We start from the raw sequence: 72,089 nt of genomic DNA on the forward strand, positions 1-72,089 counted from the left end.
AGAATATTGTTTTCTAACAATAGTTCGGTACAAGTCCAATCTGTACTCGCGGATTCGATTTATTCTTTTTTTTGGAGTTATTTATTCCAATTAATTAATGGCATACAAATAACATTAATAGGTGTTTAGATAGATCGATCTTCTTATCAGAATCAGTCCTCGTGGTAAAATGTGTTAAATTAATAACTTAATAAGGCAAAGTAAGACAAAACATGTTTAATGGGACTGAAGTTAATGTGGGATATATGGATATGTACTTTAAAGAGGACGAAATACTGAAAATCTTTGAAATATAAAGACTACTCGTAATTTATTATACTCTGTTCCAAATTTCAAAGTTATATCTAAAATATTGTAAACTCTCTCTATTGAAACTATATACTTTGTATCAATATTTCATATAAAATTTACTAAAAACCCTTTAAAATAGCTTTATGTAACGCTACACAACATTTTTTAATTTCATAATTTTTGGTCAAGTTGGGCCCCCCCCCCCGGAATGAAATCCTGCGTACGTCCCTGGCTGAAGGGGAACTAATATGATTCGGCTTTCGATGATAACTTGGTACTATTTCTTGAGTTGTTTGTGTTGAAATTTCTTCAGGTTTCCTTGTACCCTTGGCATGTATTAACACTACACAAAAGCGTCGTTTTCAGAGGATGATGTTACAGCGATTGGTGAATGCTGGTTATAGTAGAATGTGTGGTTATTCACTTTATGCCACTGCGAGCTGCTCCAAACCAACGTACATTTGGAACCGCTCGGTTGATGATTAGATGGATTGTGGCCAATTATATTATTTATTTATTTATTTATTTATTTATTCAATCCATATACTAATACAAAAGCCTTCAAGGCCAATAAATAGTATTAACAAAATATTAAATTCCGAGTAGAAATAATTATAAAATCTAATTCTTAATGCGTGTTGGTATAATTGGCTCCCCAGCCATTAAAAAATGAAAATCAAGAAAGAGAAAAAAGTATAGCTAAAAAGTGGCCAATAAGCAGCAAACATAATTACAGTACAATAAGCAAGGTACATGTCGAGTTTCAATATTGCAACCAAACACCATAGAAGTCATTTAATGGACTTTCATAGACTCAATAAAAAGCGGGAAAATTGTTGTTACATAGCAAACGTCATGGAAGACACAAGAAAATCAAGCAATAAGCACAAACATTGTGAGCAAGTCTATATTTCAGGTTGAGAAGTAATATGATTAAGCACTTTAAGCCGAAAAGCATTATTGGAATGTGAAAAAACTCTCAGATCAAGAGGTAAATAATTCCATAATCTCGCAACGCGTATTAAGAGCGACTTTTCAAAAGTAGAGTTGTATATTCTAGGTATAAAAAGTTGTGTATTCCTCGGTGAAGCAATAAAGCTAAACATGTTAGCCAATGAAGCAGGAGTACCAGTCTTAATTATTTTGTGAAAAGTGCACAACAGCTTACAATTGACAAATTTCTCGAAATCAACACCCAAAAAACTCTCAACATAACTAGATATATGTTCACGACGTTTCACACCAAAGACAAACCGGGCAACAGAGTTGACAATACGTCCCAGCCTTAATAAATTTCGTTCTATCGTACCAGAAACCACTTCTAAGCCATAATTGATACAAGGCATGAGTAGAGCTGAAGCTAGTCTTCGTTTGACCCATGTAGGAAGGTATACATTAATAGAATACAATCTGCGAATGGTACTAAAGACTTTCCGCTGAATGGAGTCGATGTGAAATTCGAATGAAAGCTTATCATCTATAATAACACCAAGGATTTTATGGGAACCTACGAAGCTGATCCGATTCTGATCTAGAGAAATATTGAAGTCATTAGCTTGACTTCCAAAGCCAAACTTAATTGCTTTTGTCTTCCCTGGGTTGATCAAAAGAGCATTCTCAGAGCACCATTGACTAAATCGGCCAAGACAACAATTAATTTCATTCTCGAAGGTACCAACAGACGCTCTAGCATCACGGAAAACCAGGAAAACATCATCCGCAAACAACAACGGTGTGCAATGTGCACCATTAAAGCAATCAGCAATGCTGTTTACGTAAAGGACGAACAACAAGGGTCCCAATATAGACCCCTGGGGAACACCACACGTTCGGGAAAGCAACGTAGAATACTCTCCATTATAGTACACAAATTGCGATCTATCACTCAAGTAAGACATCATTAGCTTGCAAGCATTAACGGAAAAATTAAACTCATTTCTAAGTTTACGAATCAATAAGTGGTAAGAAACAGAATCAAATGCTTTGGTAAGGTCTAAAGATACAACTATAGTGTTCATGTTAGCATTAGCATTATTTCTAATCATATCAGTCATATAGAGTAATAAACCCGTTGTACTGTGATTTCTACGAAAGGCAAACTGACCATTATACAAATACCTGCTTACATGTAACATTATTTGATCCTTCATTATGTGCTCACACACTTTAGACAACACAGGTAGAATTGAAATCGGTCTGAGATCGTCGTAGCTGTTAACAACATTACCTTTCGGTATTGGAACAATGCGAGCTTTTTTCCACTGTAAAGGAAAGACGGAAGAGGTGATAATGGAATTTATTAAGTCTAAAATATAATCAGATATATAGGGAAAAACTAGTTTTAAGAAATCCAGTGGTATTTCATCAACTCCAATAGATTTGGATTTTATTTTACTAAGTGCTATGACAATATCGTCGACGTAAACGCAGCTAAATGAAAAACCAGTATCAGACCCATCAAATTCAGGGAAATCAATACCTAGAGTTTGAGAATTATTACCAACAAACGCAGCATTCAAACCATTAACATCAATATCAAAAGCAATATCATCTCCACCAAGACATCCTGATCCTCTCAGGAAACGCCACAGAGCAGTTGAACCCATTGCATTGAATTTCTTGGAATAAAACTTTCTGCGCTCACGCCTAATAACAGACTTCGCCTTATTACGATACCTACAAAAGACTTTCCAAGACTCACGACTCTTGTTACACTGATAGGCTCCAAACGCTAAGTCACGCATAGAGCGAGCAAAAGTAATAGAGTTAGATTTGATCCAGTTATCGTTAGAATGTATCTTTCTACGAACCAAAGGAACAAACTCAAATAAGTCCATTATAAGGGAATTTATGATAGAACATTTAACATGAACATCACCAACGTTTAGCAAGTCAAAGTCGAAGTTAGATAAGCGCAGGTAAAACCCATCCCAATCAATGTTGGAATAATCCCGATATTCAACAAATTCAAGGAATGCGGTAACACCAATATTAAGCGAAGCGAATATAAGTGAATGATCAGAAATAGCAGGACAAATACCTTGACCTGATTGATAAACCATGGAAGAGTCACTGACTAAAACAAAATCTATCAGAGAAGTTGAACCATGCGACACATCAAAGTGAGTAGGCTTGGAATTGTGTAATATTGACAGATTCAACCGGAAGCAACAAGAACGAACATATGCAGATTTATGGAAATCGAACAGGTTGCAGTTAAAGTCACCAACAATCACTAGATTCGAATACCTCATGAAAATATCTGAGTGTTGATCCTCAAAGAAAGAAAAATCACCAGGAGGAGGCAGATAAACAACACCAAACAATACCTTTGAGTTACCGGCTGAAAGTTCAATAAAAAGTGATTCACATTTGCCCAATCTAGATAATTTGAAAACAATTTTGTATCTGATAGAATTAACAACATAAATAGCCACACCACCACCCCGAGTTCCAATCCTGTCATTCCTCACAAGTTTATAACCTGGAATATCAACCATACGATTAGAGATATCAGGCCTCAGCCAAGTCTCAGAAAGTGCAAGCCTTATAACCTGCTGCACAATACATAACTCCTACACTAATTCTCGGGTTACAAGCTAGTTGCTTGAAGGCTAATGGGGCTTCCCAAATTTGGTTTAACAAAATATAGATCACACTTCCACTTGCAAACAGATTGTATTCCACCTAGGCAAATTTGTTAAACGGAGTTCCAAAGATTTTTCCTATAGTGGCGCAATGGTATACGTTTGGTTGTTGTATATCGGCAATTTCGTATAATAATACGTCAATCTAAAGTATTATTCCATTAAAATATGTCATAACTTTGGAACAAGATGTTAAAATAATACCAACCTTAGGTAATATATTATGCGCAAAAATTTGATTGATATGAAAACTGGAAATTTAATTTTTGAAATAATTTGATCTTTTCCATCCAGAGGTTAAAAGCGAAAGGAAGTTGTTGAGTTCAAGGCAAGGTATTCTTACCTAGTTGTGAGCTAGTTAGAAGCAGTCAAAAGCAAATGTCAAAAATCATGTTGTTGCGATTATAACTGATATCGAAACTGGTACCTCAGCAACCTAATCGAAGGCATTACCATTTTGCAGTTTTGACAGAATGTCCTTTTTATTATGCAGACCAATATTTTTTATATAAAAAAAAATAATTAAGAGGGCAAATCAGAATCTTTTCCCGACGAAACCAGAATTTCTTTTATAAAAACATCTTGCATGATGATATTTTCATCTTCTGTTCTCTTGTTGGTTAGGCAGATACTAATTCTAGTACTGTACAACCTGATTACTTTATGCCTTTTATGTACCAAAAGGGAACAAGTAAAACGATTGTCTGCAGTGAGCAAAACAAAAATCTACAAAAACAAATCAATTTGTTATGTACGGGAGGAAGCAACAAATCTGAACAATTTATTCTAGGCAAATACTTACATAGGTAAGATAATGAGGAGACTTTTTAATTTTTGAATCCGATTTAAATGTTGCGTTTTATCCCCTTCAGACAAGCGAGGGACTATTGCAACAAAATTATACATATGTGGAGCTAAATATACATATGTATGGAATTCGCCAACTTTGAATGCTCTAATTTGGAAAACGTTGGTAAGCAAAAACTCATATTTTGAAATCATATACTTATGTGCGCTTGTTTTTCTTTCCACAGAAATCGAATAGAAACCTAAAAGTAGTTGCAGTCCAATATGTGTTAATAAAACTAAAAAATGGATAAGAAGGTGTATGCTACATAATTGCCATTGGAATTGTGGAACCCACGAGATTTGTGAAAATGGCGTGTGTTTGTGAATTATCCAGATTAAATAAAAAGTGTTTATATCAACGTATTAAATCATTGTGTTACTGAAACTGTTGGTATCCATGATGTATGGTTTGTGCGGATTTTCGTAAGTGTTCACTCGAACAAAAATTGTAGGTGAAAACGTCCACTACATCAACAACCTTCTAAATACCGAAAATCGGGAGGTACCGCTTTATGGTGGCTATGAAGGCGTGGACCTATAACGACAAATATCAGATGGAAAGTTTAATACCCCCAACGACGACTAAATACCAAATTTCAGCCATTTCGTTGGGTATTGGGGCCACAATCATCAAAGTACCGAACATCGGGAAGTACTGTTCTATGGGAGCTATATGAAGGCGTGGTCCTATAGCGACAAATTCAGGTGGAAAGTGTTATACCGCCAACGAAGACTAAATAGCAAATTTCAGTCATTTCGGAGTGATAATGAGGCTATAACCTCCAAAGCACCAAATTATAAAGGTCAACAGGCAGACGGACATGATTAAATCGACTATACTTTATAGGGTTTCCGAATAATATTTCGATGTCTTACAAGCGGAATGATAAATTTAATTATACCCTTCATATCATGGTGGAGGGTATAAAAACGGTAAATTTGGAAGCTGCAGTCTAACGTGTTATATCGTAACCATCTGATATGTTTATTCCGAGTAGTAATACATGTGTTCTTCTGGAATTCAACTCTTCGGCAGTTTTATTTAATGTACAGTAGGGCTATACCCAAAAAATACCACACCAGTACCATATGCGGAATATTCTGCTGATAACGAAACTAGCAAAAAAAATTATGATTCAAATACATACAAATGTATCTAGCAAACATTTGGTAGGTGCATCTCATTACTTCCTGCATTACCGAGTATTGAGTGCTCATTACTCTCCGCATTACCAGGTAGTACATATATTATGGCTTGCACATAACTGCTTACTTTACTCATTACTATGTAGTTACTAAGTTATGAGTACGGTGGCACAGAGCTTGTGTGTCGCACTACAAATCCTAGGGTTGTGTGTTCAAAGTTTACCGTCGTAAGGGAGTTTTTTGTTAGTAAAATTAATTACCCTTACTGTTCATATGGGTGGCTAGTCTGTAGTGCGTTTATTGGTTTGTGTGCTCAAATCCAGCTGAGACGAATAACCTCATTTATTGCCTCAAAATTTATAATTTATCTAAAAATACCGTAATTTGCATAAATTTCGCAGGGTATCTCTAAAACATTTTCGTTGCAAAATTAATAACTAAATTATTAAGTAGAAATTATCAGATTTTTATGCAAAAGTTCGGTGGCTCCATCAAATATCGTCCGATTATCGTACAAATTTGTAGGCTGCTTCTTTGCAATGTACCCCAACCATGGATGACGTTTATCATTATATTTTAAGAACATTTTCTGTGGTTTTCTTTAAAAATATAACTTTTCCTGTGGACTTACGACCTTTTCGTATTCAAATTTCCAAATTTTTTGGACTTACGACCTTTTCCGATAGGGGCAAAACATATAGAAAAACGGGCCATAATACCATTTTCTTTGTTTGATACGACGTATTTTGACTTGTACTATTATTCTGTAATAAAAACGCGATTTCTCTGCATAGCAGAGAACATATTTTTTAAATATCGAACACGAAAATTTGTCTTTATATGAATATTTATTATCTTTTATTTTCATTTGTTTCATATTTTCTAAATTTTCAACATTTAAATTTATCTCAAACATAAAATTATTTGTTGTTTTTTTTATAAACTCTAATTTTGATTTGTTCCATACATCGATCTCTCAATTAAGATAGCTTTTAAAAAATACTTAAAATCCTAGTAATAAAAATAGTTTATTTTTTAATCGCTAATATCTTTTTGACCTAAACTACTCATAGCCATGCTGGGACCACCAGCAACTGGGTTACCATTACTGCCACTACCTCCCAGACCTCCTCCTCCTCCTGCTCCACCACCGCCACTAGCATCACTGTAGCCCAATTCATCCGGACGAAAATAGGAATTTTGCATGCTGTACAAACGATCGATGGGATTAATCATCGACGTTTGTGTAAAAGGCCCCATTAATTGTTGGAATGTTGAATAGCTTAAACCCAGTATTGTGTTGAGTATGGGTTCATTGGTTTTATTACAATTTTCTGTAAAGAAAATTTGTATTAATAAAATTTAAGAAATTCCCCGAAAAAATTGTTCTCTCGTTACCTTTATTGGTTTCTATACAACTGAAGGGTGTGCCATCATTTTCATCTTTAATACAATTTCTCAGCTTGTTGATAGCCTCCGTGGATGCTGTTGTACCATACGGCGAATCCATAAGAGACTCTGTATCGCTGTGTGCTTCATCTTTGATTTTGGTCATATTACTATTGTCCGACTCTTGGGAATCTGGAGAGTCACTGTTGCCCTTTGCATGACTACCATCAAGTTTGGCTTTCTTTTGTATTTTCTTTACTTTGGCTCGTTGATTTTGAAACCATACCTGCAATGTAATGAAATTAAAATAAGAGGATTAATATCAATTTTTATTAAATTCTCCAAATGCTGTGGGTTACCTGTACAATCCTTAAACTTAAACCTGTCTCCTTGGCAAGATTCTCGCGAACTTTACGGCAGGGTTTGGGTGATACTTCAAATGAATCCTTAAAGGCTCTTCGCTGTTGTGTATTGAGTATGGTGCGTGGTCGCTTGGGACCACGCCGACCATCTAGCTTTGGTGCAAACAAATCATCTCCATAGAAATCTGTTTTCCCGTAGCAAAGAAAAAAATGCAAAATATTTATTTGAGATTTTCTACAAGATATATAGAAGAGCAGCGACTACAACAACAACAGCCAAAGCAAATAAAATACTTTCCATAACGCATTCCTTAAGTGAATGCTGATTTTTTTTCTGAACGTTTAACATTTTTATTTATTGTTGCGGCTTTTATTGGCGCTGTTACTCACCGTATCCTTGTAGCATTTCCACTTCTTTTTCATAGTCGAAACGACAAAACAATTGGCCTTGTTTCACGACATACTGCTCACCCTTCTTGAGTATGACACCGCATACCACACAGGCAAAGCACTTGAGATGAAAAACATTTTCGAGTGTCCTCATCACCAGTTCATCGGCGGCAATTTTATGACCGCATCCAAGGCAACGATTACGCAGAAAAAGTCTATGCAAAGCAAAATAAATGAATTTAAATTGAGATTAGTCAGATTAATAAATAAAATATTTAGGAGGTAATTCTCGTTATAAGATGTGGGTTGGATATATTTCCTTATGCTAAAAAAAATAAATACATAAATAAAGTTCATGTATAGTCCCTAAAAACACACAGAACAACTGTCGATTCAAAACCCGCCGTCAATAACACAATTTAGGTTAGTTGTTTGGAAGTTTCAGACTATAAAATCGACTTCATTGAGAAGAATTTTTTTTTTAATTTATAAAAGATTGTCGATTTTGTTCCTGCAGACTGCGTTGATTGGATCTGTCAGCGGTATAATTAGGACAACTGCGATACCTACACCACAAGTTTCTTAAAATGTACCCTGGAAACTTTCGAAACATCGTTTGTCACCTACGTTATTGTTAAAGACTGAGCTAAAACCAACATATTCTGTTTTAAAATGAAACATGTAACGGACTACTCCAATAATAACCGCTGCACCGTTAGGTACGTTTTAGGAACGGTTCGGATTTTTTTACAACGCAGAGTAATATAATTTAATATAATATAATTTAATTAGACACTGGGTCTGTTCAAATTTGACAGGATCCTCATAAAGGAGGATAACCCGACAAAAGGCTGTTTACATTAGCACACGTACTCTGTTCAAATTCGACTGGATTAAGCAAATATATCTTCAAAAAAAAGAATAAACCGACAAATCGTACTCTTATAGCCCAGTCAAAGTAGACGTAAGGGGTTAATAGCGAATTAGCTTTATTTATGTTACGAAAGTACCTTTGTCCATAATTTTTGGTGGGGAAGTTTTCTGAAAAAGGATTTTGAGTTTTGGAAGACTATAACTTTTGTTGATAAAAGAAAATTTAATCTGTTTGGGTCGGATGGCCATGTAAAGCGTGCTTCTATGTACTCTTTTCAGAGGAAACGGTGCTTTTATGGACCCTTTCCAGAGGAAATGGTGTTTCTATAGAGCCTTTCCAGAGGAAAGGGTGCTTCTATAGACTCTTCCAGAGGAAAGTGTGCTTCTATAGACTCTTCCAGAGGAAATGGTACTTCTATAGACCCTTTCCAAAGGAAAGTGTGCTTCTGTAGACCCTTTCCAGAGAAAAGGGAACTCCTATAGGCCCTTTCAAGAGGAAAGGGCCGTATTTGCCGGCCTTGGATCCTAAACAAACAATTCCAACCGTAAAATACGAAGGAGGGTCTGTTATGGTATGGGGTTGTATGAGTGATTCCGGTGTAGGGAATCTTGCCTTTACTGAAGGAATTATGGATAATAGGTGTTATTTCAACATTCTGATGGATAATTTGAAACGTTGCGCTGAAAAAATGGTTTTGGGGACAACATTTAAATTTTATCAAGACAATAACCCTAAGCACAAATAACACATTGTTCGAAAATTGGTGCTATACAGTTGTCCAAAAATTCAAACATCTCCCCAATCCCCAGATTTGAATCCTATAGACAATTTTGGAGATAAATATAAGAAGTCATAACATCTCAATTAAAGGAACCCTGAATAATGCCTTGTAAGAAAAATTAGAAAAAAAATTGATTTCGTGCACCAAAAATTTAGTTAAATCTATGCCAAAAAGGATCAAAGCTGTAAAGTATAACAAAGGATATCATGCCAAGAATGAAAACTCCTAAGAAATCATTTTTGTTTAATAAAGCTTTTAGTGTGGATACATTTCACTGTGAGGTAGAAATCGATGTTGTTTCACAATTTTTATTTTTTTATCTAAATTTGGAGACCTCTAGGAAATCTAAATGTCAAATTATAACTAATTCAGACAGACAATGTAGCTAAAAATTTCTGAAATCAGGAGGTGCGGTTAAGTGGCGGCTATTCCAAAACGTCGGTTTATGTGTACAATTTTTGTGGAGAAGTTTTCTAATTAGTTCAGAAAACCTCAAACCTCAAAATACTTGAAATCAGACGGTTCGGTTACAAATCAGGGACTTATTTCCGCAATTTTTGGTGGAGAAGTTTTTTGACCACTTTCAAACCTAAATGCCAAACTATAGCTAATCCAGTCAGACGCAGTAGATTATAATTTCAAAATACCTGGAATCGAATTTAAATGTCAAATAACTTCCAATTTGGGCCTAAAATTGCGACAAAAAATTTAAAATACGTGCGGTACATTTATATGGGGATTTGGTGGAGAAGTCTCGTGAGACATTCGAACCCTAAATGCCAAATGGATCACAAGGAGCACTAAATGCCAATTACGTCAAATTTGGGTCTAAAATGTCGATATAATCTTCAAAATATGTGAAATCGGGCTGTGCCGTTATATTGGAGCTATTCCAAAACGTATGTCCACAATTTTTGGTGGATAAGGTTTAGGGATCACTTTAAATGCCAAATTATATCTAATTCGGTGACAAAACGTTTAAAAAACTTCTACATACCTGAAATCGGTTGGTACGGTTATATGGGGCTTTTAAAAAAAAGTGAGCCGATATAGCTCATCTAATATAAAAAAAATCGAAATTACAGTAATTCTTCAAAATACGTTAAATCGGAAGGTACCGTCATATAGGTTATATACTAACACAGGAACCTATATTGATTACATTCCGCATTCCATTAATAATCCAAAATACAATGTAACACCCACTTTGGTTAGAAATTGCTAAATTTTTTCAGTTAGTAAAAACATTCAGCTTGATCCCGGCTGCGATTTGAACCTAGGTCCTCGCTAATCAACAGACAATGTTGTCGAAGTCTTACGAGTAGCATTCTAAGCCAATATCAATGCTCTGAACTGGAAGACATAACATATGAAGGAAAATAATTTCCACTCGGGTAAGAATTTTGTATTCCGTTATAATATGTTGACAATAATATCCAGCCTGATGCATTGAGAAATCTCCAAAGTTTTCCCAAACCTACTTCGGTTGTCTCAGCGAGATCGTGTAGGAACGATCTCCTAGAGCTTTTAATCTTCGTTACATTTGTGCAGACAGGAACAAAGGAGGTGCTACACCGGACGAAGACAAACTAGAGACGAGTATTACCACATCGTCCACATGTGGTTAAGTTTGCTTAGGATTTCCTTAATGCCAATATGCCTAAGCAGTGGTAAAATCACCATTCCCTGATGAATTCCTAGATTTACGTGCTTTGACAGCATGCTTTTTTAATGCCCCTACTGTAGAGCATAGTAGTTATCCATGTACTGATGAATCGTACCACGCCGAAGATATATAACGATTGTTCTATTGTTACAGTACTAACGACTGACGTGTGTTGTCTGTGCACTAAGGAATTTACAACCCAGCAAAATGTTCGATGCCTAAGATGCCATTCAATCATGGGTGAAAGTGATCTGGCATGTCATCTTTTTAGCATCTTCATCGATGAATTTTATATTAGCGTGGATCCCAAAAGATGCTATTCATTTTTGGATCCAAAGCATGTCATTTACACCAATGCTTTGACATGTCATTTTCACCAATGCTTTGGCATGTCATTTTCACCAATGCTTTGGCATGTCATTTTCACCAAACCTTCGCAATGACATTATCATTACGACGAGAGTTTTAACAACGTTGGTTTTGATTTCGAGTCTACGAATTGTAAATAATTAGTCTTATATATTTAGAAAAGTGTGTATAAATAAAAACACAAAATTCATCTCTATTGGATCGATGGAATGGGGTCAAATGCTGATGAGAAGATCGAATCTTTCACGACTTCCTTTTCATAGGTTCAAATGCTGATGAAAAGATCCGATCTTTCACCTTTGCATTGGTTCAAATGCTAATGAAAAGATTGGATCTTTCAAGATTTCGTTTGAACCAATGCCAAAGATGCCATGAAATCACCTCATCGCATGGAACCCCTTCCTTCAAATTTTGCTGGGAATAGATCGAACCCTTCGCTTATTTTCTCGAATATGCACGTCATTGAGTCTTTCGAGCGCTTAAAGCAGTTGCAAAAAAAAAAAAACATCTATGGTGTCGAGTGCAGTGGTAGGAGCGCAAAGTAACTCTCGACCGGATCTGCCGATTCGGGCCAAAATTTGGACTCCATAATATTTTCTCCAAACTTAGTTTAGGTTCGAAGATAAGCAAAATTAATGTATCGACGAACTGAGTCGATCTGGCTATATGTGTCCGTCCGTACACCCGTCCGTCTAGAAAATTCAAAGTTTTATTCTTTTTGCGAATATCTCGGCTTTTAGCAGGGGTATTCCAACGGCAAAGCCTGTCAATGGAGGAAGAAAAGATAACCTTTACGTTGATGCAAAGATTGGCGTAGGTGGGCAAAGAACGGAGAAATCGGAATAGTTAGTAAAGCATCCCATTTTTATTTTTTTGTAATCCAGCTACAGGTCACAATTTTGATCGGATCGTCATGGATGGTGGTACCACAGAGGAAGAAGCACATTGAGCTTGGTGATGGTTGATTAATATTCAGAGGCCGGAATGCGCAAAAAAAAACGTATGTGGAAAAAATCAAAGTTTAATTCTTATGCGGATATCTCCGCTTCTACTAGAGGTATTCCAACGACAAAGCCTGTGAATGCGAGATAGGTTGGCGTACATCCCACTTTTTAATTTTTGTATTTGAGTTGTACTGATGATGTATTTGAATGCGTTTCAACAAAATTGACCTGCATTAATGAAGACATTCTGAGCTTTAAATTAATACAAAATGTGGCATTGGCGCTAAAAAATCAGAGTCATTGCAAAAGGCGATAAGCTATCCCAATTTTAATATTTTGAATTTTACCAGTCAAAAGCTTATGTACGGGGGTAGTGGTGTAGGGTATCACATAGTCGGCCCTGTCCTAATTATAGCCTGGACTCACTTGTTTTCGTATAATAACATCTGTCCCAGGAGATTTGTGCAGAGAAAAACTGTTAATAGCCCATATGACTTTAATCGGAGTTATTATCTGGTCGGGTCCTCTCTGTTGAACCCTGTTCAACAAACAAAACATAAGCAATTGAATTACTACTTTATAAATTTGAATTTAATGACCTGTTTCTCTAAGACGATTCGAATACAAATTCGTTCGAATTACTGCCAAACTTCTGTTGTTGTAGGAAATGTTTGTTTGATTGAAAATAAAAACAATTCAAATATTTTTCAAAAAACAGAAGTTTTGTAGTAGTTCGAACGAATTTGTATTCGAATCGTCTTAGTGAAACAGACCATAAATTTAACATACCGAATTAACTGAAATTTAACATAAACAACCTTTTAATAACATGTCAACTTTACATCCAACTGAGCTTTAACTCACTGGAATAAAGGCTGACATTTCCTTTCTATTTTACAAACATTCCCCTTTTTTAATGTTATGAAAAAATGTCCAACACAAGAAAGAATTTAATTATTGTAAGAAAGCCAATGTAGTCAGAACCTTTTTTTTAATAAACCGCAACATCAAATTTATTTCTAAATCTGAAGACATTGCTGCCTTTTTAACTTTCCAAAAAAAATAACCGCTTAACGATTGGGAAATTGCCACCACAGACACCGCTTAAAATTCTACAGTCCACTTGAAGACAATTTCCGCAATTGTTCACTCTCTTCGATATAGCCCTCATATAAAGGCACCGCCCGATTGAAGACATTTTTAGATACAATTTCTGGCCTGTGTTGAAGCTTTGCTTGACTTGATAGGCACTAGGTTGACTTGACTTCACATTGACATATAATTACCAATGTTCGTTTAAATATAAACATCTGCCTTTGCCATCTGATATACCTGATGAGTTGAAGAACTAACAGCAAAACGATTATAGCATATTGTTTGGATGTTTTGGGGTTTCCCTAGACATAATTTTTCAAAACAACTCGCTCTATTAATTAAATTAGTCAAAAGACAACAATAAAAAAAACAATTTATATGTATGTTCATACATTTCCAGCACTCGTCTGTACCCCCTATTGTGTTTTCTCTGAATTAATTCAGTTTCATGTATGTACGTAGCTAACAGTTATAGAATTATACTACCGGTGTTATTCTGAACATAAATTCCCCGTGAATTTTCTCACTTTCTTCTTTAAATTGAAACGGTAGAAAGACAAAATTGACGGGGAGTTATCATTTCAAAATGTACGAGGGCGGTTCGGAAACTTCTTAGCCTATCAATGAAAGAGAATAGTTAGTTTTTCAAAAATATTTTTATTTTTCAATATAATCTCCTGAAACTTCAATACACTTAGTCCAACGCTTTTCTAGCAATTCTATCCCTTGATTAAAATAGTTTTCCTCAAGGTCTTCAAAATAGTGGTTTACAACTGTAATTGCATCTTCATTTGAGGTAAAACGCTTGCCAGCAAGGAATTTTTTTAGATTTGGGAACAAGTAAAAGTCACTGGGAGCTAAATCAGGAGAATAAGGTGGGTGGTCAAGCAACTCGCACTTTAATTCGTTGATTTTAGCCATTGTTAAAACGCTAGTGTGCGCTGGTGCGTTGTCTTGATGAAAAATTATTTTTTTGTGTTGTAAGCCAGGACGTTTTTCTCGAATGTGTACATTTAATTGATCCAAAAGGTTGCGATAGTACTCTGAATTTATTGTTCTACCCTTTTGCAGATAGTCAATCAATAAAATACCTTTGAAGTCCCAAAAAACAGTTGCCATAACCTTACCAGCCGATTGAATTGTTTTGCCTTCTTTGGGGCACTTCCTCCAGCTTCAGTCCATTGTTTGGATTGTTCTTTTGTCTCTGGAGTATAGTGGTGGATCCATGTCTCATCAACAGTTATGAAACGACGTTTAAAATCCATTTTATTTCGCTTAAAACGATCCAAACAAGCTTGAGAAATGTTCATTCTTATGCGTTTTTGATCGACGGTTAACAAATGCGGCACCCATCTTGCAGAAAGCTTTTTCATCTGTAGTTCTTCATGCAAAATTAAATGGACCCGATCATTTGCGATGCCCATGATATTAGCAATTTCACGCACTTTTATTCGTCGATCATTTAATACCATATCATGCACTTTGGCTACAATTTCTGTTGTTGTTGCTGTTTTTGGACGTCCACTACGTGGTTCATCTTCAATGCTTGTACGACCACGTTTAAATTCAGCAACCTAATTTTTTACTGTTGCATATGAAGGAGCACTTTCACCTAACACATTCACCATATCATTATGAATTTCTTGTCCCGATAAACCATTTTTATGTAAATATTTAATGACAGCACGCATTTCTAATTTTTCCATTGTAAAAAAAAAATTGCGGATGCGTCTTTTTTGAACACCTGTTTCTATATGAAGGAGTTGCCAGATCGAAACAAAATTTAACATGTGTTCATAACAGAGATGGAAGTTTCCAAAACACTTAACTTTTTTCTGTTTATACCGCGATTTTTGTGCTAGGCTAAGAAGTTTCCGAACTGTCCTCGTATGTATATGTATACATCCCAAAAATACATATTGCGCTCATTTGCTGAACATACATTTGTTACAAAATTCTCCGAAGTTATTTGTAGGGTCACAGGCTATGCTCAAAAAGGCTTTGAAACTGAATTTCAAACGAATTGAATTTATCAATAGATAGTAATCAGTTTAAACTTTGACCTCTTATTCCATTGTTTAAATATCATATGAAAAACCTCATGTATGTGTGTCACTAACATTTGACAATTCTCGAAAATTTCCAAAGAATCCCTGCACAATGGAATTCAAGTTCAATGTATCCTAGATACCTCTTAAACAATTTGCAAAGGACATTAATTTGACTAGGTGCAGGTCTTTGTGTGTGTGTGTGTGTGTGTGAGTGAATTTACCTAGAGACAAACATTCATACATTCAACTCTTACAAATTCGTACATTCTTCATTCGTTCATACATACCTTTCATAGTCGATGCGACAATAGAGTTTGCCCTCGCGACTGTAGCAGGAATGCACCAAATGCAATGAGCATGTTGCACATTTAAGGCAGCTTTCGTGGAATGAAGTGTCGACGACACGCATTATGTAACGATCACAAATTGGTTGGCAACAATAGCCGCAGGCCAGAGGCGACAACGAATTGGAATTCGGCGTGGAGCATGATGCGGTGGCGGAGGAGGTATTTGACGAAAGCAGGGGTATGGATACAGCCGGACACAGAGCATCAATAATGTTCATAGCTGTGGCGGAGGAAGAGGCAGACGAGCAGGGATGATTCAGGGGGCCACAATTGTTCAGTTGCTGGTGATGCTGTAACAAGTGCTGTTGTAGAGCGAGAGCTGTTTCAATGTTGTTGTGATTGCTGGGACAATTGTTGTTGGCATTGCTGTTGAGGCTGTTCAAATTGCATTCGGTTAATGTTAAACGGTTGGCTGAGCACTGGAGAATGTTTAAGGCTTGTTGGTGCTGCTGTTGCAAGGATAACTGTAGATGCTGGTGTATTGGTGGTCCTGGTCCACAGGGATTTGTTGCAGATTTGTTGTCCGTCGTCGTTCGTGAATTGCCATTGTGGTTGTTACAACTTCCGTTGACAAGCGTTGTACACGAAGTCATTGTCTCTTGTTCAGTGTTTGTTGTTGTGCCACTTGTTGTATTGTTGCCACTTTGATTGTTACTGTTGTTGTTGTTACTATTTGTCATATTGTCATTAAGTGTTTCCTGGCTGACGTTGTGACCGCCACCATTTTGTAGTTGTGTCACAACAGCTCCACCAGAAGAGGAAATGGTGGAGGAGGCACATTGTTGATGGCGTTGATGATGACTATTGTGCTGATGCTGCTGTTGGTGTTGCTGTTGTTGTTGTGACGAGGCATTTCCAGTTGTGGCTGCAGAATTTGCTGGTGAGGCGGAAGTATTTGCTGTTACTGTTGTTGTTAACATTCTTTCATTTCCGTTCATGGACATTAAAGAGTTGTTGTGCTGAGGATTTTGAGACTGATTCATTTGCTGTTGTTGTGAATGGGTATGCTGGCCATTTGCTTGTAGCAATAGCTGATGTTGTGTGATTGTTGCTGCCTGACATGGTTTAATATCCAAAGGAACTGTAATGGAATGAAAAAGAAGAAGAACACAAAGATAAAAATCAAATGTCTGAATAAAAGTTTTTTGAAACAATTTGAGGATTTGCAACTGTTGTTAGCGACACTATTTTAAGAGTTTTTTTTGAAACAGTGGTATGGGTAGGATTCAAAAATAATAATAGGAGTGGTGGACCTAAAAGTCCTATAAATAGATGTCAAATAGCATTGTCGTTTTAGAAGTTTGCAGCAATCAGTTTTTGGCATTTGCATCAAAAATATTTATTTCATTGACAAATCCAAATTTGTCGAAAATTTGACAGATACGAAATTTTAGCCATTTCGGTGTTACAATGTGGCTAACAAAATCTTGAAGATATCGAAAATAGGAAGGTTCCATCCTATGAGGGCTATATTAAAACGTAGACCTGTAGCGACACATTTCTTGGTGAAAATTGTGTACTCCTAACCAAGACTACATACGAAGTTTCTGCCTTTTCAGGATGGTAAAAATGCTAAATCTTTGAAAATATCGAAAATCGGGAGGTACAGACCAAAATAGACCCACGTATGTTTCAGAAAATTTGTAGTCGATTTAGTCATGTCCATCCGTCTGTTTGTCTGGCTGGATTCGGTCCCAAATAAAACTTTCCTTCGTTATCAAACTTAGCTATATCGGCCCAACCACAAAAGTTCAAAATTTGTTGCTAAAAATGTACATCGTAGTATTTCTACCAGACATACATAGGTCAGGTTCGAATGTGCACTATATCGGGTACTTCCCACACAAAATTTCGGAAAAGAATGACCTCCTCTCGAATTGCTTTGATTTTTATATATATTTTATATGTTTGTTTTTCAGTTTGTAACACATCGAACTAATCATTTGCGATAATATAAAGTATATATTCTTGATCCGTATAAAATTCTAAGACGATCTAGCCATGTCCGTCTGTCCGTCTGTTGTCACTCTAGTGTTCGCAATAATTGAGCTAGAGCGCTATATTTTTGCACCCGAGTGGCTTTTTTCCATAAGCAGACCGAGTTCGAAGATGGGCTATATTGGCCCACGTTTTGGTATAACCCCCATATAACGGTACCTCCCGATTTTCGATATGTTGGGGATTTTTAGCTACATTTGTTGACCAAACTACTTGTAATTTCACGTTTGGGGTTCCCAGTGGTCACAAAATATCTCGACTAAAAACCGTCAACATAGGTCCACGTTTTGGTACCGCCCCCATATAACCCTCCCGATTTCCGGTATTTTGAGGATTGTAACTACATGCTATGATCGAACTACCTGTAATTTGACAGTCGAGGTTCCTAGTGATAAAAAAACAACTCCACCAAAAACTGTCAACATAGGTCCATGTTTTGGTATAGCCCCCATATAACAGTACCTCCCGATTTGCGGTATTTTGAGGATTTTAGTAAAAAATTTTAACCGAACTATTTGTAATTCGGCATTTGAGGTTCCCAGTGGTCATAAAAAATCTCAAAAAAAAAAAAACTGTCAACATAGGTCCATGTTTTGGTATAGCCCCAAATAAAGGTACCTCCCGATTTGCGGTATGTTGAGGATTTTAGCTGCATTTTGTGACCGAACTACCTGTAATTTGCCAGTCGAGGTTCCTAGTGATAACAAAACATCTCCACCAAAAACTGTCAACATAGATCCATGGTTTGGTAAAGGCCCCATATAACGGTACCTCCCGATTTACCTATTTTGAGGATTTCAGCTAAAATTTTTGACCAAAGTGTCTGCAATTCGACATTTGAGGTTTCTAGTGGTCACAAAACTTCTCCACCAACAATTATCAACATAGGTCCACACTTTGATTTACCCGCATATAAGGTTGCCAACCGATTGAAGACATTTTTATATTAATTTTTTACCTTATTTAGGTATCAGTGGTCACAGAATATCTCCGCCTTAAATAAACGACAGGGTAAAAAATATTTATTACGTTTTAGTTTAGAATATTTTATGGTGGAGGGTATAAAAAGTTCGACCCGGCCCAACCTTAAGCTTTTTTTGTAAGGGATTGTACTCGGGGCGCCTATTATGTAGATGTAGAAATCCCCTACGGCTCCATGTGCAGTGGCTGCCCCAGCCAACAGACAACTTTCGAACCGGATATGGAGTTGGTCTAAACTTTGCTAATCATAATATTTCAGTGAATCTAAGATAAAGTTCGAAGACGGTGGTTATCGGTTCACTATTTCCGGTACCTCCCCCCCAAAAGTTTAAAAAATTTCGCTAAAATGGTACGCCCAATTTTTCTTGAACGGATCAACAGATTTGGTAATAACGTTGGATCTCGCAATATTTTGTCCAAACTTAGTTTAAGTTCGAAAATGCGCCATATCGATTCACTCCTTAAGGTATCTCCCTCACAAAAGTTCAAAATTTTTGTTTGAGGCCAGTTTAAGTTAAGTCTGTTCGAGGATCCTTTGGAAACGTTTAACCGTTTATGGTTTTCAGTGGCAAGTCAATGCTTCCTGATATAATGGTCCAAAAGCTCTAAATTATATAGTCTCTAAATATTAGGTTGGCGCGATATTTATCGAAAGGAATGACTTCTAAAATAAGATCCATTTGCACAATGGACAAGGCGGTCCATAACTTCTGGTATTCCCTCGGCAACACCTTTGAACTTTAATCCAAATATATATTTTTCTCGGAAATTTTGGTGGGGTAGCCGGTTTTCGATCTGTCCATAGAAGAAGTTTCAATTCACACAGTCTGAAGGTATATCTCTCTCGGCAAAGTCGACTCATATTTTTTACTTTTTATAGCCGCGGTTTTCACAGCATATTGTACATGAAATCATTGTGGAGTTAGAATCCCTTAGAAATGATTTGTAACACCTTTATCTGAGTTGAATTAATAAAAGCTTTGTCAAAAACCGACACTTATGTACCTTAAATGGCAAATCAAAATTCCAAAATCAATATCATCAACATACTACTGTTGTTGGGAAAATTGTCCCAATTGTCCCCCCACCCACACCATCACCTACCTCATCAACGGTTGTAATAAAGTTTTTCACAAATTCAGTTTGTGTTTGCTTGTGGTTTTGTACAGGATTTGTTTTTGTGGCATTGTTATTATATTTTCTCTTTATCCTTTGATTTACAATAATGGTCGCTGTAACTGCTTGCCGCTTACAACTATGTGGATAGTTGGTATAGTGTTGTAGTATTGATGGTGTTGTTGTCGTTGGAAAGTCCAATGGTTAGTGGTTGGAAGTTGTTATTGGTCAGTCAGTTGTTCGTTTGACTGGTTGGTTGGTTGGTTGATACTTTAGTAAATTTGTGGTTTTGTAATTATTGAAATAACTGTAAACATAGGCCACCTTTTTTCATGTCATGAAAATGTGTAATGTAATAATGTTTGATAGCTATGTGACGAATACAGAGCTAGTCTATATTTAACGCAGAGGGAGTTTGTTGTTGATTTAGTAGAATAAACATAAATAAATTAATGAAATTTTTAAAATTACTTTGGTAATGGGTTGAGCCTATTGGGAGCAGAGAACTTGTTATAAATTGACTAGTTGGTGGTTATGAGACATGGAATATTACAAGATTAATATGGGACTTTCGGTTTCAGGCATTAAGTGGTAGAATGCCTATATGGTACCAGAGTGCATTACACATGTTTGGAATCTTTCTAAAACTTCCATAAAGTTCCCATTAAGCTTAATTTCATATATTATAGCAATTAAAAGTGGTTTTGTGCGGGACCTTTTACAACCTTATTTTAGTGATTAATAGGCAAAAGGTCATTCATTCGTGAAATAGGAAACAATATTTTGAAAAAAAAAAATTTTTCATTTCTAGAATTTTAAAAAAAAATTGAAAGTGTTTTGTGCGGAACCTTTTTTATAATAAAATGGATTTAACATTACTTTATGCATTAATAGGCAAAAGTTCATTAATTCTCACTACAGGAAATCAGTTTTGAGAAAAAATTTAAAAAAAAGTCATAACCCTAGTATTCACGCTTACACTGTGCAACATTTTTGAGCTAATCGCGTGCAAACAACTTCTGTCCAGAATTTTATGAAAGTAGAGGACCAATAGGCAACAATCATATTTGGGTTTTGTTTTCTTAGATCGGGTTCGGTTTTTATGGCCTCATCTAAACATGGTTAAAGATCGAATTTTTAAAACAAATCGGGGCTGTATCTCTGAAACCAAGACGAATCTTCTTTTGACATCTGCAGCAAACTTGTAGATAAGAGCAAGAAGAAAATATTTAGAGGAATAGTGAACACGAAAAACTGCATTCATTGCGTCAAATTATATAACATATCTAAAAATTCAATAATTTGTGTATATTTCGCAGCGTACCTCCCAAAATGTCCAATCTTCTTAATGTTACCTTTTGGGAAAATAGTCTCTGGAATGTAATACACAACTCTTCAGAACATTATATTGTTGTAAAATGCCTCTATCACCTTGTTTATAGCAAATTTTTCAACAACAATTTGGGAAATATTTCAATAATTCATTCAACATGAGAATAAGCAGCCTGTGTGAACATTGTTTGGAATAAGTTTTGTAAAAGGTATGTTATGAAATACCCCCTAAACAACGTGAAGTAACAATTTTAGAGTTTCAGAATGTTCTGAAGAATTGATGGTCACATTATTTGGAAAATTTTTATAATAGCTACTTGTTCCAACCCCCAACAGTTTAGTTGCTACTGACCAGAACTTCAGAAATTATGTAAACTTTTCTATATTTTAACGAGTTTGATGCGCTAAATGTAGCTTTTCCTAGTTCATCTGTTTGACACATAAGTTCTACTACTTTAGGGCTCCAATATTGCTGAAGACTGCAAAGCAAAATTCTTATTAGTTTCGGAGATAAAGGTCCGATCACTGGAAAAAAGGCTCATTTTAGGTCGGTTTAGATGAGGCCATAAAATCTAAACCCGATCTAAGAACACAGAACCCAATTAAGGTTTTTGTAGTCTCAATATGTACTTTCAGAAAATGCCCATTAGAAGTTGTTTGCATTTCCAGTGTTGCACAGTGTTATTTTAGAGCCCTTTGAGCTATCTTTTAATTTGAAAACAGCCAACTTAAATCGAGCATCTTGATTGTATATAGCCTCGTAGATTCCTGGCTGACATGGGTTGGAATTTCAATACCCTCAAAGAAAATCTGGTGACGTGCAGTTGCTGTTTGTCGGGATGTATAACAAATCGTCTTGCAATGCCTGTTGGGTTATGCTTCCTCCTACTTCATGATGCTGCATTGTCATTCTTTCGAATGAGTCCGTGGTACTTTCGGAACAATCAGGTATCGCTGAATCTGTAAGCGTATATATGCACTGGTTGTGCTTATAAATGGAATTTAGATACTTGAATCTCTCGCTTATATGCAAAGTTTTGCTTACATTTTCGCAGTGCTTATATGTGGGAAATACCGTACAGAATTTACTACAAACATGCAATTATCACTTCGTAACTATTTCCCATATTTATTTTGCTATTGTTTTTATTGTATTCTCTCCAACATCTTTGTTTGATCATTTAGCAAAGCCCAGGATTTATCTTGGTCCCTCTTTCATCTCAAGTGGACACTGACCTCCCCGTGGTGTCACCTGGGGAACTGCCTTGGGTTTGGGCGTCGGGTTAGTAACCCTCCCCTAGAAAAACAGCCTACTATGAAAAAACGAAAGAAAAGAAAAAGAAACCCCTCTAAAGTTGACGAAACCCCCACACGCTTTAAGGACCATGATATGCGAATCCTGGAATGTTCGCACTCTTTATAGATAAGGTGCCGTTGACGCATTGACGTACAAGGCCGATATTACTGCCATACAGGAAATACGATGGATTGGGAAAGGCATCACAACAGCACCTAAAGGTGACGCACTGTATTATAGCTGCCATGACGTAAAACATGAGTTTGGTTGCGTATTCGTAGTTAGTCGTAGACTAAAACATCTGGTATCCAGCTTCACCCCAGTGAATGAAAGACTTGCTGCAATTCGAATAAAAGCTAAATTATTCAACATAAGCTTTATTTTCACTCATGCTCCCACTGAAGAAAAGGACGAACAGACCAAAGATATATTTTATGAGCGCTTAGAAGAAACATACATATGAACGTTGGCCTGCCCATGACATTAAAATCATTCTAGGCGATTTTAATGCCAAAATTGAAAAGGAGTCTCCACAGTGAAACATCTGACAATGGTATAAGGCTGATAGACTTTGCAGCTGCAAAACACATGGTAGTTTGCAGTACCAGATTTAATCATTTCGATATTCATAAGGGCACTTGGCTGTCTCCAGATCAAAGAACAAGTAATCAAATTGATCATGTTGTAATAGATGGAAGACATTCATCCAGCGTGTTGGATGTACGATCGTTCCGAGGCGCAAACATTGATTCGGATTACTACCTTGTTGCAGCAAAAGTACGTACCCGTCTAAACGTTGCAAATAAAGCACGAACAGACACAATGCGGAAGCTGGACATCGATAGGCTGCAAACACAACAGATAGCCACAGCATATTCCACTCAACTAGCCCAATTGCTTAATGAGAGCACTCCTTGACCCGATAACATAACAACACGATGGCAAAATATTGCCCACTCCATGCAAACAGCCGCAAAATCCATACTTGGATTGCAGAGACCTCCACAAAGGAATTCATGGTATCACCACGAGTGTCGTGCTGCTACCGAAGAGAAAAATGCGGCATATAGAGCTACTTCACAATCAGTATCAACGCGTAGCGCACGAGAGAGATATCGGGAGAAAAGGAGAGAAGAGAATCGGAAAATGGAAAAGCGGGTGAAAAAATCGAGATGTACAGGAGCCAGAATGAAGTCCGAAAATTCTACCAAAGAGTGAAACATCAAACAGATGGCTTTGGTACAGGCATATCCTCCTGTAGAGACCAGCAAGGTAATCTGGTAACAGATACAGATAGCGTGCTCTGGATATGGAAGGAACATTTTTCCAATCTGCTGGTATCCAATAGTAGCGAAGACGTTGATACCACAGATCCAATCCCAGAAGATGGCATAGAATGTATACCACCCGGCCAAGATGAGGTAAATACAGCAATCAACCGGCTGAAGAATAATAAAGCAGCAGGAGCCGATGGCTTACCAGCCGAGCTATTTAAAACCGGAGGCGACGCGCTCATAAGGTGTATGCATCAGCTAGTTAGCTCCATCTGGCAGGAAGAACGCGTACGATTGGAACCTGAGCATCCTGTGTCCCGTCCATAAGAAAGGTGATACGACTTTATGCTCCAACTATAGGGGCATAAGTCTTCTCCCTATCGCCTACAAGATAGTGTCAGGCATACTGTGCGAACGAATAAAGCCCATGGTCAACGAAATAATTTGGCCATACCAATGCGGCTTTAGATCTAGAAAGTCCACCATTGACTAGATATTTACCCTGCGGCAAATTCTGGAGAAGACCCAAGAGATGCAGATCGACACATATCACCTTTTTGTCGATTATAAAGCAGCTTTCGACAGTCCCCTCCGATCAAAGGTATTCCATGCAATGTCTGAATTTGGTATCCCCGCAAAGCTCATCCGGCTTTGTAAGATGACTTTAACTGATACTAGGTCCTCAGTTAAAATTGGAAAGAACCTCTCCGAACAGTTCAGTACCAAAAGAGGTTTCAGACAAGGAGACAGCCTTTCGAGTGACCTATTTAACATTTTGCTGGAAAATGTAATACGAGATGTAAATGTCAAAAGAAATGGCACAATTTACACAAATAGCCACATGTTACTTGCTTATGCTGATGACTTAGACATAATGGGACGATCAGTAAAGGAAGTATCTGATACCTTTAGGAAGGTCGAAGCAGAATCTGCGAAAGTGGGTTTGGCGGTAAACGGCGAAAAGACCAAATTGATGGTTTCGACGCGCAAAGCGTCCATAGAGCTCGGACCAACTGTGGAAGTTGGTACCTATAATTTTGAGGTAGTTAAAGACTTCGTCTACCTCGGCACTGTCATAAACACAACAAACAACATCAGTTGTGAAATATGAAGAAGAAGAATTGTATTGGCCAACAGACGCTTCTATTGTTTAAGTAAGCAATTTAAAAACAAAGTCACATTTCGTCAAACAAAAATAACACTATACAAAACGCTGATACTGCCCGTGATAATGTATGGCTCCGAAGCATGTTTACTTGCGCAAGCACCCAGCAAAATAAATTGGAAGTAGTGCAATGCAGACTAGTTCTTTCACGGCATGTTTTTATGCAGCTCAAAAGAAGTAGTGAAAAAGGCACTCCATTCCTCACATTTTAACCGCATTTGGATGCAATCCAAAGAATCACATCCATTTGTCACATTTTAACAACATCCGAAGGCAGTTCAAGGGAGTCGTGAAAAAGGCACTCCAATTCCTCACAATTTAACAGCATCCGGATGCAGTGTAAACAGAGTCGTGAAAAAGGCACTCCGTTCACTACATTTTATTAGCAGTTGTTAGAGATCCCTACATGTACATAAATCAGTTTGTACATCTCTACAGGCAGCGGAATACGTTTCCAAAAAGAGATAATCGTGTTAACATTTCCAAACATTTAATACAAACTAAATAATATTTAATTTGTGAACATTTTTCCGGTAACTCACGAGAAGAAAATTTCCCAATGGAGTGCTGTTGGAGTACATGTCGAAATCTTAACTGGTGATGGGAAGACAATATCAAACCCATTTAGCAGATGAAGCAAAAGCACTTAAGCTAGGATTAAATGAAGAGCGGAGGAAACACACATGTTTGCGATTGAATTCAATAGAGAATTTTCATAATTTGTGTTAATTTAATAAAGTTATTAATATTTTTGTTTTACACAAATAACACTGTGACACAAAATGGAACGCGATGTCTGGGGGTGGAAAATTTCTTTTGAATATGAAAGCTCTTGATGAGTATACTAAGAACCCAAAAGGGAATTTTCGCCATAGGTCAAGTTTCTGAGATATCGCGCCATGAAGTTTTTGATTTTTTCTCTATAATACTTGCTCCAATAGCTCCATATCTATGTTTGGCGTTGTTGTAGCTTCATTTTGAGGTGACATGTCTGCAGTAAAATCGACTGGCAAATCTTTTTGTAGAACATTTCATTCTTCTAACTCAATGGCTTTCATGTCCTTTTCGTCCTTTATTTCTTGAACCCTAGTGAAAGTACCACAAGATGAGATTTTTCAGCATCCAAATATTCCACAAAAATGTTGCTCAGAAAATTTTAGGTACGGTTCTCTTTGACAAATAATCGATTTTGTCCCGTTTTCATTGTCCTTTTTGACATTTAATCGGTTTTTGTTCAGAAATAAACTAAGTTTTGTTTTTCTGTATATTCGTCATTGGGTATTTATTGGTATGCACACATAACCATTGGTTATTGCTTATGTAGACATCTGGGGTGCTTCTGAAATATTTACCACAAATAGCTATTGTAATGATGAACACGTTAATAATAATTTTCAGTCGATTTGACTGAAGACATGTCACCTCAAAATGAAGCTATAACAACGCCAAACAGAGATATGGAGCTATTGGAGCAAGTATTATAGGGAAAAAATCAAAAACTTCATGGCGCGATATCTCAGAAACTTGACCTATGGCGAAAATTCCCTTTTGGGTTCTTAGTATACTCATCAAGGGCTTTCATATTCAAAAGAAATTTTCCACCCCCCAAAAATGCTGCTGCACAGTGTAATAAATGCATTTTATTTTCCCAGCGAAAAGTTTGCCTCCAAAGAGGCAGTTAAATGATATGTACAAGTGATTTGGAAGTGCATCAAATTATGCATTTTCACTCATGATTTTTACAAGGGAGTGACCCCGGAAAGAGGCACTCCATTGCACCGCATTTTAACTGACCCTTTGGCATTGCATTTTAACTGAACCTTAGGCACTGCATTTTAACTGACCCTTTGGCATTGCATTTTAACTTACCCTTTGGGGTAGAATAGGAGGCAGCCCAGAGCACGTGTTAGTTATTTCATGAATTAGTTTGAATTAATAAAGAGTTTGGTTTGTCATGAAAATCATATTTCAATACAGAATTTTCCATTTTCCAAACAAGACATGAAAATGTCATGCCAAAGGGTTGTTGAAAATGACATGTCAAAGCATTGGTCAAAATGACATGCTCATATAAAATTCATGAGTGAAAATTATATAAAGATGACATGCCAGATCACTTGCACCCATGATTCAATAGCATCCTTGGCATCGAAGATTTTGCTGGGAACGTATAGGGATGCAACGATTGCGTTGGCTAGGCCATATCATAAGAATGAACGATGATGAACCCGCTGAAAAGGCGTATGAATACATGCCACAAGGCGGTGCAGGCAGAATCGGGAGGCCTAAGCTTCGATGGAGCATACAGGTGGATGAAGAAATGAAAAGGCGGGGTAATCCAAAAAGCGAAGCGAAAAACAGAGAGGATTGAAGATCTTTTTTTAGTTCGGTCTATGGAACAAATGTTTTGTAATGGGCCAGCTAAGTAAGTAAGAGGCTAAAAAACATTTCTACCAATGTTTGTTTTAGTATATCAACTCTATATAGTACGTCCCATATATAGTACGGGTCACTTTAAGATATTTTGAATGTATTAGTCCCATTTGACCACAGAATCGGTTGTACCTTTGTATTTTGTGTTTCCAGAGGCTAAGAAATATTTCTACGAAAAGATGTTTATATAGGTCCACGTTTTGATATAGCCCCCATACATGGTACAATAATCTAGATTGTACCATGGCCCCCATAGAAATGTCCCTCCCGTTTTTCGGTATTTTGAAAGATTTAGCCACATTTTTCAACGAGAATAACTGAGATTCGGTATTTTGTCTTCGCTTGAGTTAAGAAACTTTCCTCTAGAAATTTATCGGTACAGGTCAACGTTTTATAAAGCCTCCATAGAACGGTGATCCCGATGTTGTTAACTATCCAAATCCTGAATATCCATGTTTAAGTCTAGTCGGTATTGCCAAATTGTATTTATTTCGCTCAATTCGGAAAATTGTAAATTGGTCCATGTTTTGGAGAGGACAAAAATGTCGCTCCATATGAGCTGTTTTGAAGGGAGTATTATCAGTTGAGATATATGTACCACTCCTGCAATAAAAGGAAGAATTTAACGCGAAAGTAATCTAATTGTTCCTATTCACTTCACTTTGTCCTATTCAGGATATAACCCCATTTCTTGTTTACATTCATCGGTCTATGCGCCTAAAACTGGCTATGCTTCAGCGAGCGAGTATAAATATGGGAGAGTCAGTCATAATTCAGACCGTTAATTAAAACCGCCAGCTTACCAAATGTATGTATGTATCTCTTACCAGATTAGCTCTATAGAGATCATTCTTTTTTAAAATTTTCATTGTGATTCCTATTAATTTCTATATTTTCACCCTCCAGCTTTTCCATTTCTGTCTTTCTTTTGCGGAAAATATGTTTCTCCTCTCTCTCTTTCCACCGATAACCCATTAGGTATGTATACCTGTCTGTCCGCATTCTTTGATTTGGTATCATCCATCTGATGTACATCCATAGCATTACTTTAGGTTTAAGTCTCCAAGGGCTTCCAGATATTTTGCGACATGTGTAGTATACAACGGATGCTTTATGGGCTCGATGTACCATATTACGTTTCCATGACTGTTTTGAGTCTAGGATAACGCCTAAATATTTGACATAGGGATATTTATTGACCTCGTAATCGTGCTAAATTTTGGATTGCATATTTGTTTTTTGTGGTGAATAGCATCATCATCTTATAGTTATAAAGATATTATTTGCTTTTTGATTTTGTTTGGTAGGGATATCTAACTCACGACTTTATGTGTAGATTTATTTGCACTGAATAAAGTCCATGTTGGGTTCAAAATTTTTTCTCACGACCGTTGTCATTTCTTTTCAAATAAAGTTGCCCAAATAATACGCCCATGCTCGCCATATCACTGACAAAACCTGTTGGTAATTGTATTCACTTTATTTTTGTTTTGTGTCCATTTGATTTTACTGGAAATTCATTGCAATTGTCGTCGCTTTGCAATTTAGCTGGCATTTACAATATACTTGTGTGTTATATGGATTGCGTAAAAAACACAACTTAACATTGTTCCATAGCGTTTTACTATTTGTGACCACTACATATTACATTGACCAGTACATCTCTGGTGTGGTGGTAAAGAGTGGTTTTCTGTTGTGTGGTATCATTGTCCACTCGGTGTGAGTGTATGTATGTAAATTGGTAGTGTGGATAATGTTGTCTCAATTTATTGGTTAAAATGGAATAATTTGACCACATTTTCATGGCCTTTATAAGAATTTGTTGTTACATTTGTTGCTGATTTTACATTGTTTTTTTTTTTTTTTTCGTTTTTGGTTGGCAATGAACCAAACTGGCAACCAACAAATATTTTTTTGAGTGAAATATTTGAAGAGTTACAACCGCAAATACGAATGTACGCAACTACATACATACATATGTCCCAGTTGTTCGGGTAACTAGGGAATAACTAACAATTTTGCTGACTACTGGTAAACATAACTAGTTACCACCCAATCTACTCGCAGTGCTATAATATATAATTGTTCCACAAACAACCCAGGCGAGACAAGGGAGATTTCCCTGATATCAATGAGTGCACCGCGATTCATATTAGCTCAATGATATGGGACCTAAAGTTTATCGCCTAGTCCGAACGCCGTGCCATAAGATACCACTTATAGATAAGTTTACATTGCTGAAATACCCAGGAAATTTCGCCAACATTACTGAGGGGTATTTTGCCACTGTTGAAAATTTGATGTTGCCTGACTTGGGAATCAAACCCACGACCTTCTAAGTGCAAGGCGGGCGTGCATACCATTGCACCACGGTGGCACCCAAACTGGCATGTCATATACTAATACATTTACAAGTTATTCCTGTGAGAGCAAAGTGTAACAAAGTGAGCAAACCGACAACAACCGATGCCCAGCGGCGATCCGCACACTACGGTATCCGCAGAGGAGATGTCAGTGCGCTAATCAGCATCCGTGATTGATCGAGCAGGGGAAGTTGAGGGACAAAGTATCTAACTTATACACCCCCATATAGCGGTACCTCCCGTTTTTGGTAGTTTGAGGATTTTAGCTACAATTTTTAACCGAACTACATGTAATTTAACATTTGAGGTTCCCAGTAGTCACAAAATATATCCTCAAAAACTGTAAACACAGGTCCCGTTTTGGAACAGCCCCCATATAACGGTACCTCCCGATTTTCGGTATTTTGAAGATTTTAGTTACAATTTTCTACCGAACTATTTGTAAGTCGACATTTGAGGTTCCCCGTGGTCACACAACATCTCCACAAAAAAATTTCAGCATAGGTTAATGTTTTTGTACAGACCCCCCATGTATAAATAGTTAACATAGGTCAATGTTTTGGCAGAGTCCCCATATAACATTACCTCCCGATTTTCGGTTATTTTGGATATTAGCTAAAATGTTTGACCCAAGTATCTGCAATTCGACATTTGAGGTTCCCAGTGGTCACAAAACTTCTCCACCAAAAACATAGATCCATACTTTGATATAGCCCCATATAAGGTTCCCGACCGATTGAATACATGTTGTAAGCTTTTTTACCTTATTTAAGTGACTCCGCCTAAAATTGTGTACAGGAAAGGAAGCAATGTTATTAAAATATTCTGAACTAAATTTTATGGTGGAGGGTATTAAAAGTTCGGCCCGGCCGAACTTAACGTTTTTTTACTTGTTTTCTATTATGTTAAAAAAAGAAAAAATATTGAAAAGAGTTTACTAGAGAGAAGCTTTGCCGGTTACTTTATCCATCGGTAGTCTATAAAGTAGTCAATATATTACACGCCGCATTGCCTGTAACTAGAAACAAACTGGATCCAAAGATATGATATGTTAGGGACGGTTGCAAACAAATAATATGTTTGGATCCAAACATATTATTTGTTTCCTGCATATTTTTTGTCGCCTGGTAGTGAATATACATGATAAGCAGGGAAGCGCTTTTCCTGTGACAAAAGCAATGTGAATATATCCACTATATACATATGAAGATATCTACAAGCTGAGTCGTCCATCTAAACCTTGTAATCACGCTGCAGGTCGCAATTTTGATCGGATCGTCACCAAATCTTGGGTGTTGATGGGTGTCCCGGAGAGAAAGAAATCTATTGATTCCAAAAGCAAAGCCTGACTATGAAAGTAAAATATCCCACCTTTACAATAATGCAAAGTTGGCGTATGTAATCAATCAACGGATACATCGCAATAGTTTTTCCATTTTTTTTTTGTGTAATCACGATACAGGTCGCAATTCTGATCGAATCGTCACAAAATTTTGTTGGTTAATGGGGATGCCAGAGAGGAAGAAGCGCATTGTGTTTGGAGATGGTTGAACAAAAAAACTTATTTGGAGAAAAATCAACGTTTTATTCTTATGCGAATATCTCCGAATCTTGGGGGAGTATTTAAACACAAAAGCAAACAACTGAGATAATTCATTTTTCATTTTTTGTAACTACGCTAGAGGTCGGAATTTTGATCGGATAATTACGTTGGGAGTTGATGGGGGTCACACAGAGGAAGAAGACTATTGATTTTGGCGATGTTCGGATAATGTTCAAAGGGTCGGAATGGACAAAAAACTTATTTGGAGAAAATTCAAAATTTTTATTTTTTTGCAAATATCTTGGCCTCTTGTAAGGGTATTCCAACGGCAAAGCCTGTCAATGGAAGATGTAAGAGGTCAACAAGTTTTTTTTGTCAGCACACTAAGTTCTACCGGCCAGCGACTTAAGAACCATGCCTCTACTTCTGCTCTTATCGCAAATAGCTGTGGCTTGCGCCGACGACTTAAACATGCTATCGAACGTCAGAACCAATATTTTGGGGTAGTTAGTGCTCGGAATCAGTACACTTTGGTCGATGGTGTACTGATTGTTCATTTCAGCCCTCCAAGTGGGGAACAGTGTGGCAGTGGATTAAGTGGCGAATATTTTTATATTTCTTACATGGAAGAACAGCACTAGGTAAGCTATGTAAACATTTAACCTACCGACGATAGGACCCGACGCACAGTGTTGCCGCAGTGGACAAAAATCGAAAAATGTGATGTTAACTTTTATCAATGGAAACTTTTTCAAAAAACTAAATATAATAATTTTACTATGTACATTTATTCCTTAGTCAAATATACATACCTGCATATTTAATTTTATGCAAACATCGACGCCTCCAAATAATAGTATGCTAAATCGACTTAGCATGTTTTCAAGTTCTTTACATTTTTATATTTAACGTCCTCTAACTTAAATTCTGTCAAATTTTGGTAATAATCGGACAATCCGAACAGAAGTTATTACCAAATATTTACTTAGCATAGTACTGAAGGTCAAAGAAATTTTCAAACTTTTAGAGCTTGTCCTGCAAAACTCACTGTTCAGAATTAGCAAACTATTATTTGAATGTGTCGAACGTCCTTTAACTTAAATTCTGTCAAATTTTGGTAATGATCGGTCAATCCGAACAGAAGTTATAAACAAATATTGACTTAGCATAGTACTGAAGTTCAAAAAAATGTCCACACTTTGAGAGCTTCTCCTGCAAAACTCACTTTTTAGACTTAGCATACTATTATTTGGAGGTGTCGACATATGCAGTTTGGACTAAGGAATAAATTAATTTAGTCAAAAATTATTATATTTAGTTTTCTGAAAAAGTTTCCATTGGTATGTCCAGCACCGTATGTTTATGTTTCTTTCTTACAGTAAACACATCAGATAAGATAAATCTGAAAGAATTTTGTCGATATGAAGTTATAGCTCTTTAAATATGAAAAATATCTCCCAGGTAATAGGAAGGATAATCGTATGATAATTACACGACTTTTAAAATATCTATTTCTTTTCTATTAAAAGTTTTGCATGGGGTTACAGTGGGTGAGCTAAAAATATAAAATGACATCAACTGGATATGTGCAAAGTACCGTTATCAGGAATAAAAAATTTGAATTTGATTGAAAAAATAAATTTTTTACATTTTGTAGAGTAGATCTTTTGATTGTCTCCTATTCCATCTCTTCCGAAGCGAAATGTGAAAAACGTTCTGCCCATCCCTTTTAACTTTCTGAGATATATCAATATTATAAAGAAAAGTCAATTTTATATCAATAAACAAGGGAGCAAAGGCTATAGTCGGGACGGGCCCGACCATGTGTTACACTACACCACTACCCCTGTGCATAAGCTTTTCAATGGTAAACATTTCTTTTAGGGAATATAATCCGAATACCATCAAACATAATTAGCTTCTTTCTCTCGGGACCCATAAGCAAACAAAATTTCGTGACCATCCGATCAAAATTACGACCTGTAACGTGATTGCAAAAAATGGAAGAATTGAAAGAATTACTGACTATTGTGGTATCTCCCTTTTTTGACCACTTTCACCAACCTACTTTACACCAATGTAAAGGTGATATTTTCTTCTTCCATCGACAGGCTTTGCCGTTGGAATATCCCTACTAGTAGCCGATCTATTCACAAAGAATTAAACTTTGAATTTGTCTACACATGAGTTTTCCCCATTCCGACCCCTAAATATTATCCGACTTTTCCCAAAATCAATACGTTTCTTCCTCTGTGGGGCCCCCATGTACCTCCAAAATTTCGTGACTATCCGATCAAAATTCCACGCGTGATTACAAAAAATGGAAAATTTGGATATATTACTGACTTTTGCGATATCTCGGTTGTTTGCATACTTACGCCAACATACTTTGCATCAATATAAAGAAGAATTTTTCATCTTCCATTGGCGGTCTTTCCTTTTGGAATACTCCTACCAGAAGCGGAGATATTCGCATAAGAAAAAACGTTTTCTCCATATAAGCTTTTTGATTATTCCGACCCCTGAATATTATCCAACCATCATCAAAATCAATAGGCTTCTTCCTCTGTGGGACTCCTATTAACTCCCAAAATTTCGTGACGATCCGATAGAAATTGCGACCTTAAGCGCGATTTTGAAAAAAAATTGAAAAATTGGATGTATTACCGACTATTGCTATATCTCCGTTATTTGGCCACCTACGCCAACCTGCTTTGAATCATTGTAAAGGTGGGATATTCTTCTTTCATAGTCAGGCTTTGCTTTTGGAAGATCCCCAACCAAAGCTGTGATATTCGTCATTATAACTCAAATCGCAAAAATAAAAAGCTGTGCTGTATTAGCGACTACTGCGATTTCTTCGTTGTTTGACCTACGACAACCTACTATACATCGTTGTAAAGGCGATATTTTCTAATTTCATTAGCAGGTTTTGCTTGTGATATACCTATTATATATGCGGAGATATTCGCTCTGAAATAAAATGTTGACTTTTTCCCCAAATAAGTTTTTTCCCCATTCGGACCCCTGAATATTATCCGACCATCACCAAAATCAATAGGCTTCTTCCCCTCCGGGACCCTCATCAACACCCAAAATTTGGTGACGATCCGATTAAAATTGCGAACTGTAGCGTGATTACAAGGTTTAGATGGACAGACGGACAGACGGACGGACTGACGGACGGACACACATACCCAGATCGACTCAGCTCGTCGAGGCATTCATTTTGGTATATATAAGTATGGGTCTACGACCATTATTTCGATGCGTTACAAACTTTTTGACCAAAACCAACTTATAATACCCTCCCCACATAGTGGTGTAGGGTATAACAAGTAAAAAAGTACCAGTGGGCTTTTCCGGCAGAGATATACCCTCAGCCCATGTGAATTGAAACTTTCATCTACGGTCAGATCGAATGTATTTTGGGGTATTTTCAGTATTTTGTGGCCTTTTTGGACATTCCACGGAAAATATAATATCGATGTAAACAGGAGCACAGCGAACAGCATCGGTATACATTTCCAAAGCATATTTGAACAGGCCTTAAACTGCACTTAGACACAAACGTTCAACTTTTATGGGGGAGGTATAGTAAGGTACCTCCATTTTACAAGTTAAACTAAATTTAGACAAAATATTAGGAGATCCAACATTTTTTTAAATATTCGGGGACGTATCGGAAGTTATGGACCGGTATTGCTTGTCTTCGAACGATGAATCCAAGTTTCGTCCATTCAGAATTCGCGAAATATTAACATAATCGTTATAATGAAGTCTTTTAGGAGGGATCCCATAATGTCGACCATTGACATTAATTTGTAAAAATGTTAAAGATTTGTAAAAATGGGTTGAAGCCAACAAGTTTTTTATGTTCCTTACCGATTTCTGGCTTAACCTTATATTTTATAGACCTATGCTCAAAGAAAGAATCACAGAATACTCCATGGGCAACATGATACTAGTGAATGATTTTTCGAAATATCCACTGCACTTCTAGTCTATGAATTCCACAAACGACAGGCGTCCGCACATATAGTTGATCACCCAACGTTTAAAACACGGCTTGAGAGTAGTGTTTTCTATATCCTCAAACATCTTGGCATGGTTGGCGGTATCGAAGGCCTTCGATAGGTTAAGAGCCACCATAACTGTTCCGTCGCACGGCCTGTTCTGGTTCAGTGCTCTACTGGCATGTGTGTATATGACGTCTAATGCTGTTGTAGTACTATGCATTCTCCGAAATCCATGTTGATCTGGCGACAAGAGTAAAATCGGCCTGTGCGATTCACCTCTGCTGGCATCCTTGCCAGGCTTCAGTAGCGGGACCACCCTGTCGACTTTCAAGGCTTCTGGTACAATATGGGGGGTAGGTTGAGGATACTTTTTAAATACTCAACTCCAGTTTTATTCATTTGCTTAAGCATTGCCATCGATATACAGTGTGTGCCCAACGCTTTGAATGATTTCACGTTTCGGATGGCATCTGTAACATCGCCCCTCGTAAATTGTGGTGGTACCACCTCGGCTGGGAGGGCTCTGCTTATACGGTGTACAACACTCGTCTTCGCATTATCACTCTTTGGTACTCAATGAACTGTCGGTTAAAATAACACGCGCACCTCTTTGGGTCAGTTACTGTCACACAGTTGAAAGTAACAGCCGATCTGTCATCCTTCTTTCCCGGATTCCCGAGAGTGATTTAACCGTTGCCCACAATTTACTTAATCATGTACCAATGTTGCATTCCTTCAGGTGGTCTAGCCACTTTTTCTTATGTTCGCCTACTAGCCAGTTGACTTCAAGGTTAAGCTCTCTAACTCTTGGGTCTTCGGGGTTCGTGTGACGAAGCTCATCACGTTCATTTGCTAATCCTGTCGTCTCTGCTGGGAAATTTGGTGTGATTTCGGCTATTCGACTAGCAGATATATAGCGAGAGGCTGCTGCAGTGATGATGTCCCGGAAAGTTCTGGCGAGCTGAGACAATCCCTAGGAACTAGTTCCTTTTGGCAAAAGGAACTAGAAAGATCGATCCGCTCCAGGAACTATATTGCCCAACAGGGACGTACGCAGGGGGGGGGGCACGGGGGGCACGGGGGGCCCGGGCCCCCCGAAATGGTTTGGTCGAACAAAATTTGTTAAGCTACTGTAACTAGTTATTATATTTTTCTCTCATAAAAATGTTTGTATGTTTGCAGATTTCAAATTAAAACTTTTATTTTCTTAAGTCTCTGAACAAAAAATGTACATCATTAACAAGTTTTGTAAGAAAGTATTTTAAAATTTTTTATTTGTATGCTGTTTTGGAGAGAAACTTCCAATGAAATCTGAATTAAAATTAATCAAATGCGAATTCCTTAATGAATATACTCCAAGTTTATTTATATTCGAACTAAATAGAGCTCTCGAGGCTTAAAACTCATCCTGTAAAAACAAAAATAACGAGTTCAGTATTGTGGGAATGGAAGTATATGAAAAAATGTCTTTTGGATAAAATGTATGTAGGGTCGGTCCTTCGTGGACTACATCTTGAAAGCTAATTAGATATTTGTTTTACTGCCATCGCCAAAACTTTGTTATTCGATTTTAGACAAATTTGCTGCGAAACAGTATGAGAAAATATTGAAGACAAATGAGTTTTTGTGCGTCACTTGATTTTTTTCCTTATCATCACCGAAGTATATTTGTAGCTCCAGACTTTAAGATTTCGAGATTATGTATACAAATAGGTCTCATCAAAATAATGATTTTAGACTCCACATATCGAACCTAATATGGACTATCTCGGTCCACTCGCAAAATTAATTCGAAAAGTACATCAAGTTCCAAGAGAATATGTTTGGACAACATCTTCAGGTCCTCATACAAGTCTAACATAACTGCAGTTTAAAGACTGTTCGAGGATCCTTTGGACTTTTTGTAGTCTTGTTTACAGCGATATCCTATTTTCGTGGACAAATTCATGCTTCCTGACAAAGCTCTAAATACTACGGCGACCAACTAAAATAGCTTATGGGCGCGGTAACTATCAAGAGGAGTGTATCTCAAAATAAGATCCATTTCTAAAATTAATTAGCTTATTATTAGCGAATTGTTATTTGTCAAAACTATATAGAACTAAGTCCATCAAAGTGTTTGTCATCGAGTCCAAAAACTTCTAATCGTACAATTAAGAAAAAAATATAACGCTTCTTTTTTAACATTATATTAAAAGTAAAAATAATCCTGGTATCAGACTCTAGAGGCCCTATGCTCCTCAAGGAGTTAAACGGAAAAGAATATGATCAGACTCTATCTCTAAATAAGACTGTGCAACATTTTTAAGGTAATCTTGTGCAAACAATTTGAAGTGAGGATTTTTTGAAAGTACAGACCCAAAGTACGAAAGCCCTAGTTGCGTTTTGTCGAGTCATATTGGGCTTGGATTTTATGGTCCCATCTAAACATTGTTAAATATTGACTTTTTAAAGCAACTCGGGGCTATATCTGTGAAACCAATGCAAATCTTTTTCTGACCTCTGAAGCAAATTTGTAGATAAGGGTCAGAATAAAATATTTGGACAAATAATGAACTGGAAAAACTACATTTATTGCCTTAAATTTTATAATATATCTAAGGATTCCATAATTTGTATAGATTTCGCACCATATCTAAAAACTGTTAACTTTTTCTTAATGTTTTCATTTGGAAACGATAAACTATAACGTGGGCATGTATGATTAAAAACTTCAATATACTAAAAACGGGGCGTAAATTTTACAATGGCGACTTTACCGAACGTGGCCCGATATTGTCTATTTTCAATTCTAAATATACTACACGGTGATATTGAATCAAATTTAAATGGAAGGTGCTTACATCTGGAGAAAAATCAAAAAACAAAAAAAAAAAAAAAAAAATCGACGGAGCGTTTTTTAAATAAATCGCGATTCAAGTTGACATTTTTAGGGGTTGTTTAGGTTTTCACAATTTTACTTAGAAACCGCAAGTCCTATCAAAATGACACTGAAGAAAATGTTGTAGCTATGAAAGTTTTCGTAGGTTTTACCATTTTTGAGATATTAAAGTTCAAATTGGGACAATGCACTGACTGTATCGCCCCCTTATAAAACAATGTTATGAAGGGAGCGCCTTAACTAACTTTTAATGAAAACCGCTTACACAGGGAAGTTTTTGTAAATTCTGAAACATCAATGTTCATAGATGAGAAAAATCCAAAAACAAGAAAAAATCGCTGTAGGGATTTTTAAAAAAATCGCGGCCAAAATTGACATTTTTAGATGTTTTTTAGGTTTTTACGATTTTGCTTGGAAACCACAAGTCCAATCAAAATAGAGCTAAAGAAAATGTTGTAGCTGTGAAAATTCTCTACAGGATTGACGTTTATCAATTGTTCTCAGGCTGTACCATTTTTGAGATAAATAAGCTCAGTTTACATTTTTAGGTTTTTTTGTTAGGGTTTCGCGATTTTGCTTGAATACGGCAAGTCTTATCGGCGTAGGACCTGAGAAAATCTTATAGCTTTGAAAATTCTCTACAAGACTGGCTTATGTAATTTTTCCTGGGTTGTACCATTTTTTTTAGATATATAAGTTTAAGTTGGGAAATTGCAGTCATGACGTTGTTTTATAAGGAGACGATACAGAATTGAATTTGAATTGTCCCAATTTTAACTTCTATATCTCAAAAGTTGTAAAACCTACGAAAATATTATTAAGGTCAATCTTGTAGAAAATTTTGATAGCTATAACATTTTTTTATTCCCATTTTGATAGGACTTGCGGCTTCCAAGCAAAATCGCATAAACTTAAACTACCCCTAAAAATATCAACTTGAATCGCGATTTTTTTATAAAGCGCTCCGGCGATTTTTTTTTTGTTTTTTTAATTTTTCCCATCTATGAATTTTGTAGTTTCAGAATCCGCAAAAACTTCCCATGTGTAAGCACTTTTCATTTAAATTTGATTCAAGAGCACCGTGACTACTCTGCAAATATTTAAAATTGTATCCTAAATATTTTGAATTATTTCTATTGAATTTACATACTTTGTACCAGTATTTCATATAAAATTCGAAAAATCGAAACTTTTTGGCTCATTTTAAAGTACATGTAGAATAGAATATGTGCCAAAATTTCCAGTCCATCGGACAAAAATTTACCGAGATATTAGCATTCGAAGGGAAACATTTATTGTGTTTTGTATGTAGCATAGAAACTAAAAACGTCTTTTCCTCGAAGTGGCACTTTTGAAAGCGGTGCTTTTTTTGTTAAAATCGAAATTTTGATTTTAACTCTTCAAAATGTATAAAAATTGATTTTTTTAATTCCGTTTCGATAATGGAAAATATTATTAGGTTCGTAATGATCCAACAAAAATATATGCTGATCGGTTTATTCTTTTTCAAACCACAGTGGTTACCGCAAACTGCTTTAGTAAAAACAGTGCTTTATAGGCAGACATTTGTCAGAAAGATTTTTCAAAAAAAAAAAAAAAAAAAAAAAAAAAAAACATTAGAAGGTAACTCAAGGTTTAATAGATGTCTTATAAAAATGCATGCAAATGGCTTTTCTGATGCTTATAAGTGGTCATAACCCCTTTAAATAGCTTTACGTAACGCTACACAACATTTAATTTTTTTATGATTTTTGGTCCGATGACACAAACATTGTTGGTCAGTTGAAGAGGTGTAAGCGTATTGTTTGGTCCGGTTGCACACAGTGGGCATATGTTTTGTGTCGTAATTCTAGCCTAGTAAGAATTGAACCGGCTACATCATCCACACTCTTGTCTTGTTTTTCTGGTCTTGCCGTCCTTGTCTTCTGTCGGGACAAGGGCGGAGATTGGACAACTATTAACAATTTTATATCTTTCCGAAATGGAGCTAGTCGTCTATAAACCTGGTCGAATCTGAATACCGAACTCTTGTCTACAATACATTTCGTAACTTTTCGCTATTGTTTAGGCGTGTTTGTTAATAACCCGAGGCTCTAACCAAAGAATTGGGTCATTCTTATGGTTGAACGTGATATTCGACATTAACATTTTTCACAGACCCGCTGACCTATCAGCGGATATATGTATTGTATATAGGTATGTATATATTTTCTGTTAAATTTTACTATGTGTTCTTTAATTGCCATATGGTTGCTTAATAAAATCTATAGGAATCATCAAATTTTCAAGCGCGTGTCTAAAAACTATTTTTCCAAAAAATTTAACCATATTGCCTAATTTGTTTATCAACAAAAATCCCATTGACTTTTTTCGAGAATTATTGTCGGAATCTGTATTCGATAGCTATTGTCAGCATTGTTGTTATGAAATAAATCCGATTAAAGTGAAATCGATATGACAACAAACGTCAGACACTACTGGCGCACAAAGTGATGGAAGCTAAACAGGCAGCTCACTGAAATACAAAGGCTACACGAACAACAATAGAACCCAACTCACTCACTTCCCAAATTCAAATCCCCGTTCAGAAAATCTGGCGGCATATGTTTTTGTTGTGTTTCCTTAAACAGATTGCCAGTTTGGAATTTCAACCACCCCAGCAAAGAAAAGAGGGTTCGTCAGACCAAATCATTGAATGATTTAATTTTTTTCAATCGAGCATTGAATTCAATTGCTCGCCTGCTCAAACAATATTGTTGGTAATTTGCTGTTAAGGGGAAGGAAAAGGGATGATGATAATTCTGATAATATTTCCATAGAGGAGAGTCTTGGTTTTTACCCCTTGTCCTTTTTTACTTTGAAGCAAAATTGTTTTCTTGCATATTTGGTATGCCAGACATTTAATGTCTGTCTGTCCGTTCGTTCGTTCATTCATCCATCCCAGACATTTAATGTCTGTCTGTCCGTTCGTTCATTCATCCATCCCATATAATTTCATTTGGATCTTTGTATTTATATTCGTCTGGCCTTGGCACATTAGTTTCTAATTAGTAAACAAAACGTTTTATCATCATCATTGTTCGGGGCAGCAGAAGTAGCAACAGCATTAATGATGGTCGTGTGTGGTTGCAGCGAAAGGGTGGTGGCTTTGTGAGTTCGTCCAGTTCCTTCGATGTTTTGCAGTGAACAAGTGTAAATCTTTCGTTGTAATGCAAAGTCATGTTTTGAAGGCATATGCGGATTTTTATTGCTGTCCCCGCTCTAAAAGGAATGACTTCATGTGGTAGCTGCTGCCCATGGTAATAGCGTAACAGGTGTACAAAGCATGTTATTTCCATCTCTAATCAGATTACTGAGTAGTCAGTCGCCTTAAAACGGTGATAAAATCACAGGACAATGACTCTGCGTGATATTTAAATCAGCTTAATATTTGGAGCTTTTGAAGGATTGACTTCTGTTTAGATTTTTGTTTTCATTTATTGTTCGTCAAGTGAAGAATATATCACCTTGTTGTAAAATGAAATCTATGCACGAAAAAGTAACCATAGCAATGCCATTTTTATTAAATTGTATTGTAAAGAAAAAGGGATACAAGCCATTGCATTTTTAGGTCATATGTGTAAATTTCAGTTTAGAGTGCGATCCTTTATTTAAATTTGACATTGATTGGATTTCAATGGGATACGGTTAAAATTGATATCGGTATTGATATTAATATTGTATGATATTTTTTATTTATTAAAAATGGAGAATTTTTGAAATTTGTTCGGGAAAAACATGAAATGTGTAAAATATACTATTGTTCCGCGGCGAGAGATTAATGGATCAAACCCAAGCGCATCGACTTTGTCATTATTATAGGACAATACTTAATAGCTTGCAGTTAACGCATTGCAAGATGTACTTGAAAAGTACAAGGCCAACATTACTGCCATACAGGAAATACGATGGAACGGGAAAGGCGTCACAACAACACCTAAAGGTGACGCACTGTATTGGTTACGGATTTGTAGTTGGTCGGAGTTTAAAACATCAGGTCTCCAGCTTCACCCCAATGAATGAAAGACTCGCTACAATACGGATAAAAGCAAAATTCTTGAGCATAAGCTCTATATGCGCTCATGCTCCAACCGAAGACAAGGACGAACAGACCAAAGATATATTCTACGAGCGCTTAGAAGAAACATATGACCGTTGTCCTGCTCATTATGTTAAAATTATTCTAGGCTAATTTTATGCCAAAATTGGAAAGGAGAATATCTTTGGCCCAACAGTCGGGAAATTTAGTCTCCATAGTGAAACATCGAACAATGAAATGAGGCTGATAGACTTTGCAGCTGCAAGAAACATGGTAGTTAGAAGTACCAGGTTTAAGCATCTCGATATTCATAAGGGCAACTGGCTGTCGCCAGATCAAAGAATAACCACGTTGTGATAGATGGAAGACATGCATCAACATGGTGGATGTACGATCGTTCCGAGGTGCAAACATAGACTCGGACCACTACCTTGTTGCAGCAAAGGTACGTACCAGATTAAACGTAGCAAACAAAGTGCGAACAGACACAACACGGAAGTTTGACATCGGTAAGCTGCAATCACAACAGATAGTCACAGCATATTCCACTCAACTGGCCCAACTTCTTAATCAAAGCACTCCTCGTCCCGATAACATACCAGGACAATGGCAAAACATTGCCCACTCCATGCAAACAGCCGCAAAATCAGTACTTGGATACCAGTGTCCTTCACCAAGGAATCCATGATATGACCAGTAGTGTCGTGCTACTACCGAAGAGAAAAATGCGGCATATAGGGCTACTTTACAATATGCTCTAACTATAGGGGCATAAGTCCATATTGCCTACAAGATAGTGTCAGGGATATTGTGCGAACGACTAAAGCATGTGGTCAACGAAATAATTGGACCATACCAACGCGGCTTTAGACCTGGCAAGTTCACCATTGACCAGATATTTACCCTGCGGAAAAGTCCTAGAAAAGACCCAAGAGATGTAGATCGACACCTACCACCTTTTTGTCGATTATAAGGCAGTCTTCGACAGCCCCCTACGTTCAAAGGTATTCCAAGCCATGCCTGCATTTGGTATCACCGCAGAGCTCATGCGGCTTTGTAAAATGACTTTAACTGACACCCGATCCTCAGCTAAAATAGGAAAGAACATCTCCGAACAGTGTTATACCAAAAGGGGTTTCAGACAACGAGACGGCCTTACGTGTGATCTCTTCAACATACTGCTGGAAAAGGTCATATGAGAGGCAAAACATAAATGAAGTGGCACAATCTACACCAATAGCCACATGTTACTTGCTTATGCTGACGATATACACACCATAGGACGATCAGTGAAAGAAGCAACTGATGCCTTTGTGAAGATTGAAGGAGAATCTGCTAAAGTGTTTTCTGGTGGTAAACGGAGAGAAGACCAGGTTAAGGGTTTCGACTCGCAATTCGTCCATAGAGCTTGGACCAACTGTTGAAGTTAGCTCCTATAATTTTGAGAGAAAAATTTCTTCGAAAGATCTACGGACCGATCTGCGTGTATGGTGAATATCGACGTCGTATGAACCACGAGCTGTATCTGGTATACAACGACATCAATATAAATAAACCTATCGAGATACAACGATTGCGTTGGCTAGGCCTTATCATAAGAATGAGCGATGATGAACCCGCTAAAAAGGCATATAAATACGGGCCACATGGCGGTGCACGCAGAACTGGAAGGTCAAGAAATAGAGAGAATTTGAATTTTTCTTAGTTCGGCTTATAGAACAAATGTTCTGTAATGGGTCTGCTAAGTAAGTAGGTAAGTTTGCATAGTTTGATTAATTTTGCAGAAATAACTAATCCATACTTGACTTGGATTACTTTTGTTCGAAGAGGAGGAAAGTGTCAAAATAGTTTTTGTAGGTCTTGTTTTGCAGTTAAGATGTGGATTATGGTGGATTTATCAGTTCTAAAACTACATTCGTTTTTGTTCCACAAACATCCCAGAAGGGACAAGGGATACTTCTATCGTATCAATGAACCACTGTTTATTGCCAAGTCCGAACGTCATGTCTTAAAACATGTCTTGTAGATACTTAAATACTCTGGAAATGTTGCCAACATTACACTGTTCTCCGATTATAATTCGATAATTCTATGTGGGCAACACGGTGCTCCTTAACTACCCAGCAAAATTTGAAGGAAGAGGTTCTATGCGATGACGTAATTTCATGGCATATTTTGCATTGGTTCAAAGCAAGATGAAACAAAATCAGTGGCTGAGAGTGGACGAAGTAAACTCTGTTGCCGTGCAGCGGCGGTGATAAAATTGAAATTTTGGGTGTAAACTTTATGCTGATAAATTAGTTCTAATTATTTCATGAATAAGTTTGAATTAATAAAGAGTTTGGTTTGTCATGAAAATCATATTTCAATACAGAATTTTCCATTTTCCAAACAAGACATGAAAATGTCATGCCAAAGGGTAGGTGAAAATGACATGTCAAAGCATTGGTCAAAATGACATTCTTAGGATCCGACAATGAATGTCATCTTAAGATCCGAAAATGAATGTCATCTTATGGTGGTCACGCTCATATAAAATTCATGAGTGAAAATGCTAAAAAGATGACATGCCAGATCACTTGCACCCATGATTCAATAGCATTCTTGGCATCGAAGATTTTGCTGGGTAACTTTAAATAAAAGTACTTACACCTGAAAAGTTCTTGCTGATTCCGAAAATGTAATGTTCATAGATGAGAACAAAAAAAAAAAAAAAAGCAAACATAATTTCCGGAGGGATTGACCATTATGATTTTTGCCTAGGTTTTGCCATTTGTGAGATATGGAAGCTCAAAGTGGGACAATTTAATGGATGTCATCTTAAGATCCGAAAATGAATGTCATCTTATGGTGGTCGTAATCAAACCATACAGACATTTTGGTGCCAAAAATAATCGGTTGACATACAGTGTCGGACAAAACTAAAGCACCCCCAGTACATTTGTTTTAAAACGCTAATGTTTTTAAGAAACCAAAGTTGTATTTTTTGTATTTTTCTTTTTATTTATTTATATCTTTATTATTGGAAAATACAAACAAAAGGAATTCAGAATTTAATAAACAAATTGCAAATATAAGCGGACAAAACTAAAGCGCCCACCATTCGAGGTACAACTGAAACTATAGAAATTGTATTTCGTTGCGTATCCTTTATTCTGGATGAAACAAGCACATCTTTTAGGCATAAAGGATAGTAAATGATTAATTATTGCAAGTGATATTTCATCCCAGGCTATTTTTGCGGCTTCAAACAATTTTTTTTTGATTTTGCAATTGTTTTCGGTTGAATTTTTAGGTTACCTGTCTCCCACAAGTCCCAATTGAGAGCTAAGATCAGGGGATTGGGCAGGCCATTAATATTATGAAAAAGTCCAACACTTGGATTTAACCGTTGCCCATTTGATCTACGCCTTATGCCATCGGAATCCTTTAAAATCATCTTAGATTCATCAGCAGCAAACTCCTCCATTTTTGGATACCCCAGCTCAGATGGGTCTTGGCGAATTCAAGTCTGGCTTTTTCATTTTTTGACAATGTGAAAGGGTTTTTTGGCTGGACGTCGACTGAGTAAGCCGGCCTCTACCGCTGTAATTTGGAACTTAGGGCAAACTTGTCCACTAAAATCTCCTATATAACGGTACCTCCCGATTTTCAGTATTTTGAGGAGTTAAGCTAAATTTTCCGAATTTTAATTATTTTGCTTGAATTAATTAATAATTTACAAGATGTGTGTGTGTCGTCCAGAATAAATGATACGCAACGAAATATTGATTTCAATAGCTTTTGTTGTACCTCGAATTGGGGGGGGAGCGGACAAACCTAAAGTCCGCTTATATTTGCGACCTAAAATGTTTTTTTAGTTTTAACTTTTGTTTATTAAATTATGAATTCCTTATATTTGTATTTTCCAATAATAAAGATATAAATAAATATAACGAAGAATAGAAAAAAATTACAATCTTGTTTTCTTAAAACAAATCCCATTTAAAAAAATTTACTGAGGGGGTGCCATAGTTTTGGCCGACATTGCATATTTTTCAAAATGAAAAACACGGTATGTAAATTAAGAGTTTTATTAAAAATGTTAATGTAATATTAGATGTGGTCAATGATTTGTTGCGTTAGTAAGTGATATTTTTTGATGTAGTCTGTGGTGTCGTTCATGTGTTCTTTGGAGTAGAACTGTTGTTGTCGGGGCGTATTCCCGTAGATATATGTATGTATCTGGGTTTGGGTGCTACCGTGGTGCAATGGTATGCACACCTGCCTTGCACGCTGAAGGTCGTGGGTTCGATTCACCGGCCAGCCAACATCAAAATACCTCTCAGTAATCTTGGCGACATTTCCTGAGTATTTCAGCCATGTAAAACTTCTCTACAAAGTGGTGTCTTAAGACACGCCGTTCGGACTCGACGATAAACAGTAGGTCCCATATCATTGAGCTAATATGAATCGGGGTGCACTCATTGATATGAGAAGTCTCCCTTGTCCCGTATGGGACGTTTGTGGAACAATTATATATATTACTAGCAAAATGCCCGCTACTTCGAATGCGGAAAAGGAATAATATACAAGTAAGCAATATTTATATGGTGAACACTGAAAATTTTGATGTACTAATACCTATCTGAATTGATATTTAATTTTATTTAAGTACTGTTCGTACACCTTTTGTTCGAATTTCAAAAAAGACCTTATCGCACCTCTGCACTTCAACAGTGGCCTACATTTTAAATTCCAGTCAATGTTTTATTATTTTTATAATTTTATCCACATTTTTTATCCCATTTTCCAACCGAATTTTGGAATTTGTGATTTCAAAATGTAGAAAACCCTTATTCAAAAGATGTTACCCTATATTACATTTAATTTTTGAGACATTTTATTTTAGGCCTTTTTATTCTCAGGGTGTAAAACCCTTCTTGTAAAACATTAGCCACATAGATCTACCTTTTTAAATGAACTTACTATAACGTTCAGAATAGAAAAAAACAATTACAATTTTTTTGAAACGATACGTTTGAATTTTTGATTTCAGTATATTATTTACCCCCAGTTTTTGTAACTTATTTTTGTTCGTTCGTCTATATTCGTAATAATTTAGGCATTCGTAGCTCAGCCCCAGATGACATACACATCTAATTTTTAGTATACCCGTTCCATATATCGTTAAGGATTCCTCATTTAAAAATCAACGCTCTACATTTGCGCTACAGTGAGTAAATCGATCTACAAAATTTGACAATTCGTGTGAGAATGATAAAAATTTTTACAAAAACTGGGGGTTAGAAACCAATTCCTAAAATTCAGAACCTTAGCTTAAAAAATTTCAGTTTTAGCTTTACTTGTTCACCCAATGCCAATGGTATTACATGTAGAAACCTTTCATACATTTAAAGGCTGATTTTCAATTCAAATTTCATTTATGGATTCACTCAATACCAGTGCTTCAATATTTAGTATTATTTAATACTTCTAGTACACTTAAGCTGTGTTCCTTTACTTACCTGAGGTTACCATTTTTACCATTTGTTGCCATTTTTAACCTCCAAAGCGTTCCTTAACCCCGAAAAGTGGCAAAACTGGAAGCAATTTTTAATAGAGTGAGAGAGAGCGAAAATGGCTTTCTCTTCTACTACAGGCTACCAGCAAAATTTCTGCAGGTAAAAAATGGCAGAACTGATTTTTCGACTTTTGTTTGGCGATTATTTTACAATGAAGAAGAAAATGGACGAAAAACAGAAGAAAAAGTCGAACGCTGACAAAACTAAATTAAAAACTGTGAAATAAAAAAAAGTAAAGGAACAAAGCTTTATTGTACGACTACCTCTAACAATGTACCCGACAAATAAATAATAAATCTGAATTCCACTTCTATTCCTTAGCCCAATACCAAATTTATTGCAGTTTTGTACTTTTCACACACTAATTATTTAATTCCAGCTTCACCCAACAGTTCTCAGCCTAATTTTAGAATTTGTATGCATTTCAACAAATCCTTATAAACACCAACACAAATCCTCATACAACAATCCGAAATTCCACCTATATCACTTCATGCAACACCAAATAATTTGTATTAGTTTCAAAAATTACTTCCTTATATCCAAAACTATATCCCAACCGCCATTTAGTATTTTTCATATACATAAGTTCGAATTTCCAAAACTTCCTCTCTATCTCCACTCTAAACGCAAACTGCTATTCTAATACCGAATTTCACAATTTCAGCTCTACTTCTTTACACATTAACAATTTCAACCACAACCACATCCATATCTCAACCCTACACACCAACATCGGCTATAATACCAAATTTCCGAATTCCATCTCTACTCATAATACCATTAATACTTTTCCTATGAAAGCACGAATTTCAATAACTATCCCCAATAGTAGTAATTCCGAATTTTCGGATTCCACCACTATCCGTTCACCCAAATCTAAAATTTACCAAATTTAGTACCATTTAGTACTTTTCGTAACAATAAGTACGAACTTCCAAAACTATCTCAGTCCTAGATTCCAACAGTAATCTAAATTCCAGATTTCAGGATTCCAGCTCTCTCCGTTCACCCAAATCTAAATTATACCATATTTAGTACTTTTCGCACACATAGGTATGAATTTCCAAAACCACCTCAAACTTACACTCCAACAGTAATCTTAATTTCAAATATCAGGATTCCAGCTCTATCCGTTCAACCAAATCCAAGTTGATAAAAATTTAATACCATTTATTTCTTTCCGTAATCATAAGTACGAATTTCCATAACCACCGCAAACCTACACTTCAACAGCAATCTTAATTTCAAATATCAGGATTCCAGCTTAGTACTTTTCGTACCCATAAGTACGAATTTCACAAAACCTCCTCAATCCTACAATCCAACAATAAACTTAACTCAAAATTTCAGAATTCCAGCTGTAACTTGTACACAATTTAGTACCATTTAGTACTCTCCGTACCCATAAAAATATCCAAAACTACCTCAATCCTCCACTCCATAAGTAATCTTAATTATAAATTTCAGGATTCCACCTCTATCTATTCACCCAAACCCAATTGTACCAAATTTAGTACCATTTAGTACTTTCCGTACCTATAACTACGAATTTCCATAATTACCTCAATACTACACTCCATAAGTAATCTTAATTCCAAACTTCAGGATTCAAGCTCTATCTGCTCACCCAAATCCAAATTGTACCAAACTTAGTACCGTAACCATAAGTACGAATTTCGAAAACTACCCCATATCGCAATCCTATACTCCGTCAGTAATCTTAATGCCAAATTTCAGGTTTCCAGCTCTATCCTTTCACCCAAATCCAAATTGTACTAAATTTAGTACCATTTAGTACTTTTCGTACACATGAGTACAAACTTCACAAACCATTTCCTTTTATAAACACTACTTCCCAACCTTAATTTCCATACCAAATTCCAAGTTTCTATCGAAATCCGTTCAAAATATACAATTGGTACTAAATTTAGTACTTTTCGTACACTTAGAGGTCGAATTTCCCAAAACCCTTTGGTACATCTTTTTAGCTCTCCATCAGTTACCCTCATTCCAAATTTCAGGATTCTATCTCTTCCCTATCTATCTCTGCCTAATACAAAGGGTACCATATTTAGTACCTTTTAGTACTTTTCGTACCCTTCTAGGACGAATTTCCAAAAACCCAGCCTTATCTCACCCCTACACACCGACAGCAACCCACAGTCAAAATTTCAGCTTTCTAGCTTCAGCGGTTTCGTCTGGGCGATGATATACATGTCACTAACTCACTCACTTATCTCTAAGCTCTTTTATATATAGATATGTATCTGGTGAAAGGTGATAATGTTGGGTGGAACGGAATGTCCTAAAATATATTAAAAACGGTTCAGATTTGATATAGCTCCCATATATATAAATATGTATGTTCACCCGATTTTATGTATTTGATGCACCAAACACATAGTTTGAAAGACATACATTTTGATAGAATTTCGCTATTTATGTTGAAACCGTGATGATGCAGTGTATCATATATTCGGTCCCGCCCGACTTTGACCCTTTCCTCACTTATTATACCCTACACCACTATGTGGAAAGGTATTATAAGTTAGTTTTGGAAAAAATGCATGTAACACCGCGAAATATTCGTCGGAGACTCCCAATGTGGTATACCAATCTTCATATCTCGGCGAGATAAAGCGATTTTGAGATGTGTGTCCGTCCGTCCGTCCGTCTGTCCATTATAAATTGTAATCAAACTCCAGGCCGCAATTATGGACCGATCGTCACGAAATTGTGCATGGAGGTCGGGTTTAGACCAGAATAGACACCTATTCTTATTGGTGATGATCGTGAAATATTTAGCGGGTGAAATGGACCCAAAACATAATTGTTACCCGATATTTTAGCTTCTCTGTTGGTCGCGATAAAATTCGAACAAGGTAACAGTATATGACGAAGAAGATGTTTGCAATTTGAGATGGTGATTGGATGATGTTTAGAGGGTTAAATGGACCATAACATTTGTGAGAAAATTGTGAAAATTTTTAATATACCGGTTATATCTTTATTCCTGGAAGACACATTCCGCCCACGTAAATAATATTTGGAAGACCAACTCTTGCCCTTTCCATTGATGCAAATTATATTGATTTACGCGGTCAGATAACAGAGTTACAGCCTAATATATCCAGTTTTTTGTTTGAAGTGTAAGTAAGGGTTTAGATCGAAGAAGATGCCTACAATTTTGGATGATGATCTGATATTATTTAGAGGGTGAAATGGACCATTACTTTTGTATGAAAAATATACAAATTTTATTTTTGTTCCATATTTTTATTCCTGGATGACATGTACCGGCAAAGTAGCCTACATATGGAAAAATAACTACAGACATTTCCCCTGATGCAAATTGCAATAATGTGTCTGCTAGATAACGGGCCTACTGCCTAATATACATATAATGGGTTTTGTGTAGAGAACCACAATTTCCTCTTATACTACAAATTGTCTCAATCATGACAGAGAAATTTTCAGTTCAGTTGTCCAATTGATTTTTTATACAAATATTGCAGCATGGGTTCGCTTCAGTTAATACAAAATACGACCAAAGATGTGCCCATCGAAAAATCGGTTTTAGACCCCAAGTATGTGTGGACGAAATACGTTTCAAACAATTTGGAGTCGATTTAGCCCTGTCCGTTCATCTGTCTCTCTTACTGTCTAGCTGGCTGGTGCGCACGATAACTCCCGAACGGATCTACCGATTCGAACCAAATTTTGCACTTCGTTATTTTTTTGTCCAAACTTAGTTTAATTTCGAATATGGGCTATATCGGTTCACGCCTTCGGGCAGCTCCCCCCAAAAGTTTAAAATTTTTCTGAAAAATTGTGTGAAAGGTAACTTTCTATTCATTATTAGTTATTTCTATCGGTATAAAATATGTATATAACCACAATGAACTATTTTCGAAATGCCCTGAAAATCACAAAACTGCGTGATCTTCAATAAACACAATCTATGTGAATTTTCCAATTTTGGCATATTTTATAGAAATGTATAATTTATATAATTGTCCCACAAATATCCCAGTAGGGACAAGGGAGGCTTATCTTATACCAATGGATTCATGTTATGTCATTTATACGTGACGTATTTTTATGGCCGAATCCGAAAGGCGTGTCCTAAGTTGCCACTTGTAGAGAAGTTTTTCATGGCTAAAATAATCAGGAAATATCGGCAGCATTACAAAGGGGTATTATGCCACCGTTGAACATTTTATGTGGCCAGGCCTGGGAATCATATCAACGTGCAAAGTGGTTGCACATAGCTAATTCCTAGAGGTTGTGGTGTAGGGATCACATTGTCGGCCCCGTCCGACTATGAATGGAATAAATCTTTTTTAGTCATTAATAAGCAAAAGTTTATTTCTTCGTTTTCATTTATTTCTGAGTAAAAGTGCAAAGTCATTACTTCGTTATATGTATGTTCTTCACCAGCATAAAATTCTAAAACTTGGTTTAGACTAAGCACTTATACGATGATTAAGTGCATTATCTCGATTTATTTAAAAATGACAGCTTAAATCCACTGGATTTGCTAAACCAAGCATAGTTTTAACGGGGTATAAGTCAGTATAAAGATGTTCGTTCGTCTGTCTGTTAAATTTAAAATACAGCTTGCAATATTAAGAATTTAGCTTTACATTTTAGTTTTTGATGGTATAAAATATTCCCACAGAAAATGGTCGGTACTGGTCCAAGTTTTGATATACATATCCACCTCCCATACAACGGTACCTCCCGATTTTCGGAATTTTAAAAGTTTTAGCCACATTATCCAACCGAACTACTTAAAATTTTATATTTAAAATATTCTTGCAGAGAATTGAGAGTACAGGCCCAATCAAACTGGCTGAAATCTGATGTTCATGCCTCCATAGAAGAGATACCATCCATTTTTAAATATGACAACAATTTTAGGCCATTTGTCTGTCATATATACTGTCATATAATAGAAACATGTTAAATATTTATACCCTCAGCATTTATGCTAACGAGGGTATATACACTTTCATACGGGCAAAATGTGTCTCATCGAAATAATGGTTTTAGACCCCAAGTATGTTTGGACGAAATGTGTTTCAGACAATTTGGAGTTGATTTAAAATTTGACCTTCGTCATATTTTGTCCAAACTTAGTTTAACTTCAAAAATGGTCCATATCGGTCCTCTCCTTAAGATACCTCCCCCACAAAAGTTCAATATTTGTGTCCAAGTGCAGTTTAGGATCTGTTCGGAGATCCTTTGGAAATTTATACCGATGATGATCTTTGTGGTCCTGCTTACAGTCAATTTATATTTTCCGTGGATAAGTCCATGCTTCCTGGCATACTGGTCCAACAGGTGTACAACAACCCACTGAAATGAGTAGTGGACGCGATACCTATCGAAAAGATATGTCGGTATATTCCATCCTCCGCAAAACTTTTGAAGTTTTATCCTAATACACATTTTTGTCGGCAAGTTCAAATGTCCAAAAAGTGCCACAAAATTCAGAAAAGACCCTAAATACATTCGATCTGTCCTTAGATGGAAGTTCCAATTCACATAGGCTGAGGGTATATCTCTGTCGGCAAAGCCGACTGATACTTTTTTAAGACTATATTGTAACTAGGATATATAAATAAGTTCATGGTTTTGAGATTCTGATCAGGTAAATTGGAGTGAATATTCTCATATCCTTCATTCTACTTTTCTTACTCCAGTGAAGTAAGCATATGCCGTCGGCAACTATTATTTCGAGAGATTATCAAAAATATTCCGACGGCAAAAATTACATTTATATTTGTTTTATGGATGGCTCAATGATTTATTTTTAGATTTAGTTTAAAACATCATTATTACATACTTACACATTCCTATTTGCATGGGGTGATGTTCCTCAATCATGTTAGAAATCAGCAAAATAGATAACTTATTCCAGATATAGGCGATATTGATGTTTATAATGTCTTAACCTGCATCTTTTAAAATCAGTTTCACTTTTCTCACAAAAACCCTTAATATGTGGTCAATTCTCTGTTCAGAGTTATAGGAATTTCAGGTGGTTAGTTTATTTATTAAAGACGTACGAATGGGTTTTTGTTATTTTTAATTCGGTTTAATAAAGTTACACAAGTTTGACATATACACCCACATTAACATGTTCCTACGTAGGTTATGGTTTTTTTAAGTTTTACAAATATGTAGTTGATTAAAGCTTTAATTGCCGGTAGTGTCGTTTTCACTATTAAGTGGTTGGTTGGTAAGGTCGATTTCTTAACGATTTAAATTAACCGATTCTTATTCTTTCATCCACCTAAGGACCTGCACACAAAACACATACACATGTAACCGAAATACCCACACACACACACACACACACAAATTCACTCTTATGCCTTTAGCCTGGCTGAAAGCACAATAATAGAACGTGCGTTGTAAAATGGCGTTTTGTGGCGTGTTTGGACGCAACGCAATGCTTGAATGATTACAGACCTCTGGCATTAATAAAATTTGTAAAGTTCAGTTGTTCCTCGGAGTTCTCTAGCATTGAAAATGAGACAAAACAGAATATTTGTAAAAGATAACGCATGCACACACATACACTCAAACACAAAGAAACAATAAGGGGAAATCCTGTTGAAAATATTTTTGTTAATTGGCCAAACACGAATACAGAATTGGTGAAATCATTTCCTCACAAAACGGGGCCATGTTTCTTTTATCCCATCTCGCTGGCAATTGTGTTCCATTGAGCTCAAAGAACTTCCCCTTTTCAGAGGACCATGAGTGAAAATCCATTTGGGGAGTTTCCTTTGGTAGCTAGCATACGCACACAAACTCAGGGATATTTGGCAAAAAGGGCACATGCGCTGTTGTTTTTTTGTGAATAAAATAAAAGGAATAAGGGAGCTTTTTTCAAACTCCCAAAATATATATTTATTTGTCAATGGAGTGAATAAAAAATATCTTTACAAAGATTTTACATTGAAAGGAAACGTGAAGTGGTTGGTATTCTATTTCGTATTGGTTGTCTATTAAATTCCCAACAAATTTAGATAAATTTTAAATTTCCGTCTTAAATGGAAGATGTGTTTTTTTGTTGGCATCTCCAATGTCTGAGGATGGATTTAAACATTTAATGTAAACATGTTCAATCATGTTTACGCATATGTAACTGACATAATTTACAGGAAAAATAGACATTTAACAGAGATATTGTAATATAAACACATACATATAAACAATCGGGAATTAATTCTTTTAATCCTTTATTTTATTTACACGTTCTTGTGGTCTTTAATGTAGGTGAGTATGTGTATGTGGATGTCTGTCCTCAATATATCCCTACATATTTACCATTTTTGCCCCATTTCGCGCCACCCGCTTGCTCCAATGAACAGCTGATAATAGTCTTCTTCGCCTCTTGACTATAAATGTGTGTTGAATGTTTGTATTTGTGTGTATATCTGTGTGTGTGTGTGTGTGTGAATATAGTAAATGTTAATGACTTCGATGAAACACGTTTTACAACACGTTTTCACTGACTTACCACTTCCATCCTCCCGGAAAACCCCTTTAATTTCCCTTCCGCTTTGGCTTGAAAAGTGCTGTTAATGGCTGTGTTTAGTCCTTGTTTCTGATTCTCTTTGTGTAGCTCGTTCTTCTTGTGGCAGTCATCGTCATCGTTTTTTATTTAATATGTATTTATATTTAAAGCTTCATTTGATATCAATTTAATTTCACCCTCAATCGTCACATTAAAGTTTTATGGCAGAAAATGAAGCTGAAGGGAATTCTTTAAAAGTGATTTTCTTGGCACAGTGGTTATCGATATGAATTCAATTAGAATGAGATTGACAGGATTTTCGATATAAATTAATTTATGGTATAAATTTTCATTGAATTTTTCCAATTTTATGGGTCATTGTTACAAGTTACCTTTTGTTATAAGTTGCATTTCAATTAGGGAAAATAATCATTTTTTCCGTTTTGTAACCTTAGCTAAATTATATAAGCCCTAATGTTTATCGTCGAAGTGGCACGAAGAGAAGTTTTACATGACTAAAATACTCAGGAAATGTCGCCAACATTATGCTGAGGGGTAGTTTGGACATTGTCTAAAATGAAGCAATGATCTTTATATATATCACCATGGCTAAGCTCTGGTTTTTTTTTTGTCCTTGGTGTTTTTCATGTGGGCACACGTGTTGTCACCTGGGGAACTTCCTTTAACAACCGCGCGTTCATGTACACCAACCTTTGGGCGTAGGGGGCTGTCGAAGGCTGCCTTATAATCGACAGAAAAGTGGTAGGTGTCGATCTGCATATCTTGGATCTTTTCCAGGATTTGCCGCAGGGTAAATATTTATTTGATGTTGGACTTCCCAGGTCTTAAGCCGCATTGGTATGGTCCAATTATTTCGTTGACCATAGGCTGTAGTCGTTCGCACAATATATCATAGATGTATACCCTCAGCATGTGTGGAGTGAAACACTTTTGGGGTATGAACCGACAAAAAATGGAGTGGATTAAAGATAAAAAATTTGCGGAAATATCGATAGATAGGACTTTTGTACCATATTTGCCTAATAAAACATAATATCGCTGTAAACAGGGCCACTATTAAACCTTCGGTAAAAATTTCCACAGAATCTTCGAACAGACTCTTAACCCCTCTCAGACTCTTTGCCCCTGAAAAAGCTTATACTATCGTATTTGGACAGCGAATGCAAGTTGCTTCAACATAAAACTAATTGATTCGGGAGCAGGTCTCAAAAAGAATTTATCCGAATATTCGAACCTGATCTATATCTGGCATATATATTATGATGTACAAAGTATGGAGCAAATCGATCACTCCATTCAAGAGTTATCGTGCGCACAATTTTTCCGAACATTTTTTAACTTTTGCGGGGGAGGTGTCAGAAGGAGTGAACCGATATGGTTTTTCTTCGAACTTAAACTAAGTTTAAACAAAATATTACGAAGGTGGTATATTTGATATTTGCAAAAAATGCAAAGAAGTTCTAACCCTAATTCTCAGGTTCCAATCGTCGGGTACTCGTTCTTCCTGCCAGATGATGCTAATAAGCTGATGTATACACCTTATCAGCGTATCGGCTTCGGTTTTGAACAGTTCGGCTAGTGGGCCATCGGCTCCCGCTAACTTATAATTCTTCAGCCGGTTTACTGCTGTCTTTACCTCATCTTGGCTGAGCGGTATACATTCAAGACCATCTTCTGGGATTGGATCTGTGGTATATTCGTCGTCTTCGCTTCTATTGGATACAGACAGTTTGGAAAATGCTCTTTCCATATCCTGAGCACAATATCTGCATCAGTTACCAAATTACCTTGCTGGGCTCTACAGGAGTATGTTCATGTACCAAAACCATCAATATGATGATTCACTCTTTGGAAGAACTTTCGGACTTCATTCTGGCACCTATACATCTCGATTTTTTCACACTCCCGCTTTTCCAATTTCTCTCTTTCGCCTGCGGAAAAGATGTTTATCCTCTCTCCTTATCTCCCTCTCTCGTGCGCTACGCGTTGCTACTGATTGTAGAGTAGCCGTATATGCGGCATTTTTCTCCTCGGTAGCAGCACAACATTCCTGGTCATACCATGGATTCCTTGGTGGAGGTCTCTGGTATCCAAGTATGGATTTTGCGGCTGTTTACGGGGAGTGGGCAACATTTTGCCATTGTGCTGATATGTTATCGGGACGAGGAGTGTTTTAATTAAGCAATTGGGTCAGTTGAGTGGAATATGCTGTGGCTATCTGCTGTGGTTGCAGCTTACCGATGTCCAATTTCCGAGTTATGTCTGTTCGCACTTTATTTGCTATGTTTCATCTGGTACGCACCCTTGCTGCAACAAGGTAGTGGTCTGAGTCTATGTTTGCTCTTCGGAACGAAAGCACATCCAACACGCTCGACGAATGTCTTCCATCTACCACATCGTGATCAATTTGATTTCTTGTTTTCTGATCTGGAGACAGCCCGGTGCTCTTATGAATGTCGATATGCTAAACCTGTGAAGTCTACGAGTATTAGTCTCATTCCATTATCAGATGTTTCACTGTGGAGACTGAATTTTCCGACTGTTGGGCCAAAGGCATTCTCCTTTCCAATTTTGACATTAAAATTGCCTAGAATAACTTTAACGTCATGGGCAGGAAAACCGTTATATGTTGCTTATAAGCGCTCGTAGAATATATCCTTGGTTTGTTCGTCCTTGTCTTCGGTTGGAGCACGAGCGCAGATAAATCTAATGTTGAAGAATGTTGCTTTATTCGTATTGTAGCAAGTCTTTCATTCACTGGGGTGAAGTTGGAGACCAGATGTTTTAACCTCCGACCAACCACAGCTACAATATAGTGCGTCACCTTTAGGTGTTGTTGTGACGCCTCTCTCAGTTCATCATGTTTCCTGTATGGCAGTAATTTCGGCCTTGAACTTTTCAAGTACATCTGCCAATGCGTAAACTGCAACTTCTCTATAAAGATTGCAAACATTCCAGATCCAGATTCGCAGGTTGAATAATGTGGCTAAAACTTTTTAAATACCGAAAATCGGGGCTAAATGAAAGCCTTGGCCAATACCGACAAATTTCTGGTGGAATGTTTCATACATTCAACAAAGACCAAATACGAAATTTCAGCCATTTTAGTGGGATATTAAGGCCTCCACCTTGAAAGTACCGAAATTCGGGAGGTACCGCTCTATGGGGGTTATATGAAGGTGTGGACCTATACTGACAAAATTCAGGTGGAGTACTAAATGTCAGTCAATTCGGTAGAGTTTTGTGGCCACAATGTTCAAAATACCGAAATCGGGAGGTTGCGTTCGATGGGAGCTGCTGTACGTGAACCTTTACCGCCAAATTTGGGTGAAATGTTTTGTGCCCCCCAACGAAGACTAAATACCGAATTTCAGCCATTTCGGTGGGATATTGGGGCCACAGTCTTCAAAATACCGAAAATCGGGAGGTATCGTTCTGTGGGGGCTATATGAAGGCATGGACCTATACAGACAAACTTTAGGTGGAAGCCTGAATACCAAATTTCAGCCATTTTGGTGTGATTATGATGCTAAAACTTTTAAAATATCGAAATCGGGAAGTATCGTTCTGTGGAGGCTATGTCAAAACGTGGGCCAGTATAGTATACCCTTGATATCATTTTGTAGGGTGTAAAAAAGAAACAAAAATATTCTAAATTTGACTATCCCCACAAATGTTTTAGGTATCAAGTTCTGCGAATCTCTACCTGGAATGATTGTACTCTTTTTAGAGATGGCGCAGTTTGCTCACTGGCAGAATGGAAAAACGTTGGATTGGATAACAATAACCCCTAAAGGTAATACACTGTACGAGTATTACAGTTTCCATGATAGTTGGATGAGTTTTGGTTCTTAGTTTAAAGTTAGTTGGAGGTTTAAGAATTTAGAGTCCAATTTACCCAGGTGGGTAAAATTCGGATATAAGTTAAAATCTTCAAATTCTTAACCATTTCTTTATCTATTTTTACTTCCATTAAAACCACATTTATTATTTAATTCATTTATAAGTTTTCAACTAAATGTTAGGAAATAAATTTCTCATAATTGTTTTAAACACTGTCTATAATTGTTGAAATGTCTTATGCATTCTTTGTCTGATATCATAATGTCTAACACCAGTCTAGTAGAAATTTAAAGAGCCACATCTAAAAACGCACACACACACCTAAACTTTGCTAAGCTGGTCATATGCGTCTACATATTCGGTCACTTTCGGAAGAAATATTTTCTCAAGGGAACGTAGCTGGTCGCTGTAGGTTTAGATTTTTCACTCACACACATACCTTTTCTTGAAATGTCTATTTTTGCCATCGCAAGTGTCTTCCGCAATAATGGCTGACTGAAGCCGAGTTGGCCAGGCTGAGGTAAAAGTTAAATTCTTTTAACAATGTTCCACGAACAACAAAACCAACCGAGTTTTACACATTTCCTTTAACTTTTAAAAAAATCTTTGTGCTGTCTACATTAAAGTTTCCTTAGTATCCATCCTTAAAGGATGCTTCTACTGGACTGGCTGCTTCCTTGTCTATTGATAATGATGTTGTTATTAATAATTACGTTAATTATAATGCATTTGTTGGTGTGGATGTAAGTGTGTGTGTGTGTGTGCAAAGAAGATTTCCTTGCCCTGAACATTTGACTCGGTTGGCTAAGAGTTTCCTTGGCTTAATTTACGCTTCATCTTTATTCGTATCCACTAGTTTACGGGTCATACTTCCTGGCCACACCATTAACAATTGCCGAAACGATAAAAGGAGAAGTTAAGTTTCTCGTTAAAGTGCTGAAATTCATTGTAATTTAAAGCAGTTGATCTAACTTAAAATAGTTTACATTGTTAACGTTACATTTTACGCTATGAGATTTCTTTGCAAAGGGATTTTGGAAATGTTGATTAGCGATTTTGAAAAAAATATTTGTAATGTAAGTTCTTGAAGGGAAATCATACGGATCTAAATAAAATTGTTAATTTTTGTTTTTTTTTGCGATTAAGAAACATGGTCGAAGAGGTTTGTATTGAAACAAGTAAGAGCGGCATTAAGTTTGGCCGGGCAGAACTTGTTATACCCTACACCACGAACTGTATTGAAGTGAGTAGGAACAATTTGGTTCCTTTGGTTTAATAAAGTACTAAGCTCTTCCTCTTATTCCTTGCAGGAGAAGAATATCTTAACGGATAATTGTTCTTTCCAAACATTGACCAATACAATTTTCCCAATCGGGCTTTGTATCCTCTGGCAACACACATTATTATATTATAGCAATATCGGTTGGAATATTTGACAAAATACCGTCAAAATACATAAAATTGGGCAATACCGGCTAGACCTTAACCAAGATATATATGGTTAGTTCCAATTAACAATCAATTCAGTAGGGAAATGTGAATTAGATCTTCAAAAAATCTTAAATGGGCCTACCGTATATGGGGACTATACCAAAACGTGGACCTATACTGTCTGACTTTTTGCAAGGGATGTTTAATACCTGTAAAAATGGTTTTTAAGTACCAAATGTCTGTTATTCAGATTGAATAATGCGGCTAAAACTTTCAAAAAAAAAACCGAAAATTTGGGGGTGAAGTTTCATGGGGGCTATATGAAGACGTGGATCTATACCGAAATATTTCAAGGGGAATCTTTTATACCCCCAAACGAAGATCAAATACTAAATGTCAGTCATTTCGGAGGAATATTGTGGTCTTTCTAATTTCAGCCATTTTCGTAAGAGGCCACAAACTTGAGAGGTACGTTTCTATGGGGGCTATATGAAGACATGAACCTATACCGACAAATTTCAGGTGTAAAGTTTTATACCCCCAACGAAGACTTAATACCTAATTTCAGCCATTTCGATGGGATATTTTGGCAACAAACCTCAGAATACCAAAAATCGGGAGGTACCTTTTTATGGGGGCTATATGAAGGCAATATACCAACAAATTTTAAGTGGAAAGTTTTATTCTCCCCATTAAGGACCAGATTTCAGCCTTTTCGGTGGGGTATTGATACCACAATCTTCATAATACCTAAAATCGGGAGGTACTGTTCTATGGGGGCTATATAAAGGCTAGGCCCATGCCGACAAATTTAATATCAAATTTCAGCGTTTTTGGTGGGATATTGAGGCCACAACCTTAAAAATACCGACAATCGGAAGGTACCGTTCTATGTGGGCCATATGACGGCAAACATCCTAGGAGTGATAGAAACTTCTATACCAAATTATAAAGCTCTATCTAAACAATTGCGGCCTGTATCTTGATTTCAACAGACAGACGGACGGACCTGATTATATCAACTTAGAATTGTATGCTGAGCAAGAATATACACTATAGTCTCGATAATCTGACACTCGTTAATCCGGACAACGCGTTAATCCGGACACTAGAATGTTTTACATTTTAGACTCCGTAATCTTGACATCACATAGTTTTCTTACCTATATAATCCGGACACCAATATTTTTTCCTATCTTGAGCATTATATTCTTATTTATTTCATTCACGATTTCGTTCTTAGCAACAGCAATTGGTGTGTACATAAAATTACGTTTTTCAAAGTTTTTTTTTCAGTCCAAAACTTGACTTTCTACACTATATAGTGGTCCCTTGTTTTGGAAGTTGCGACAAAATTGATGTATACATGTCTAAATGTCGGATCTGATTATTTTCACTAAATGCTTTACTTAATTTAAGCATTTAGTGAAAATAATCAGATCCGACGTTTAGACATGTACTTTTGCATATGCAAATTTTATGTATTTTACATATTTTCTTATGGAACACATATGTCAATAATAGGTACAAAAATGTTTGTATGTACAATTGTTCTGTTTAAAATTCTTTTCAGACAAGTCAGTAAAATAGAGAAATGTATAACCACAGCCTCAACCTTCAAAACACCGAAAATCGGGAAGTATCGTTTTATGGGGGCTATATGAAGGCCTGAACCTAGACCGACAAATTTTAGGCGGAAAGTTGTTTACGCCCATGGAAGACCAAATAAGACTTAATACCAAAAATCTCCCATTTCGAAGGTATATAAAGGCCACAACCTTCTAAATACTTGAAATTCCGGAGGTACCGTTCTATGGGGGCTATATGAAGACGTGGATCTATACCGACAAAATTCAGGTGGACAGTTTTATACCCCCCAATGAAGACTAAATACCAAATTTCAGTCATTTCGGTGGGATATTGAGGCTACAATATCAAAATACCGAAAATCGGGAGGTACCGTTCTATGGGGGCTATATGAAGACGTTGACCTATACTGACAAATTTCAGGTGGAAAGTTTTATACTACTAACGAAGACTTTGTACAAAGTGTCAGCCATTTAAGTGTGATGTTGAGGCCACAACCTTCAAAATATCGGAAATCGGGAGGTACCGTTCTATGGGGGCCATATAAAGACGTGGACCCAAATTTCATGTGTAAATCTTCATACTCCTAACGAAGACTTAATACCACATTTGCCATTGCGGTGGGAATTTTAGACCACAAATCCTTGTATATATTTTTGCATATGGTTTTGCATATGATCATTTTATGCAAATATGTAGAAATATGTCAAATATGTATGTACGCACGATATGCAAAATATGCGAAAATTTTTGATAAAACGAGTTTCTGTCTAATCAGATTTTCTCTACGACCATCCTAACCATTTATGCATTCGCATAGGATTCCGCTGTCTAGTTATAAATTACAAAAACATTGCTGGAGTAATAAAATATGATATGTTTAGAGATAATTTGCTGAATTATCATTGAAATTTGTTTATAACGATTTAAATTACTATTGGCTTAACATGTCTGAACAATGCTAGTCAATTCCTGAATTTCTCAGCAGATGCTGCGGGACTAATAAATGTGCGTGGGTAAGCATGTGCGGAAAAATTGGATAGATCATTTGCAACATTCCAACAAAAGTAACAAACGCGTTAAGGTAGTTATTTTTTGACCACTTAAATAAGTAGTCGCGGCTTTTAGTAACTGCTCATTAAACTAGTTATGTAAGTGGCCAAAAATAACCACTTATTTCGTGCGACATGCCCTTGGTAAAATAATGGGTTAGTATGGGGTTTTGTATTGAGTATTTTTGATGGGTAGGGCAAAGTTTTGTACTCGCAATAAATACGAAATTTCAACCATTTCGGTGTAAAAGAGGTTAAAACTTTGAAATTACAGAAATCGGGCAATATCGTTGAGTGTCGATACTCATGTATGTATGTATGTACATATGTATGTACATATGTATGTACATATGTATGTACATATGTATGTACATATGTATGTACATATGTATGTACATATGTATGTACATATGTATGTACATATGTATGTACATATGTATGTACATATGTATGTACATATGTATGTACATATGTATGTACATATGTATGTACATATGTATGTATGTATATGGTCATACGTTCCTTGATTCCACTTTCGATCCTTTTAAGCAAATTTTTGATGGTAAATATCTCCGTTTGGAAAACACTGCTGTCTTCACATAGTCGTGAAGTGTTCCATCTTTCTACAAGGAATTTTAGTATGAGTTTAAGTTACCGATAAGCAAAGAGGCAACAACGAGCCTTTCCAATTTATTTAAAGTGGCATAACACTAGTGATATTCCCTTTACCTATGCCTGGGATACTAATAGAGGGCATGTAATTGAATACAACTCATTCTCCCTTTACCAGATTTGTCGTGTCTTTAGCTTGCCACCATAAACTTTTATTATACCTTAAGGTAAGTAATTTTATTTATTTTAGCTTAAGCGAAAAAAAAAACAGTATAATATTGAATTTTGGGTAAAGGGAAATAAATATTTCGCCTTTCTTTGGCTTATGTCCTTTTATACTGAAATATGGTGGAAAAAGAAGGATGCTGTGTCGCAATTGCTGTATAGTTGTATGCGTGCATGTGTTTGGTGCCACGTCCTTGGGCATTACACAGTTACGCATAAACATATTGTAGGGCTTAACGATGAACATAAAAAATGACCCCAAAAAAAACTGTAAAGACACGTAAGCGTATGTGCGTACTTTAAGGATTACGAATTCGACCACCAAGCGAGAAGATATGTTTTGCCATAAAAAAGTACATGGTAGTGACAAATAAATACCCGGCAAGAGGATCATGCCCTGTTTTGTTAAGCGAACTTTTGTAAAGAGAATATTCAGCAAATTGTTACAAATTTTAAATATACATATGTACATATAATTTTCTTTGCGTTAATACTTTTTCTGAAGAATAAAGGCTTACTTGGCTCATTTTCTTCTTTTCCCACTAGCCTTAATAAACCAATCAACAACTAAATAATAAATTAATAAACTTCGTATTGAAATCATTGACTGTAAAATTATTGATTTGACCTCTAATGAAGATGCGTTCACGACTTTTGCCACCTACGAATGCATATGGCACGCACTCCTACTTTCTAAATGTCTGGGGCAGGCAGCAAAGTATATGTTTCCAAAAGTAAATTACTTAATGCCACATGTTGCACTTCATTAACACATTCCTCCCCAACCATCAACAACAAAATCATCGCTAGCGCCTTTAACATCGCTGATAGCACAAATAGACAGCCAGCAGACAAGTCAGACTGACAGAAAAGCGCACAAATTGTTATGTCGAGCAACAACAACAATAACAACACTTCTCCTTTATTTAGCCCAATGACCCAAATTAATCTTCTTCCTTTGCAGTTCAGAAACGAAGTAAAAAAACTTTCTTTAAAACTCATTAAAATTAAGCAGTTGAAAAGTGTATGTGTGAGAGTGTGTACTCGTAGAAGTGGAGAAATTGGCCTAGACGAGGGAATAATTACTGTAGAATTACAATAACACTGTGCAACACAAAAATGTAAACAACTGGTAATTCGCATAGTTTGAAAGGGTATATCAATATGTAGTTTTAGATGGTTGGGTCCAGTTTGGACTTTATGAAGTCATTTAAAGGGACCAATAAAAATAATGATAACAACCATTTACCATTTCCTTGGGCCTTGACTGGTTTCCGCGAACCATAACTTTCAAAAGGTGTCTAAACATTGGACCACGTAATATTTCTTCCAACCTAAGACCAAATGCGAGGTCAACTTCTTCTGCTTCCTCCCATACAAAAAACAAGTGAGAAAAGTCTATAGTCGGGACGGGGCCGACCATGTGATACCCTACACCACTACCCCTGTGCATAAGCTTTTCATAGGTAAACATTTCTTTTATGGAATATAATACGGCTACCACCAAACATAATATGCCTCTTTCTCTCTGGGACCCCCATAAGAAACCAAAATTTCGTGACCATCCGATCAAAATTACGACCTGTAGCGTGATTGCAAAAAATGGAAGAATTGGATGCATTACCGACTATTGTGGTATCTCCCTTGTTTGACCACCGTCACCAACCTAGTTTACACCAATGTAAAGATAATATTTTCTTCTTCCATTGACAGGCTTTGCTGTTGGAATACCCCTACTAGAAGCCGATATATTCACAAAGAATAAAACGTTAAATTTGTCTCCACATGAGTTTTTCACCATTCCGACCCCTAAACATTATCCGACTAACCCCGAAATCAATAGGCTTTTTCCTCTGTGGGGCCCCCATCTACCCCCAGTTCGCGACTATCCTATCAAAATTCTAACCTGTGACGTGATTACAAAAATGGAAAAATTGGATATATTACTGACTTTTGCGATATCTCGGTTTTTTTGCCCACTTACGCATTACTTTGCATCAATATAGAGGATATCTTTTCTTCTTCCATTGACGGGGTTTCCTTTTGGAATACTCCTACCAGAAGCGGAGATATTCGCATAAGAAAAAAAAAACGTTGACTTTTCTCCACATAAGCTTTTTGCTTATTCCTACTCCTGAATATTATCCGACTATCACCAAACTAAATAAACTTCTTCCTCTAAGAGACCCGCATTAATTCCCAAAAAATTCGTGATGATCCGATCAAAATTGCGACCTGTAGCGTGATTGCAAAAAAATCGGAAAATGGGATGCATTACCGACTATTGCTATACCTCCGTCATTTAGCCACCTACGCCAACCTACTTTGCATTATTGCTTTTGGAAGCTCCCCATCCAAAGCTGTGAAATTCGTCATTATAATTAACATCGCAAAAATTAAAAGTTTGGTTTTATTAACGACTATTGCGATATCTTCGTTTTTTGACCACCTACAACAATCTACTATACATCGTTGTAAAGGTGATATTTTCTACTTTCATTGATATACCCCTTATAGAAGCGGAGATATTCGCATTGGAATAAAACGTTGAATGTTCTCCACATACGTTTTTTGCCCATTCTGGCCCTTGAATATTATCCGACCATCAGCAACATCAACTGTGATATTCGTCATTATAATTAAAATCGCAAAAATGAAAGTTGGATTTCATTAGCGACTATTGTAATATATTCGTTGTTTGACCACCTACGATAACCTTCTTTACTTCATTAGAAAGGTGATATTTTCTACTTTCATAGTCAGGTTTTGCTTTTGATATACTTCTTATAGAAGCTGGGATATTAGCTTTTGAATAAAACGTTTCTCCAAATAAGTTTTTTGTACATTCCGAACCCTGAATATTATCTGGCCATCACCAAAATATGTAGTCTTCATCCCATCCGGGGTTCACATTAACCACCGAAATTTCTTGACGATCCGATCAAAATTGTGACATGTAGCGTGATTTCAAAAAAATGGGAAAATGGGATGTATTACCGATTATTGAGATCTCTCCGTTATTTGGCCACCTACGCCAACCTGCTTTACATCATTGTAAATATGGGATTTTCTACTTTCATAGTCAGACTTTGTATTTGAAAGGTGCCCAACCAAAACTCTGATATTCGTCATTATAACTAAAATTGCAGAAATGAAAAGTTGGGTTTTATGTGCGGCTATTGCGATATCTTCGTTGTTTGACCACCTACGACAACCTACTTTACATTGTTAGAAAGGTGATATTTTCTACTTTTACTGTCAGGTTTTGCTTTTGCTATAGCCCTAATGGAACCTGAGATTTTGCTTTGAAAAAAAAAACGTTGAATTTTTCTCCAAATAAGTTTTTTGCCTATTCCGACCCCTAAATATTATCAGACCATCATTAAAATCAACAGGCTTCTTCTCCTCCGGAACCCTCATCAACATCCAAAATTTGGTGACGATCCGATTAAAATTGCGACCAGTAGCGTGATTACAATGTTTAGATCCAATGAGTTCTTCTTTGCCACGGCGGTGCCGAAGTTTAATTACACACATAATTTACACACATACGACCCGAATGCATAGAATGAGCGTACGAAAGAGAGATAATGTTTTGATTTGTTTTTGCTTTGTAGCGTGCGTACATTACAACACACAAACACACAGTCATAACCCAGCAAACCAAATGTCGGATGTCCGACATATCGGAACAATTTCGGAAGCAAAATCGTTCAGATTTCGTATCGATTTCTATACGATTTTTCGAAGGGGAATTCGTTCAGATTTCGTTCCGATTTCGGAGAAAATGTCGGAAGTAAATTTCCCTTCGAATATGCTAATGTTTTTCTTCCGGTTTCGTTACGAATTCGGATCGATATGTCGGAAACAAATTTCCCTTCGCACAACAACCACCTTTTGTATATATCTAACAAGCAACATTTTAGTTTGTTGTCGAAAAACAAAATCTTTGGTTATAAAATTCGCATATACATTTTTTAAATATTTTAAATATAAATGCAAGATATAATAATTCAAGCTAGTGCTGATAGACTCAACATATTCGTTCACAAAGTTTGCATTGTTCTACTATAACTACAAAATGATAACAACAGAGAAAATCATTAGATATCTTTGAAATTATAATCTTCCAATAAAAACATAACAAAGAAAATTTATCAATAAAAAAGAGGCATTAGAGAAAAATTTTTTTTATCACGAAATTATTCCAAAATCGTTCAGAAATCTTTACGAAAGTTCGGAAGGTACCTCAGATTTTCATACGACATTATTCCGAAATCGTTCAGAAAATTCGGAGGAAAAAATTCGAATTCCGAATTTCCCAAGGATTTTCTTCCGATTTCGTTGCGAATTCTGATCGAAATCGATCCGATTTCGCTCCGACATTTCGTTCCGAAATTATGTCAACCACTTCATACAACTTTCGTTAAGATATCGTTACGATTTCGGATCAGATATCGGACGTAACGCCCGAATTTTGTTCCGATTTCGTTACGATATCGGTACGATTGGTTTGCTGGGAAGCTGCCAATAGTTTAACTACATCAGCGTCAGGCGATTAGGCGCCCGTGTGCGCTCATTTAACGTTGCTCTCTCCACACACACAATTTAACCCATTGAAAAAGCATGCACTCACACAATGACACCCCGTGAAGTATGCAATAGAAAAGAATGGTGCCTGACGCTGAACTACATTCACATTTTGGTCTGTTTTTTCTTCTTGGTCATGCATGGTTTAGATCAGGGGTGCTCACATTGAAGATGTGTTTCTCCGTTGCAGGCCAAACAACGACTACGCTTACTCTCAATTCACGCTACCGTAAAGAAATTAGCAGCCCTGGTTTAGATCAGGTATCGGCACCCATACAAATGAAGAATGTGCGGTCACACGCATACGACATCGAGAGCGTAAATTTCGCTCTCTCCACAAACATCGTGTGGGTTATTGCATTGCTGAAATTAAAAATTAATGGAAAAAAGCGACGCACAACCTTCTTCGTTGACTTCTGAGTGAAGACCAAATGCTGGTTGCTTTGTTGTTACTCTCATCAAGGGGACGTGCAATTGGCACTTGGGCATAAAAAGTTTCTTGTTGAAAAACCAGAAACAAGGTAACCGATGAAGATCTTTGGCGAGATCTGAAACTATAGTCTTCCCTGCCTTACCCCTTGGTAAACATCCCCAATTTGTCCCACTAATAAATTAAATTTGTTTTAATAAAATATTAAAACAACGACTATGGGATTAAGCCTGCCTATTTTGAAAAGCAAAATAGAAGTCTTCATCCCAAATAAAAAACGCCAACCCTCCTAGAAAATAATATTTCTATGACAACATAACGACTCAGTATTTACAGAAATAATATTGAAGATGTTACGATTGAAGACCATGTTAATGTAGATTGCGACACTAACTAGGAATTATCTCTTTTTTGGAGTATCAAAATAAAAATTCCCGATCATATGTTTTATTCCATTTCTCAAGACTTTGATAAAGTAAAGTGAAGTAACGCATCGAAATATTCGCCGAGGCCCTATAAGGTATATATTATTGATCAGCATAAAATTCTAAGTCGATATAGCCATGTCCGTCTAGCCGTCAGTCCGTCTGTTGAAATAAAGATACAGCTCACAATTTGTAAGATAGAAAATTATAATTTGGTATAGAAGTTTCTATTACTCATAGGATGTCGGTCCATGTTTTGATATATCCCCCATAGAAAGATTTACCGTATTTTGAAGGTTTAAGCCTCATTATCTCACCGAAATGGCTGAAATTTGGTACTTATACTTCGTTGGGGGTACACAATTTTCCGCCCGAAATTTGTCGATATAGGACCACTTCATTATATAGCACCAATGAACGGTACCTCCCAATTTTCGGTATTTTCAAATGACTGAAATTTGGTATTTAGTCTTCGCTGGAGGTATACAACTTTCCACCAGAAATTTGTCGGTATAGGTCCACGTCTTCATATAACTCCCATAGAACGGTAATTCCCGATTTTCGGTGTTTCGAAGTTTGTGACCTCAATATCCCCCGAAATGGATGAAATTTGATATCGACACCTCCAAATAATAGTATGCTAAGTCTAAAAAGTGAGTTTTGCAGGAGAAGCTCTCAAAGTTTGGAAATTTTTTTGAACTTCAGTACTATGCTAAGTAAATATTTGTTAATAACTTCTGTTCGGATTGACCGATCATTACCAAAATTAGACAGAATTTAAGTTAAAGGACGTTCGACACCTCCAAATAATAGTTTGCTAATTCTGAAAAGCGAGTTTCGCAGGACAAGCTCTAAAAGTTTGGAAATTTCTTTGACCTTCAGTACTATGCTAAGTAAATATTTGTTAATAACTTCTGTTCGGATTGTCCGATCATTACCAACATTTGACAGAATTTAAGTTAAAGGACGTTAAATATAAAAATGTAAAGAACTTGAAAACATGCTAAGTCGACTTAGCATACTATTATTTGGAGGCGTCGATATTTAGTCTTCGTCAGTATAATTCTTCATATAGCACTCAAAGAACGACACTCGCGGCTTTTCTATATTTTAAATGTTTTAGCCAGGGGTACAAGATATTATAACAGAAACAAAACTTCCTTTGCAAAAAATCAGACAGCGTACGTCTACATTTTGTCAAAGGTCCCATGTAGGGGTACCATGCGATTTGAGATTTTTTGAAGATTTTAGTCACATTTTCCTACCGAATTGGTTGTTAATTGAAATGTTGTTTTCCCAGAATATAGAAAACTTGCTCGTAAGAAACTATCCATTTACATATATGTATGTAGGTTTTAGTCTAACCCCTTGAACCGGTATTGCCCAATTTTTGTCAAATTTTCTAATTTGGTAGGTAAAATTAACCATTTTGCCTTGGTTTCTCTATAACGTAGTAATTCTACGGTAACCAAGTGCTACGTTATAGAGAAGTTCGACTGTTTTTATAATTTACGTGATTCAAAAACCATTTTGTATATACATCCATATAGTATTCTGCTTCCTTAATTAGATGGCCATAAGCCGAACTAAGAAAATATCTCTATTCCTCTCTATATGTTGTTTTATTGTGCCAATTCGGGATATCGTGTTTTCTGATTTCGTTTTCCACTTGTTTACTCCATCGAAGCTTTGGCCTTCCAGTTCGGCGTGGCTTGCAACACAATCGTTGCATCTCAATACGTTTAACTATACTGATGTCGTTGTATAGCAGACACAGCTCGTGGTTCATACGACGCACAATGGTTCAGAAATCGATTTTTCTGACCAAAACCCTCATTATTTGTTGTCACCGATTGTTAATTATACCCTACACCACAATGTGGGGAGGGTATTATAAGTTGGTTTTGGCCAAAAAGTTTGTAACGCATCGAAATAATGGTCGTAGACCCATACTTATATATATCAAAATGAATGTCTCGACGAGCTGAGTCGATCTGGCTATGTGTGTCCGTCCGTCCGTCTGTCCATCTAAACCTTGTAACCACGCTACAGGTCGCAATTTTGATCGGATCGTCACCCAATTTTGGGTGT

At 36.5% G+C, this 72,089-nt stretch overlaps 1 protein-coding gene across 1 annotated transcript; it reads right to left on the minus strand.

Moving 5' to 3' along the window:
- Positions 1 to 6,762: 6,762 nt before the first annotated feature.
- LOC141401717 (uncharacterized) lies at positions 6,763 to 54,732 on the minus strand. Its single transcript, XM_073982100.1, has 6 exons — positions 54,104 to 54,732; positions 16,142 to 17,282; positions 8,075 to 8,289; positions 7,682 to 7,869; positions 7,332 to 7,608; positions 6,763 to 7,267 (listed from the first exon to the last, which is right to left on the minus strand). Exons 1-6 carry the CDS (start codon positions 54,138 to 54,140, stop codon positions 6,969 to 6,971), a joined length of 2,157 nt encoding a protein of 718 aa, XP_073838201.1. The 5' UTR covers positions 54,141 to 54,732; the 3' UTR covers positions 6,763 to 6,968.
- Between the last annotated feature and the right edge of the window lie 17,357 nt (positions 54,733 to 72,089).

The sequence above is a fragment of the Musca autumnalis genome, unplaced genomic scaffold, assembly GCF_047663935.1.
Source record: "Musca autumnalis isolate F117 unplaced genomic scaffold, ASM4766393v1 scaffold_4, whole genome shotgun sequence".
Classification (NCBI taxonomy): domain Eukaryota; kingdom Metazoa; phylum Arthropoda; class Insecta; order Diptera; family Muscidae; genus Musca; species Musca autumnalis.

Bases quoted from the DNA above. Each gene is read 5' to 3' on its own strand.
- LOC141401717 (XM_073982100.1), bottom strand. From the start codon at position 54,140: ATGATTGAGGAACATCACCCCATGCAAATAGGAATGT. The intron at 17,283-54,103 runs GTAAGTATGTAA...ATTCCATTACAG, and splicing joins CCCCATGCAAATAGGAATGT to TTCCTTTGGATATTAAACCA. The intron at 8,290-16,141 runs GTATGTATGAAC...TGCTTTGCATAG, and splicing joins TGTCGCATCGACTATGAAAG to ACTTTTTCTGCGTAATCGTT.